This window comes from Phodopus roborovskii, unplaced genomic scaffold, assembly GCF_943737965.1.
Source record: "Phodopus roborovskii unplaced genomic scaffold, PHOROB, whole genome shotgun sequence".
In the NCBI taxonomy this organism is placed as follows: domain Eukaryota; kingdom Metazoa; phylum Chordata; class Mammalia; order Rodentia; family Cricetidae; genus Phodopus; species Phodopus roborovskii.
In genome coordinates this window covers 376,824-448,912 of record NW_026125901.1, presented here as the reverse complement: position 1 = coordinate 448,912, position 72,089 = coordinate 376,824, and the positions used below count along the sequence as shown (strand labels likewise).

Sequence of the window (72,089 nt, the reverse complement as noted above, 5' to 3'; positions counted from 1 at the left end):
TTAGAAATAAACATTTCAGTGAGTTGGTGAGAGAGATAATTTTTATCTGTGAGTAACAGGACACTGTCAAGGCTGAGCTTAGTGCCTGCCCATCTCGGAGTTGGATAACAGCTTTGTAGGATAATAAAAGGAGTGCCCAGATTAAAACAAGGTAGTGAATCCTCAATGACAGAAAGACATAGCATGAATAGTGAAGTGTGTGAACTTGTCTGTTGACTAATGGATCATATTTATTTATATATCTTTCTACAAATTTATTATGCTGAAGGCCTGACCTAGGGTCTTGTAGAGGATAAACAATGGCTCTTTCACTACATCACTGATTTCAAAGAATGACTACTTGTTTTTTTATAGAAGCTTCCAGGTACAAACTTCCATTCATGTATAATTATGGCGTCATCACAGTCCGATTGCTTTTCTTAAGGTGAGACCTGCTGTAAGAACAGTCATCCCTTAACGCATTCAACAGGACCCAGCAATGTTGAAAGTTTTTAAAAAACTCCTTAAAGAGGGAGCTCTTATGAAGGGGAAAGGTAAATACAGAAAGTGAGTGTTATGAAACATACTCGTACTAAAATTAGGTATGTGTTCTTCCCGCCCACACCCCCAGGATTGAACACAGAATTTCATGCATTCCTGGCTCTACTATTGTGCTATAAATAAAAAATAAATACTCCAGTCAGTAAGTGGGCAAATGTATCTATCAGATACCTTTTCAACAGATGGAGTACATGGGATGGAGAGGTGGTTTGGTGGCTAAGTGTAAGTACTTCTCTTTCAAAGGACACCAAGTTCAGTTCCTATGATTCATCTTGCAATCACCTGTAACTTCAGCACTAGGGGACCCAATGGTACCTTCTGGACTATAAGGGCACTTTCATTCATGTGCAAATACATTTGCACAAACATAGAATTAAAAACAGTAAAATTAAATCTTTTTAAAAAGTTGAAGTACAAGTCTTCCAGTGCCATGCTCAGAGCCTCCTGAGGACTGAGGACTGCATATAGAGGGGCCCATCCCTGTGGGCTGGCCTTCCAGGAGCCTGCCTTCCAGTGCCCTCCTCAGAGCTTCCTGAGGACTTGGGACTGTGCACAGGGTAACCTGTCCCAGAAGACCAGTTCATCTGCAATCTGCCAGCACCCAAGTCCCAACTCCACCCACTAGACAAGAAGAGCCCTTGAAGTAATGGTCCTGCTTGTACCCACTGGAAGAGAACCTTGGTCTCATACTCACTAGGAGAGGGGGAGACCCCACTGGCGTACACTGGAAGAAGGGATGGGTATAAGAACATAGTCAACAACAGAAAGATCAATAAGACACACACAGAGTCTAGGGACTACACACCAGCAAGACTTGAACATCTCAACACAGATGAAATAGAAGTGAACAACCCTAAAAACAACTACATGAAGATGATAGAGACCCTAAAAAGGAAATGAAAAAAAATCCTTTATAGAAATGGAAGAAAAAATAAACAAAAATGCAAGAAATCAACAAATCTCTTAAGGAAAGACAAGAAAAAAACAACCAAACAGATGAAGGAAACAATTCAAACAGCCCATGAACTGAAAATTGAAATAGAGACAATAAGGAAAACACAAACTAAGGAAATGCCAGAAATAGAAAACCTGGGTAAACAATCAGGAACCAACAGAATACAAGAGATATAAGAGAGAGTCTCAGGCATTGAAGATACACTAAGATAAATAGATTCATCAACCAAAGAACATCTTAAGTCCAACAAATACCTAACACAAAATATCCAGGAAAAATGGGATACCGTGAAAAGGCCAGACCTACAATTAATAGTATAGAAGAAGGTGAAGGAACCCAAGTCAAAGGTGCAGAAAATATATTCAACAAAATCATAGAAGAAAACTTTCCCATCCTAAAGAAAGACATGTCAATGAAAGTACAAGAAACTTACAGAACACCAAATAGAGTATACCATAAAAAAGTCCCCTCACCACATAATAATCAAAGCACCAAGTGTACAGAAGAAAGAAAGAATATTAAGAGTAGCAAAGGAAAAAGACCAAGTAACATATAAAGGCAAACCTATCAGAATTACACCTGACTTCTCCATGGAAACTCTGAAGGCCAGAAGGTCCTGGATAGATATTCTACAAACGATAAAAAACCATTGATGCCAGCCCAGAATACTATACTCAGCCAGGCTTTCACTCACTATAGATGTAGAAACAAAGATATTTCATAACAAAACCAGATTTCAACAATACTTATTAACTAATCCAGACCTACAGAAAGTTCTGGAAGGAAATCTCCAACCCAAGGAAGTCAAATAAAAGCACAAAAGCATAGGCAATAGATAATCCCACTTTGCCAGCATCTGAAAGAAAAATGGGGGAAAATCAACACACAATAGCACCACCACCAACAAATCCAAAACAAGCAAGAATTAGCAATCAATGGTAATTAATATCCCTCAATATTAATGGTCTTAACTTGCCTACAAAAAGACATAAGCTAACAAAATTGGTACAAAGACAGAATCCATCCTAGTGCTGCATATAAAAACATGCCTCAACTTCACAGAAAGGCATTACCTCAGAGATAGAATTGGGAAAAGATTTTTCCAATCAAATGGAACCAAGAAACCAGCATGTTCAGCAATCCTACTATCTAACAAATAGACTTTAAACTAAAATCAATCAAAACAGATGAAGAAGGTCATTTCTTATTCTTCACATGAGAAATCAATCAAGATAAAGTTTCAATTCTGAACATCTATGTCCCAAATACAAAGATGCCCATATTCATAAAACAAACCATTACTAAAATTCAAATCACATATAAAATCTCACACATTTATAGTGGGAGATTTCAACACCCCACTCTCAACACTAGCCAGGTCCACCAGACAGAAACTTAACAAAGAAACAGAGGAACAAACAGAAGTTATGACCCAATTGGTTTTAACAGATATTTATAGAACATTCCATCCAAATACAAATGAATATACCTTCTTCTCACAGCCACAGCCACAAAAAACCTTCTCTAAAATCGACCCCATCCTCTGCAATATAATAAACCTCAATAGGTACAAAAAAATGGAACAACCTCATGTATCTTATGTGACTACCATGCTCTCAAGTTAGAATACAGCAACAACACAAATTGCAGAAAACCTACAAACTCATGGAAATTGAAGAGTATACAATTGCACCATTCCTGGGTCAAGGAAGAAATAAAGAAAGAAATTAAAGATTTCCCAGAATTCAATGAGAATGAAGACACAACATACGCAAACTGATGGGACACTTTGAAAGCAGTACTAAAAGGAAAGTTCATAGCACTACGTGCCCACATGGAGAAACTGAAGAATAGTCACATTAGAGAATTAACTGGACAACTGAAAGCTTTAGAAGAAAAAGAAGCAAACTCACCCTGGAGGAGTAGATTCCAGGAAATAATCAAATTGAGGTCTGAAATCAATAAAGTGGAAACTAGAAAAATAGGACAAAGAATCAATGTAACAAAGAGTTGGTTCTTCTAGAAAATCAAAAACATAGATAAATCTTTATACAAACAAACCAAGAGGCAGAGAGAATGTACAAATTAACAAGATCAGAAATGAAAAGGGAGCATAACAATGGACACTGAGGAAATCCAAAGAATCTTCAGGTCATACTTTGAAAACTCATACTCCACAAAATTTAAAAATTAATAGAAATAGACAATTTTCTGTATAGATATCACTTACCAAAATTAAATCAATTTAATTTGCAATTTAAAAAGACCTATAACCCCTAATGAAATATGAAATAGAAGTCATCAAACGTCCCCAGCCAAAAAAAAAAAAAAAAAAAAAAAAAAAGCCAAGGGCCAGATGGTTTCAGTGCAGAATTCTACCAGAAATTCAAAGAAGAGTTTATACCAATAATCCTCAAATTCCACACAATAGAAGCAGAAGGGTCATTGCAAAACTCTTTTTACTAGGCTACAATAACCTCAGTGTTCAAGCCACACCAAGATACAATATCCCCCATAAACATTGATGCAAAAATACTCAATAAAATACTGGCAAATTAAATCCAAGAACACATCAGAGAACTCATTGACCATAACCAAGTAACCCTCATTCCCAGGGATTCAGGGATGTTTCAGCATATGAAAATCCATCAGTGTAATCCATCACATAAACAAACTGAAAAAGAAAAACCACATGATCATTTCATTAGATGAAGAAAATGCCTTTGACAAAATCCAACACCCTTTCAGGATTAAGGTATTGGAGAGATCAAGGATAACAGGAACACACCTAAACATAATAAAAGCAATATACAATAAACCAACAGCCAACATCAAACTAAATGGAGAGAAACTCAATGTGATTCCTCTAAAATCGGGAACAAGACAAGGCTGTCCACTCTCTCCATATCCCTTCAATATTGTACTTGAAGTTCTACGTAGAGCAATGAGAAAACAAAAGGAGAACAAGTGGGTACAAATTGGAAAGGAAGAACTCAAACTCTTCCTTACAGACCCAAAAATCTCTACCAAGGAACTTCTATAGCTGATAAACACCTTCAGCAAAGTGGCAAGATACAAAATTAACTAAAAAAAAAAGTAGCCCTGCTATATACTGACAATAAAGGGGCTGAGAAAGATATCAGAGAACCATCACATTTTACAATAGCCACAGATAGCATAAAATATCATGGAGTAATGCTAACCAAACAAATGAAAAATTCATATAATAAGAACTTTGAGTCTTTAAGGAAATAAAGTAAAGAAGATACCAGAAAATGGAAAGATCTCCCATGCTCTTGGTTAGGTAGGATTAACATAGTAAAAATGGCAATCTTGCCAAAAGCAATCTACAGATTCAAGGCAATCCCCTTCAAATTCCCAGAACAATTCTTCACAGACCTTGAAAGAACAATACTCAACTTCATATGGAAAAACAAAAGACAGGATAGCCAAAACAACCCTGTACAATAAAAGAACTTCAGGAGGCATCACTATCCCTGACTATAGATCTACTACAGAGCTATCGTTCTGAAAACAGCCTGGTATTGGAACAAAAATAGACAGCTAGACCAATGGAATTGAACTGAAAATCCTGATATAATCCCATACACCTATGAACACCTGATTTTCGACAAAACAGCTAAAAGAATACAATGGGGCGAGGAAAGCCTCTTCAACAAATGGTGCTGGCACAATTGGATGATGGTGTGTAGAAGACTTCAGATAGACACATGTCTGTCACCATGCACAAAACTCAAGTTCAAATGGATCAAAGACCTGAACATTAATCCAGCCACACTGAACTTCTTAGAAGAGAAAGTAGGAGGTACCCTTGAACAAAATGGAATAAGAGACCACTTCCTGAACATAACTCCAGGAGCACAGAAAATGAGATCAACAATTAATAAATGGGACCTCCTGAAATTGAAAAGCTTCTGTAAGGCAAAGAACACAGTCACTAAGACAAAACAGCAGCCCACAGAGTGGGAAAAGATCTTTACCAACCCCTCATCTCGAAAATATGACAAGACCTCAAGAAGCTAGTTACCAAAACATTAAATAACCCAATTAAAAAGTATAGAGAATTCTCTCTAGAGGAATGGGTGAACGCTACTTTATTTAGTAGCCATTAGGGAAATACACATTAAAACAATCTTGAGATACCATTTTATTCCTGCCAGAATAGCTAACATGAAAAACACCAAAGGCAGTTTATGCTATAGAAGATGTGGAGAAAGGGGCATACTCCTATACTGTTGGTGGGAGTGCAAAGTCATACAGCCACTTTGGAAATCAGTATGGTGGTTCCTCAGGAAAATGGGGATCAGTTTACCTCAAGAGCCAGTACTTCCACTCTTAGGCATATACTCAAAACATGCACATTCATGCAACAAGGGCATCTGTTCAACTATGTTCGTAATTTGTAATAGCCAGAAACGAGATGCAACCTAAATGCCCCTAAACTGAAGAATGGATGGAGAAAATGTGATACATTTACACAATGGAGTACTACTCAGTGGGGGGAAAAAAGAATGGAATCTTGAAATTCACAGGCAAATAGATGGAACTAGAAGAAACCATTCTGAGTGAGGTAACCCAGTCACAAAAAGACAAACACGGTATGCACTCACTCATATATGGCTTTTAGACATAGAGCAAAGATCACCAGCCTACAATCCACACTCCCAGAAAAGCTAGGAAACAAGGAGGACCCTGAGAGAGACATATATGGTCCTCTGAAGAAAGGGAAAGGGACAAGATTTCCCAAGCAAATTGGGAGGTTGGAGGGGTTAATGAATAGAGGAGGGCAGAAGTGGGCATGATGGAGCAGGAAGATTGAGTTAGGGGAAGAATAGAGGAGAGTAAGAAAAGAGATACCATAACAGAGGGAGTCATTATAGGTTTAAAGAGAAATCTGGCACTCAGAATATGTCCAGAGATCTACAAGAATGAACCCAACTAACAATCTAAACAATAGTGGAGAGGCTATCTTAAATGCCCTTCCCAGATAATGAGATTGATGACTACCTTATGTGTCATCTTAGAGCCTACATCTAGTAGGTGATGGAAGCAGAAGCAGACACCCACAGCTAAACACTATGCCCAACTCTTGGAACCCAGTTGCAGACAGAGAGGTGGAGTGATGAACAAAGAGGTCAACACCAGGCTGGAGAAACCCATAGAAACTGCTGACCTGAAAAAGGGGGAGCTCATGGACTCCAGTCTGATAACTGGAAAACCAGCATAGAACCCACCCTGATTCCCTGAATGTGGTGTTAGTTGGGAGGACTGGGCAGTCTATGGGGCCTCTGGTAGTGGATCAGTATCTATCCCATTCCACATAGAGGGATACTTTCTCAGCCTAGACACATGGAGAGGGCCTGGGCCCTGCTCCAAATGATTTGGTAGACTTTGAAGACTCCACATGGAAGGCCTCTCCCTCCCTACGAAGCAGAAAGGGGATGGGATGGGGGTTGGTGTGGGGAACAGGGGAGAATGAGAGGGTACAGGAACTGGGATTGATATGTAAAACAAGCTTGTTTCTAATTTAAATAAAAATTATATAGACCCCCCCAAAAAAGTTGGAGTACAAATAGCCAAAAAATACACTATCAGACTCTGGGTTCATGTATCTGTGACTGAATATACATACATATATACATAAATACATATATATATATATATATATATATGTATGTGTGTGTGTGTGTGTGTGTGTGTGTGTGTGTGTGTGTGTGTGTATGTATGGGTATGGGTATGCGTATATGTATATGTATGCATGCATGCATTTGGAGGGATGGAGGAAGGGAGGGAGGGATGGAGAAATGATGGTGAGTGACTGAGCCCATATGCTATAATAAGTTCATCTGCTCCAGTACCATTTATAGAAGAGGTAGAATTGGATTGTACATGTATCATCAATGTGGTAACTTCAGAGGACCCCAGAGTTGTACCACATAGATTCATTTGACTCTTGGTTTCTAAAACTAGCTGGATTCTTCCTAACCCTGGATTTGCAAGCCTCTGCTTTTTAATTTTTTAAGGTTGTTCCAACTCATCCTTCAGGTTTCAACTTATACTGTCCTACATGACCAGAAATATTTCCTGAGTTCCCTATATGGAAAGTTAACAGTTTGTTATTATATATTTGTTTGCTTGCTTATTTGTTCTTTATTCCCATTAATGACAAGCCTAATGCAACAAAATACCACAGAATATGGAGAGCTAGAATATGGAGAGCAAAATTAGGACATTGGTTCCTTCCTAGTCTTGTCTTCCTGGCTTCCAGATGTCCAACTTCTTCCTGTGTCTACATATTGCCTCTGAGTATGTTTCTGGGTCTGAATTTCTCCTTGTGCTTAGAGCTTACCTCCTTTTCTCATTATATCTTAATTATCCATATAAAGACTCTGTCTCCAAATACAGGAACATTCTGAAATTCTGAGGGTTAAGATGTCAATATATACATTTGAAATGGGGAACATAAGGAAATGTGTGATTTTCTTACTGCCCAGCTCAGCATCTACAACAGTGTCTGGCATATAATAATAGCTTCTTAACAATTGTCAGTAAGGTAAATGAATCTATTCTTTCCAAATGACGCAGAACAGACTGACTTTTGTGGTTCTTGCATGCTGGGAAATTCTTATCCTTCCACATTTATTTTCTGCACTTTGAGCAGTTGTAAATTTCTGTTTTAACCACCATCTGCTGCTCAAAGAAACTTCTCCACTAGGTCTGAGACCTGCACCAATAAATAGATGCAAACATACAAATTTATAGAACAATTTATACTATGCTCACTTAGCAAAATAATAATAGTGGATATACATGTTACTTTACACATATATCTTTACTTACATATATTTTACACATTTACAACCTTCCTGAGAAAGACAGGTTGGCTTATTGAAATATACAAGATGATGGGGTTTCAAAATAGAACAGAGCTAGGAATGGACTTCATTGGTAGAGTGATGCTTCTGCCTACATGAAGCCATCTCCAGTGCTGAAAGAGAAAGTAAGAGAAAAAAAGAGGAAGAAATGAAGGAGGGAAAGAGAAAGGAAGGGAAGGAGGGATCAATGGAGGGAGGGAAGAAAGGAGGAAAGGAAAGAATTAAAAAAAAAGAAACAATTTGAAATTTGAAGGGTTTTTTTTTTTTTGGAAATGTGAGTTACTAATTTTCCATATAACATGTATACTCTAGCCAACTGCAATTTAGAGTAGTAGGTGCTTGTACATTTATTAACACTTAGACAACTTTATTTAATCTTGTCAGTTTGTTACATAAAGGGCAACAGATACTTCATCCTCATTTTTATCTATGTTTTATTACAAAAGAAGTTAAGCTATATTAAAAATTATTAATATCACAATCTTGTGAATTGCCCTTTTGGCCTTTACTAGTTTTCATTTTGTTATATATATACTGAATGTAATATTTTATCAATTTTTGAGAATTTCATATATCTATACTGTATAATTTTCTTGTATTCATTACCAACTCTTCCCCTAACTCCTCCAAGATACACCTTCCATGCTATCCCAACTTCATGTCCTCTGTTTTTGTAATATAGTCCACTGATTCCATTTTGTGCTGCTCATATTCATGAATGTGAGACTATCCACTGGAGGATGGTAGATTTTAAAGAAGCCACATCCTGTTTTTCACTCTGCCAGAAACTCCGAAGTGTCAATATCTTCTCAGCTAGGGGTAGGTACTCATGAACACCTTTCCCTTCAATGCTGGGATGTTCTTGACTTGTGCACAAGACCTCCACAACTGACTTGATCTAGTGCAGGGATTGTGCAGGCAACCACTCTTGCTATTAGTTCATTAGCATAATGGTCTTGTGACAAATAGATGATTGTTTCCCACTGGTCATATCACATGTCTGAATCTTAGAATCTTTCTGCTCCATCTCCTGTAAAGATCCCTGAGCCTTATAAGATGGAGGTGTAATATAGATGCTCCACTTTGAAGTTGAGCCTTTCACATTTATACTCTGCAGCTTAACCAATTGTAAATTTCTGTATTAGCTACCATCTACTCCTTGAAACAATAAGACCAAGACCAAGAACAACATTCTCACATATGAGAGCTGTAGTAATCTGTGCTCACTTTGGCAGCACATACACTAAAAAATGGAATAAGAGCTGCAGTAATCTATAGGTATAGAGATAAAAATTTAGAGGGCAGTTTCATGCTATGGCCATTTAGCAAAATAATAATAGTTAATTCACCTCAGAGACTTAACCATATAAATAAATCTTGAATCTTGGCTAGATTTATAGTACTAAGCATTATTACTTTCTACAGAGTAGGCATTAATTACAATCTGAAAGTAATTAGTTATCCCTATAATATTTGTGCCACTATTGTACTCATAAGCATATCCTGCTACCCTGGCCATTATTGCAGTTCACGGGCTCACAGCTCTGTACAGCTGTTGAAGACAGGTCCCCTCAAGAACCTGCTTAACACCTTCTGGTGCTATGCATATAGCCAGTAGGGAAGTAGATTCCTGTTCAGTGCCATCTTGAGTTCTCCATGTTCTGTGACCAAAATGTATGGTGTCTTCACCATCAACATTTTGTTGACAAGAATAATGTCAAAAGTCTATAGTATTTGGAGCAGGGTCTCCAGGATACTTTAAGCAGTTGGAATTTATTTCAAGTACAATGGTGTTAACTTGAATTCTCCACAATTTTTAGACATATTATATAATAAATATGTTTTCTCCAGTAAGGAGCAGGGACTGAAGATCATCTTCACTATCTATTCTGAGCTACTTTTTGTATGACCTTATACAGGTCTGCTGCAGGATATGCATGTAGGATAGGCATGTCATGTTGAGAAGATAGCTTTTCAAAGCAAACCTCCCCATTATCTGGCTCTTATATTGTACCTGCCTCCTCTTTTGTGATGTTCCCTGAGTCTTGTTGGTATTAGTGGTGGTTGATGTTGCTGCCTTGTTTGGGCTGAGCACTCAATGCCATATTCTCAATGCCAGCACTTTGACCAGTTATATATCTCTCCATTGAGTGTTTCCTATGGCATAAAGAAACTTCTCTGATAAAGTTTGAGAGCAACTCAGGTTTGTGGCTATGAATATAACTATTTAGAAGGTGCTTTGACTGCTAAAACCATGGGTACATTTCCCATCCTTCAGTGGATTTCCCCATACTCTATACACTTATAGGTAGCATTAACTAGCTGGATTTAAAAAAGGTTGTCACCCCCAACAAAAATAACAGAAATAAAGAAAGACATGAAATTGTGAGGGAAGTGTGTTAGAGAGGATATAGAAGAAGTTATAGAGAGGTAAATATGGTCATAGTTCATTATATACATGTATGAAAGTCTCAAAAATAAAGAAACCATAACTAAGTGGGGTTTTTAATGCACAATCATAATGCAGTAAATTCTTAAACATCCTTTTTACTAGGAAGTCTGTTCTAAACTTTTAACTTTTTACTTATTTGTTTATCTAATTTTGCATTGCTCGCATTATTGTGGTTTTATGATATATTTTATTACTTGATTTTAAGCCCCTTTTCATTCTCTTCCTAAAACTTTGATTCTTACTGTATCCTTATTCTTTTTGATAAATTTTAAAAGCATTTTAACAAGTTGAACAGTATTTATTTGGTATTAGATTAGATTAGAAATATACTATATTTTAAAGGAAAACCAGAAAGAATTAATAATCGTAGGGTTTTTTTTGCACCAAGACAAAGTTTTTCTGTAGACTATTGCCCTTAAGATCATCCTTAAGATCTTTGATTGATATGTATTTTTGTTCATTTTGTGAATTAAATAATAATTGCTTTATTATGAGTGTATATTAATTGTATAAAATAATGAGATTCATTGTAATAGTTACATACAAATAGTTACATACATCCATATAAAGTACTTCGATCATATTCGATCATATTGTTAGAATTCTGTATTCCACATATTGCACCTTCTGCTTCTTTTCCCATAGTAATCCTTATGTTTTCATGTTTGTATTTTCCAGAGTCCATGTGTAAGAATAATTGCCTTCCTGAACCTGGCTTATACTTTAAAAGTGTGTGTGTGTGTGTGTGTGTGTGTGTGTGTGTGTGTGTGTGTGTGTGTGTGTACCATTATGCACACATGAAAGTCAAAATACAACTTTGTGAAACCATTTGTCTTCCTCCATCTTTACATGATGTGATAGCTAATCTTGGTTGGCAACTTAACTAGTTCTAGAATCAACTAAAAATGTATTGTGCTGAGCCTTCCCATGTAAGAGTTTCCTTTCTTTGTTTCAGACAAGGTCTCACTACATAGCACTGGATAGAGTACAACTTCCTTTGTAGACTATGCTGAACTCACAGAAATCTACCTGCCTGCCTCTCCTGAGTACCCTACCACATGTGGAATTTTGAAATTTAATTGTGTATGAGTCTGTGTACATTAAATTCAGGTAGCTGCAGAGGTCAGAGGCATCATACTTCCTTGGATCTGGACTTACAGGTAGCTGTGAGCCAACATGGTTTCAGGGAACTAAATTCAGGACATCTGCATGAGTGACACATGTCCTTAACTGTTGGGTCTTAGGAACTTTCTTGATCAGATTATTTGAAGTACAAAGACCTATCTTAAATATAGTTTTGCCTACTTGCCTTCAGTTTTGCTGGCAAGTTCATTTATCCTGTTGTTGCTGGATTCCTTCACGGATATTAGTACCAGCTTCTCTGAGGTTCCAATGCAGACTGAATACCACCAGCTTTCTAGGAATTCTCCAGATCTTCAAGGTCAGAAAGGGACTGCAGAGATATCCATCCAGGTGAACTGAACAACTATAGGATCTTTTGCCTCTCCAGTATTGTTGAAGTACCAATGCCATATCCCATAAACAAATGTAAAAATATTCTTTTAATACATGCATTCATTATGTAAGTTCTGTTTCTTTAGGGAATCCTGATTTATGTACATTGGTCCCAGGGATCTAGCTAAGGTGTTCAGGATTGCACAGCAAGTGTTTCTATGGGGGAGGGATGAATGGCAAAGCTCTCAAATGAATTAGTTTTAGCAGGATAATAAAGAAATCCCCTCCTCTTTGGCCTTTCTGAAAATAACCTTGATACACTTCATGTGAATCTGCTTTGTCTCCCATATTGTTCCATTTCTTTAGTTTCAACTATAGCAAAACCCATGGCTGTATTATCACCCAGTGAGAGCTTCTGTGATATTTTATAGAATTGGAAGCTATCTTGATTTATGATTTGCAATTAAAAGCCAGTTGAAACTGTAACTAAATTTATTGTTTCTTTGTCTTTTAAGAAGGATAAATTACACCTTGGTTTCTCATGACTTGGGGCAAGAAGTTGGATTTTATTGTCCTATACCCACCTATTATTGTCTAAGAAGTGTGAGCTATAGTGGTATGGTAGAGTCTCTTACAGCCTTTAATCTGCTCTCCATAAACAGCTGCAGAAGTTGCAGTTGGGATTTATGATGATAAAGCAGATCTAAGACACTCTGAGCAGAGCAATGACAGTACTCAAGGTGCATCTCTACTGGTTAAGTCATCTTCTCTAATGATGTTTATATCAGGTAGACACTATATTAAAAAGAAAAACAAACATTTAAGCCAGGGTTTTGGAATTTTTGAAATCACTCCCTCTGATGACTTATAACAATTAGTTCACCTATGTTGGAATGCTTTGGTAAAATATCAGTGGCCTAGGGATAGTGTTGGCATCCTGTTTTGAGAAGCAGGAAGCCACCTAGCAAGGTGCATGCATGAACACAAACAGCCACACCATTTCTGTTTTGAGTTGAAGCTTTGTAAAATAATGGGCATGATTAAGTTTCTCTGAAAATTATTTTCATTTGCACTGTATATACATGAAAGAAAGGAAAAACAGGCATTTTATTTACATAACAGATTCAGAATACATAGGAATTTACAGAATTTTGATCATTAAAACCAACTCAGTAAAGGACCCAAAGTAAGTTATCTCAAACTATAACAGAATGCAGTAAAATGATGTATGTGGAAATTATCTATATATGAAAATGTAATCTGGAGAAAGCCTTTAAAATCAAGGCTTTAATTCTTACAAAGCTTATCAATGCTTCCTGTTTCATTTGCAACTAGAGTTGCAGTAATATGCTCAAAACATACTATACATACATGTTGCAGTATTTGGTGTTATCATTTCCATAGAAAAGGAACATTCATTTTTCTTGTCCAAACATAGTACCATAACCTTAAAAAGAAATTACCCATTTCTAATGTAGCAGATTAAAATTTTCAAGGATGACTGCATATATTGTCTCATCCCCTTGGAGATGAAGTCTCATGTAACCAAGGTGACCTCAAAGTGCTATGTAGCTGAGGATGAATTTGACTTTATGAACCTCTTGCCTCCACCTCTCAAGTTGTAGAAATATAGACATAAGCCAGTATGTTCAACCTTCATGCTTTTCTTACAGTATGATGTTGACAGTTCTCCATTGAGAGGTAGCATCTATTTCCTTCTATTAAACCTAGGTGGATTTTGGTAACTGCCTTAATGGATAGAAGATGCCTAAAGTGTTACTGTGTGATTTCTAGGGTCACAACTGACTCCCTAGAAGTCTCTTTCTCTCTTATTGTTTTCATATTTAAAAACTAGCCACCATGTTGTGACAGAGTCCAGAATATTCAAAATCCAGATAGGTATATTGTGGTTGATGTTCCATGGAAGGGCTCCCTAGCTATATGTGAGTGGACAACCCTGAGAACTCCAGCCTGCAACTTTTGTTCTGTCCTAGGCATTACTGTATGTATACTACCTGTTTCTAGTGTGCCCTTGTGAGTCCCTGCCCCACAGAGTCCACAAGATACACTAAAATACTTTTGTCATTTTGAACACTAGGTTAGTGGTTAGCATTCATTGTTCCTTATTGATTTAGGACATGTTTTATATATTGGACTTCCAAATACACACAGGTCTGTTTATGAACCCATTTATATCTCATCAATCTGATTAATAGTATTTACTGAGCAATGAATACTTCTCCTTGTATTAGTATGTACTCTTCTGAGTATACCCAGGAACCTCCAAGATAATCAAAGATGGACCAAACATATGACAGTTGTTCAATAAAATAATATCACATCATGGCACAGTAGTCATCACAGTTTGTTGTAATTACATGTTGAACAAAGACCAAATCACCTAATGAAACAGTTCTCATAATATATCTCCATTGTTAAGCACTCCAATAAGCCATAGTAAAAAAAAAATCATCTCTGTTTCTTTACACAATTTCACATACACACCAACTCCACTATGGGTCACTCATCTCTCTAGATAATTTTATTCCACGTAGAGATACAGTGATTTAGGCTACTTCCATGTTATGATGTCACAATCCTCATATATGGCCTCCAAATGACCCAAGTATGATAAGCGACAGCTAGAAAGTTTGTGCTTAAGGTCTTGAACAGTTTCATCTGGAAGTGACACCTTTTCTGGCCAATGGCAAGAATTAGTCATATTGTTTCTTTAAAAATGAAGTGACTGAACAACATAGAAGAGCATATTGATATTGAGTGAGCAGCATTATTCAATTTTTCCCCAGGAATTTCATATTCTCATCCATATATTGCTCCTAACAAATTTTAGGATCTGATATAATGAATTTTAGGGTCTTTTATTTTTACTTTTAAAAAAGGGGGAGTTTCAGCTGGCCATGGTGGTATATTCTTGTAATCTTAGCCCTTGAGAAATTGAGGCAGTAGGATATGTAGTTCAACATCATCATCATCTAGAGAGGGAGCTGAGTCAACCTGAGATACATGAGACCTTGTCTCTAAAATCAAATCAAAACAAACAGAGTATTTTTCATTGGTGCAGGGGTTTGAAATAAGCTAAAGCACAGAGGGACCTAAATGGTTCCTTAGTTAATTAAGTTAATTACTTTCTCTACATTTTTATTTATTTGTGAGCTTGGGTCTTGCACATAGTAAGAATGAGCTCTACTGCTCAGGGAATCCTGATGAGAAAGGGAAGAAGGATTCTAAGAGGCAGAGAGGTCAAGGATACCACAAGGAAACCTACATAATCACCTAACCTGGCTTACAGAGGCTCCCAGAGTCTGAACTAACACCTAGGGAGCCTGCATGGGACTGATGTAGGCACTCTACATATGTATGACAGTTATGTAGCTTGGTCTGCTTGCAGGACTCCTAACAGTGGGAGCAGGGTCTGTCCCTAATGCTTTGGTTGACTTTTGGTAATCTGTTCCTCATACAGAGTTGCCTTGCCCAACCTTAATACAATACCAGGTGCTTAGTCCTACTGGAACTTGATATGCCATACTTTGCTGCTCCATCCTGGACAGAAACAGAAGAAGAGTGGATGGGGGAGGGCAAAGGGGAGATGGGGGAGGAAATAGGAGGAGAAGGGGGAAAAAATAAATAATTTTTTAAAAAATGAATGAACTCTACTACTGTTCTCCCAAGCCTTCAAGTTTTTATTTTATACTTATAAGTATCCATTTGTTGTGTCATGATTCCTACTGACCAATAATTTGTAATTATTGATGAGGTATCATGTAGTATTACTTAATATTTACTTCAATTAGCTTAGTCTATAATCAATTCCTAGACATATATCCAAAAACTAATAATGTTTTCAAATTTCCTTAAGGGTTCTCCTCTCCCAGTTATTGCTCTCTTGCTGAAGTAGTCTGAGAAACTTCGATTTGAAGCAGAAAATAGAGTACATGATGGGAAGTTCTCAATTATTTAAGAGTTCTTTGGCTTTAGAAGACTAAAAGATACCTCTATGAAAGATACCTCTATGAAAGATAAGATAAAATACTGTATTAAATAAGGAGCTTCACTCAAAAAAAGCATTGGAATGATTACATAATTTTATTTGGAATGTGTAAAACAGTAAGCAAAGTATGGGATTTTGTCAGTTTCTTGTTGAGCTGGCATACCATTTTCCTGGGTGGAGGGGGCAGGGAGAAACTTGTGCTTTTAATATTTATTTAGTCATCATCACTGATATATGAGAGTATAGAAATATCCCACCATTACCTTGGTACATGACCCATTAGTCTTTTATAGGCCTGCTTCATTTAGTAACTCACTGGCATTATTATGAGGCTGCATTGTGCTTTCGTGTTTCTTCTTTTCTGCCTGGAATTGATGTACACCCTAGGGCTGTTCAAAACTTTAAATATTAACTGACACAATCTGGGCCGAAGCCAATTTGTTTGTAGTTGCTCTTGAAATGATCTACTGTCCTAGCTCCCACGCAGATATACAACCTAATCTTTCCCCTGAACCCCTGAGTTCCAGCCACTCCTTTACTTGAGTATGTAGTAGACATTTTCTAGTTAGAAATCTTTTTTGTTTTCTGTTTGAGTTAGGTCTGCTGTGAACCCTGGCTGGTCTTACACTTTCTACCCATAGCTGCATGCACTGTGAATTTGTAATTTTCCTGCCTTCCCTTCCCAATTGCTGGGATTACAAGTGTACAATAGAATACCTGTCCTAATACGATTTTGTTTTTTGGTTTGTTTTTTGTTATTTTTGCTTGTTTTTGTTTTTTGTTTGTTTATTTTTTGAGACAAGGTTTCTCTATATTGCTTTGGAGCCTGTCCTAGAACTACCTCTGTAGACCAGGCTGTCCCTGGACTCACAGAGATTTGCCTGCCTCTGCATCCAGAGTGCTGGGACTAAAAGTGTGCACCACCAACGCCTGTCCTAACACGATTCTTGATTTCACCTCCACCACTATGACAAATGTCTTTACTTTTTCTTATTTCTTTAGATAAAATCATGATTCAGTTGGTTGTTTAGGATAAAAGTTTGCACATTCTTGAATTCCCTTTTACTCTTCATGTATCACAAAGCTAACCCATTAACAAGTTCTTCAGGAAAAGCTTCATTCAGAGTCTTTCCAGAATCAAACAACATTTCACCACTCTACCACCACTAATCTAATCCAAGTTTTCACTAAGAGGTAAGTGTTAATTTGTCCATGAATTATCCCATGCAGAGACAGAATTGGCCTCCTGCTAATCTCCATAGAAACTGGCCCAGGCCAGTACTTATTGCAATCCATCTTGGTCAACCCTGAAGCTTGGATCCCAGCCTACCAAGTACAGCAGCTGGGATAGGGGTTGGTGCTTCTCCAGTGGTAATCACTGATGTGGTAAATCTTGCTGTCAGCTCCTCTCCTCAGTTGTGACTGGGGTTCTGATATATCATATAAGATTCTGATATATTAAAGTGTTATTATATTTGATTCCCCCATCAAACCAGAGGAGAGATTGACAAAATAGGAATGGAGTCTGGTATCGCTGAATCATAATCCTTATTTTTCCCTGTAATTATGGAAATGGAACCTAGTGCCTCTGGACATGCTATGTAAGCATTCTGCAACTGACTTATACCTCTTGCTCTCTGAGTCATATTCCTATAACACCCTAACTGCTTATCATATCTGGAAAGATCCCTGGGTTTTCCCCAATGTTATCTAGCACAAAGCCTCATATCACAAAATTTCCAATCCTTTTTCACATCTGGCATCTGATGTAAAGCTCCTTCCAAGTGTAAGGAACAATGGACAGCTCACGTGGATGCTGTGAACACCATTTCAGAAGATCTGCTCTACTATCCTTCAGAACATCTGTATTCATTGTACAAGAGATGTTTTATTTGTCCAGATCAGAACTTTGCCTCCTACATTAAATACATTGTAGTTATATTCGAATTGTTATTTTTGTTAAATGGCAACACTATTTGTTCATGCTAAAAAGCCAACAGCCATCTCCACTATCTCTTCTCCCAAACTGTTAATTCAATCAACCAGCAATTTCTACATGGATTCCACTTTAGATATACAGCCAGAATTCTACCACATTTCATTGCATTGGCTTTCAAAGCATAGTGCCTATTTACACAAAGGGCCTAAGGTAATTGTCAATATGAATCATGTCATCCTTTAGTTCACTTCTCCCCAAGGGTTTCCAATCACACTACAATATACTCTAATTACCCAAATGACCATAGGCTTATCTGCCCCTTGACACTTTTTTCTCTGGCTTTTTTTTTTTTTTTTACTTTGATATAGCCACAGTAACCTGCATTCATGATCTTGAATCTGCTAAGCTTCCTGGCCTTCAAAGATAGCTTCCTTTGCCTGGGATGGTCTTCTAGCCATTACAAGACCTCTTTTATGTCACCCATGTCTCCAACACTACTTCCTTCTGGCCAGGTTCATATATTGATCATTTCATCTGAAATAACATTCTACTTTGTATGTACTTAGCTTTACTTTATTTTTCTCTCCTTGAACTTATTGTCATGTGGATGTGGATGCTTAGGGAACATTGTTTGTGGGCTTGTGATCTATCCCTGTAGTGGAATGTGAGTGTCATGAAAGCAGGTGCCAATGTCTTATTTGTAACTATCATCTCTAAGGTCTCAAACAGAGCTTGACACTGCTCAAAAGTTATTTCTTGAATAACTGAATAAAAAGTGTTAAAAAGAAAGACATTCCTTTGATGCCAGGAAAATCAGGAGCAAAGAATAAAACATAACTATCCACTAATTCAATAATTAATAGATTCTTAATGATCCTAGTTGAATGAATAAGTAAATAAATGCATAAATTAAAACTGCCTTTCTGCAGCACATAGAAAAACTAGAGACTATTTTTTTTACTAAATTGATCAATTTTTAAAAGATTTTTAATTGAAAAATAATAATTTGGGGGCAGGAATTTCAAAATATGAAAATTTTCTTTATGGAAAAGTAAAGAAGTGTCAAAAATGATGAATGCTATATTTTAATTCTTTTGCTGAGAAAGTCAAGAAATAAAATGTTTATTTGAATAGTCAATGGCTAGTCATCATTTCAAAAGTATATATTAATTATAAGCTGTCAGGATAAATCCTAAGAATAATTTCTGTTTGTGGGATTGGTCATACTAACCTTATAAATTTGTTATTTCTATTATTGTAGACTTGTGAACTTAAGATACAAAAGTTAATTACAATATATTTCTAAGTGAACGTCACATTTTATGCTAAAGGAAGTGGATAGTCCTTAGGATTTTGAGAACTAAGACTTGAAAGTTGACTCTATTGCTTTGAACAAATAATCTATGTATGATAGCATATGCCTACAATCACAGCACTTAGGAAATGGACGCAGGAGGATCAAGAGAGCAAGGCCAGGCTTGGACACACACACACACACACACACACACACACACACATATATATATATATATATATATATATATATTGTGAGGCAAATCTGAACTACATGAAACCCTGCCTCAGAAAGCAAACAAGCAAAGAAGGAATAATATGGGGTGCAACTTCAAATTTGAGTATAATAGCTTTGTCTTTTTCTATGGAGGATGCCATTCTTCCCCAGCTTTATGGGCATCAGAGCACGAGGTTAGCACTGAGTGAAAACACCTGAGATCTAAAGCAGTGGCAGTTCAGTGTCTCAAGTAACATATACACCAATTTCTTGAATTAGTTTTCCTTATCCACAAACCATTCTGAAATAAGCTTTCTTTTCCAAAATTCTACAGCTCCACTGGCAGCCTTAGTCTGGGGCAATTGTGGTAGGGCTGAATTAAGGAAGCAATACCTGGAAATCTCAGGAGAAAAAGATAATCAGTTCAACTGGAAACAGCAATGAAAGGTGTCAATAGGACATTTAAATAGAGATTTCTGGAGAATAAGAAAAAATTACTGTCGTGAACTTCCATTGAGTTGACTGAAACATGAACTAAAAAAAAAAATCACTCTTGAGTATTAGTAGAAAAGAGAGCAAAGGTGCTGAAAAAAAGATTCCAGGATTAGAACGGATCCTATAAAAACATAATGGATAAGAGAAGAAATAGTTTTCTAGAAGAAATCTCATAGGTTGAGGAATAACACCACTGAAATAAAATATGCTAGCATGAAACCCCTATCAATAGAGCAGAATACTATGCTTTGACATTATTTCTCATGTAAATAAATCAGGAGTAAGTTTAGAATTGTAATAAAGCAAGATGGATGGCACACATGATTGGAGGACCTGCTTCCTTCTTAAATATGTCCGTTCCCCCACAAATGTTCTTTGGACTGCCTTGAACCCTAGCATTTAGTTCACTGTATAAAGTTATTTATTGTCTTTTGAGAATATTTCTCAGAGAATCTGTTTAGAGAGAGAAAGACTAGATAAAAATCTTGATATTTCTATTATGCCAACAATGTTTCTCTTCAAGCAATTTCTCAAAGGTCAAAAGGTGCGTAAATTTAGAGCTCAGAGTCGTTTTCCTTTCAGTATCTTTTTTTTTTTTTTATCAAAATACTGATTTATGCCTTTGATGAGATGTGCAGCATGTTGAAAGAAAAAATGTCTTCTCGGGACTTTGAAGGAGCTCGTAAAATGGTAGAGAAGATGCCAAGAGAGATTATTCATTAAAATTTGTGCATACCTAGTAATTTCTTAGCTCAAATGAGTGCTCTAAAGTTGTTTACTGAATTGATGGACTGAGTAAATGTATAACGACTAATGCCTGCTCTTTGAAACAACCTGAATTGCTGTTTTGTTTTCTTGAGGCAGATTCCATAATCCAGTAACCTTAGGAGAAATGGGAGATGTGCATGCTTTGGGGTGATTGTTATTGTTTTTCATTGGGACATTACTTTAGAATAGTTTTCAGTTTACAGGAAAACTGAGTGGTAAGTAAAAAAATTCTCATATGCTGCCCCCAACCAGTACCATTGTGACACATTTGTTACAAATGATGACCCAACAGTGATATATCATCACCCAGAGTCCACAGTTTACATTAGGATTTGTTCTTGATATTATCTATCCCACTGCACTTCACAAATATACTCACTATTACACTAAGGTATATAATGTTGGATATCTATCTGTAGAGTATCACACAGAGTAGATTTCCTGATCGGAACATTCTCTTCACTCCATCTATTCAGCCCTCCCTCCCTACTACCCATGGAAGCCACAGTTGTTTTTTATTGTCTCCACAGTTTGCTTTTCTAGAATGGCATGGGATTAGAAGAACACACTATATAGCTTTTTCAGATATATATGTTTCACTTATCAAGATTCATTCAAGATTTTCCATGTCTTTCAATGTTTGATAGCTGCCGTGTTGAATAATCATGTGTGATCCTGTTTCTGATACCTATCGACAGTTTTAACCTCAATGTATTTCCCCCAGGGGAAGCCAAAAATGTTTATTCTATGATTAAAAAGTCAAATGAAACTGAATTAATTGGTTTACTGTAAGGCATGAGAAAGGAGAACAACCAAATGATATACATGAATATACATGCAAAATTATGTACATGAAAACAACACACACACATACACACACACACAGAGAGAGAGAGAGAGAGAGAGAGAGAGAGCGAGAGAGAGAGAGAGAACTAGTTGATAAATTAAGCACCATCAAGGCATGGAAAGAATTGCTCATGGTCCAGGTCAAGGCAATGCTATGATGACTGTGATGTATGCTAATTGATAGCACCAACTAAGTAAAGGACTTCTTCATTCCCACAGAGGCTGTGGTGGCCAGTGTCAATCAATCAGAGCCAATACTCAGATATGTGAGAAATATTCAAAATGCACTGGGATTTATATTCCCAGAAAGTATATTAACATGTCAATTTTGGTTCCAGCAATCTCATTTGCACACTGGTACATAGTTGTCAGCCAATTGTCAAGGTGACTATCAGCCAGTCATTTGACTAAGTTACAACTTGTTTCACAAAAGAAACTCAGAATGGAGTGCTATTAAAGAAGAGTTATATCAGTTAAAACTATAGTCCCAATTTACTTAGATTTGCTACAATCATAACATGGGAACGTGCACCTTCTAACAATTGCTTATTTCTTTTTAGTGCTGACAAAATAGCATATGGATATGCCATAGTTTATCCATTTAACCACTGTGGAATGTTTGATTGCATTCAAGTTTTGACAATTACAAATAAAGCTGTTATGAACATTTGTGGATAGGTTTTGTGTCCTAAGTTTTTAATTCAGTGATGAATATCAAGGAGTACAACTGTTAGGCCACCAAGTAAAACTATGTTTAGTTTTGTATGAAATTACCAGATTATCTTTGAAAGACTTGTACCAATGAATGAGCCCATGCAGTTCCACATCTGCTTTAGAGTGTTGCATTATTGTCATGACTTACATTTTTGGTCATTTAATATTATATAATAGTATTATTATATCATATATAATAATAATCTTATTGTTGCTGTCTTTCTTTTTTCATTTTCTTCCTTTTTATCTGGTGATAATTATATAACTTGGAACTTCTGGCTTACTTGGTAAATGTTTTACCACTGAGCTGTATTTCTTAACCCTCTCATTGCCATTTTCATTGACAATTAATTCTCTAACAACATATGATGTAGAACATCTTCTAGTATTACTATCTGCTATCTATGTATATGCTTTTCTATAATGTCTATTCAGACATTACAACTTATTAATTAGTCATGCTATTAGTATTATGAGGGTAGATATTTAAAAAAATACTGCTGAGCACTGTTGTATATGCCTATAATCGCAGTGTGATGGAAGAGTTACTGGAGGTTTGTCATGAGCTAGAGGCCAGCCTGTGTTATTTAGCATGACCCTGTCCCAAGGAAAAATGGGGTGAGGGGAAGTGTGAATGCTAACCAAGCATAAGGATATATGAAAATGCTATATAGAAACTCACTCGTTTATAAGCTAGCTAAAAAATATAATTAAAACAAAGAGAGTAAGGAAGAAAGGAAGGGATGAAGAAAAAGAAAGAAAGAAAGAAAGAAAAAGAAAGAAAGAAAAAAATCTATTATATCCAGTTTCTCCCATCCACAAACTGTTTTAATTATCCTGAATGAAGTCTGGCCATCACCATTGTCAAATCTCCCCACGCAACTCGGAAGTTAAAAAGCTCAAATCTAAATCCACAGAATCTTTTATCTAGTTTCAGGTAACAGCTTTCTAAGATTGAAAAACAAAAATAGACCTGGAGAGGTGGTTCAGAAGTTAAGAACCCATGGTATTCCTACTGAGGATTTGAATTCAATTCCAAGCATACACTTCAGATGGATGATGGTTCACAGCCACCTGTAACTCTGGCTGTAGGTCATCTGATATTCTTTTCTGAACTCCACAGACACCTGTATTCAGTTAAAGACACACACACACACACACACAGAGAGAGAGAGAGAGAGAGAGAGAGAGAGAGAGAGAGAAGATGACTCATCCCCTTCCCTCTCCTCTCTCTTTGACCTCTTCCTTTTAGTCTCATCAGTCTCATAGAATTGGCTGCAGTGCTCTCTCCAGATCCTCACCCTTCCTTGGTGGGATTCTTTCTTTATCAAGGTGACCTCCATCAGCCACATTGCTTCAAATGCCTATTCTACCTTTACAGGCTGCAAATGCATAGCTCCAGCTCTGAAGTAGTTCCTGAAAAGCCAGCCTTGAATATCAAACCATCTTTTCTACATTTTAATTTCCATGCCCCTGAAGAAGGTCACAGCGAGTCTGTTCTGCACTGAATAATGATTTCAACTCTATACTCACTAATGCTGCACTTCTTCCACTACACTGTGAGGCAACTTTGAAACTGGTCCACTTCACTCTGTCTTTACTACTTCAGTTTTAATGAAAGTCACTTCTTTATTTTGACTGGGAGACTTCAGTGTCCTCTGCCCTGTCACTCCTTCACCCTCCCTACCATTCTGTCTGCCCATGATTCATCTCCACCCAGGAGCTATATTGAACTTCTAGAGACACAAATTATTGTTTTCATCCCACAAAAGGATACACCTCCAAACAAACAAACAAACAAAAAACAGAAATGTATTTATTTATTTATTAGGGCTGCTATATCATAGTCTTCCCCCCAAATAAGTGGTTTCAATCAATAGCAACAGAGCATCTTGCAGTTCTGGAGGCTAATGTGAGAAGTCACTGTGCCAACAGACTCATATTCACTTTAGTGAATCCCAGGGAGATCCTCCCCAGTCCATTCCTGTGTCTGATGGTTGCTGGCAATCTTTGACACTCCTTGGCTTGTGGATACAGCACCCTACTTACATGACCATTCAGTCTCTATGTGTCTTCATATCCCCTCCCCTCAGTGCATTTCTGTCCCTTTATTTATGTTTTCTTTTTTATAATAAAAGATATTAGTCATAGTGTACCAAATTTATTTTAATTTGATTACCTTCGTAAATGCTCTACTTAAAAATAAGGTCACACTTCAGTTGTTTAGCTTGGTCTCTTTGTAAGGTTCATAGCAGTGAGATCAAGAACTGTCCTTGGAGCTTGGCTGGCTTTTGTGAACCTGTTCCCCATGCTGGATTACCTTACCTAGTCTTGACACAAGGGGAGGAACTTGGTCCATCCTGCCTCAACTTGATTTTGTTCAAGCCCATGGGAGGCCTGCACCTTTCTGAATGGAGATGGAGTAAGAGTAGAAAGGGAGGTGAGAAGGGGGAACAGGAGGAGAAGATGGAGGGGAAACTATGGTCAACATGTAAAATAAATGAAAAGGTGTTATTTAAATAAGATAAAATGATAAGATAAAAATAAGGCCATACTCTGAGGAGTGGGGTTTAAGACTTCAGTGTATGTTCTTGTTGGCAAACACAGCCCATGACAAAACATCAAACTGCCTATTTTGTTTTACATAGCTTTATGGTGGCCTACCAATGAACAGGTTCCACATCAATTGATTCAATTAACCCTGGATCAAAGACATTTAAAAAAATAAACTTAGCATCCATATTGAATATGTGCAGTCTATTTTTTCTTACCTTTATTTCCTAAACAATATAGTATAATAGTTATTTACAAAACATTACATTGTATGGGGTATTATAAATAATGTAGAGATTATCTGAAGTATATAAGAAGATATGCATGGCATTTTATGTAAGGGATTTTAGTTTGCACCAACTGATTTTGCTACCCTGTATTTACTGAAGGTCTACTATATATAGCGCCTGCCTTCATCTCTGACATTGTCCAATCAATTGTTCCCTTCATTCTGTTCAACTACCCTGGCATTTCTTCTAATCTAGTTTGTACTTAGCATTGGAATACAGATGTCAATTCCACACAGAGATCCACTCAGATCACCCTATTAACTCACCTTCTCTATCTCATTACTCTAATTAGCATTTGCCACAATCTGAAGTCACCCTGTGCACATATTGTCATGCCCACTGTGGCAGTTACTACTAGTTATCTGCCCAGCTTTCATTTATTCTGTCTCATGACTAAGAATCTGACTACCCAAATGCCAAGCCATGGACTGTGATAGGATCAAGCCAATGATGTTTGCCTTTGCAGAATTTGTTGATAGAGTCAATGGGATTTAAAAGAAAGACTGTTATTTCTGGAAAATTCTCATTCTTAAATCATGTAAAGAACAAACTGCTATGTTTTCCCCTTGACACCTACATTTCAATGTGATTTCTAGAGTTCTAGCAGTCATCTTGTGCTCATGAATTGACCTGCTAAAGGAAAACAGAAGCCACCAATGTTATGATGGGAAAGCAAAAAGCTTGAGTTGAGGAGCTCTCTAACCTGAATAAAACTGCATACTTCCTCATAAATCATTGTGTTGAATAGTTTTTTTAATTAAAAAATATATTTTTCATTTTACATACCAACCCCTGTCCCCCCTCCCTCCTCTTTCCCCCCCACTTCTCCCCTTCCCAAACCCCATCCACTTCTCATGGCAGGGTTAAGACCTTCCTTGGGGAATCAACAAAATCTGGGATAGAACCAAGGCCTTCCCCAGTCTCAATTGGCTTTTCACTTCACCTTCTCCTTTTGCTTTGTTTGTTTTTCTGTTTGTTTTGCAGCATTGAAAACTGATAAGTAGCCCTTATACATGGATGGTAAGAACTCTGCCAGCAAGCTTTACTGCAGCTGCTCTGTTCTCTTGGTGAACACCATCTGGCCTCAACTTCTTTGCTTAGCCCTGTGCTGTGTGCTGTTTATCACATTTTCCTGGCTCATCATGACATAAATTTAGGTCAAGTAAAAAAAAAAAAAAAGATTGTATATTATTTCACAAGCAGATCTTTCACTTCTTCTGCTTCACACTATGTTCCTTAAAAGCTCAGACCCCATAAGGGGATGGAAAATGACCATCAACTGGGTGTACCACCTCTTGGTTTTCTCATGGGCCTGATCCCATTATACCAGGCAGTATCTTCATACGTAAATATTCCTCTCTTTCATGTCATGTCATAAACACCTTAAGAACTGCAGCCTTATCTTCCCTTTATTTTTCTTCTCCACTCATAGAAAGGCTCCCCAGGGAATGCTTGCTGTTTGGGAGAAACATGGCATAGTTGATTATGCCTCAGTCTTTGAAAACAGGAAAGTCAGAAGTTATACCTGCTATCTGTTTGCTGTGCCAACCACAGGGAAATCACCTAACCTTTTAGAGCCTTGTTTTCTTCATTGATAAAACAGAGAAAACAATAGTGTTTTGAGAGTTGGGCTGAGTATCATTCTGAAAGAAAGAATATTTATGGAACATTTAGCACATAGATGAGCAGAGAGTAAGCACCCATTAGGTGATTGCTATTATTATTAACATATTTTTTTAAATGGAAGAATGGAAATTATATCTGGTAGGAAAAAAAGATTAGTACTCTTACAGATAAGTGTAAACTGTGTCTAATACATTGTGTTGGTGGGTTGAGATCTCACACACACACACACACACGCACACACACACACACAGGAATATACACAATACCATGCACCTTGTTATATAAGAATTTTCTTTGGGTCTACAATATCATAGTAGAAACTATAGCAGAGTTGGCAATGAGTCTGAATCTATATTTTCTGAAAATTAACTAGGAAGATGTGGTGATCACATTTCTATGTGCATGTTAATGATCTTAGTTTCTGTACATTTGGAAAAAAAAACATGAAAGGCAGGACTTCTGGTTACCATCCGCAAAAACTGACTCTAGCTAGAAGGGAATTTATTGTCAAATCATGGAAAGGCCAGGGTAGGGTTTTAGTTCATGGAGTCTTCAGGAAAATTCTCCAGTTTTTAGGTTCATAAGTGGTGGTGAACACAGATTCAGCCAAAAAAAGATCAAACTGCTAAGATCGCCCACCCATGAGCTTTGTGTCCCCAAGGCCACCCACTGTCACATTAATGGGCTCTGGTTTCCCTAACATTGGCCTGCTGCAGCCTCCAGGTTTTCCATTCCAGTGTGACCACAGAGAATAATTTCTAAATGTCTGTAAGTACTGTTCATTCTTCCTCATCCTGTTTAGTGAACCAGACTTGATCATAAGGCTTCCTCCATCTGCTGTGAGGAAGGGAGAGGAATGGCCTGACCCTTTAGGTCTGCAGTGTGGAGGTAGGTCTTGTCTCCCACATGTGTAGGGCACAGTCATCCATTAGGAGTGTTCAGTTGATGGGTAACTCTTCTCACTGTCCCTCAAAACACCTAGAAACAAGTGAAAATCGGGAACAGAAGCAACAGATTCAGAAATGGTCCATTGGAGCTGATGGCTTTCCTAGCATGCTTGTGTCCTTCTAGTCTCCAGCCATGGGGTAGGAATGCCTTTGAAGTATTATCCCCTGTGCAGCTGAGAGATATCTTCTGTAGATGTTTCCCTACTCTAAATACATATGAAGTAGCAGCAAAAACCTCTCTCCTTTTGCATAGATGGAAATTTAAAGAAAATCCTTCTCCCTCAGCAACCTTTATCATGGCTAGTAAAGTAACTGTATGGCATATTGACATTTATAAAAAGCGTGGTGAGGTGCTGAAAACAGTTTCTGTTGCCAGATACCTATTGGCAGGCTTAGAATCCGGTCCCCTGGAGCCTGATGGGCAGAGGCAAAACCTCCCTTTTGAAAACAGCAGCAGATGGTCGACTTTGCTATCCCTGACAGGGTAAAGCAGGAGGAAGGGGCTCCATCTGGGAAAGAGCCTGTCTTCTGAGGCCAAGCAGTCAATGTTTTTGCAGTCTTACAATTCCTGTGGTGCTCTTTCAGAAGGGCAGATTGTACAATGCTGGAAAAGTCCATCTAGGAAGAAACACACTGTTTCAAGTTGCTTCTGAGCAGGTAGGGCAACCTTGAGAACCCCCCAGGCAAAAGATGGCAAGGTGGAGCTCTAAGAACCTCCAGCAAGAGCCACTAATTGTTTCTCAGGAAAATGAAGAGGTGGGTGGCTGTCAAACTTTGATACTTGAAAATTTGGTGATGTAAGACTTTATTCTTCCTCTGAATCTAATCCAACCAACTAAGCCAGAAAATGCACTCATGACTATTTCCATGGCACTTACTCAGGGACAAGTCAAAGCCCCTTGAAGACTATTCCCATTTTTAAGGTCCAGCTCCCATTTGCTTGTTAAGAATCTGCTTTCAAGACATTTAGCCAAATCCCTTTTATTCAAGGCTTTGAACATGTCATTTATCCTTAACCCCCAGAAGTAAATTCTGTGACTGGTCCAAGGTAAACAGGGCTTTCCTGGTATAGGATAAGAAAAGTACTTCTTACTAAAAGTCTGAGGCAAAGCTGAACAGATTTGTATGCAGGTAATAAAACACCAATGGCTGTTTGAAGTGGAAGTTCTATGTGAGGGGAAACCACAATTTGGTTATCATCAATTTATTGATGAGAAATAAATGATCAGATACTGCATAATATGATGGTAGTTGGCTGGCTAGAGCTCTCAAGAGAAATTTTTCTTAAGATGTATGGTATATTACATTTAATAAGGTATCTTAGATTTTGTTTCATTTCCTTGATTTGAGTATTCATCAGTATTAATAAAATAAGTTATTGTGAGTCTGAATCTTATGACATCAAAACAATTATAAATTATCCTTTTTGTATTGGTGCCAGTTTTCCAAAATTGCTAATAATTTTGTCTTTAAGCATTTAAGAGTCATATTTATGAAACCTTTCCTTTTTTTGTTTCCAAAGCTCATAACAGCATTTTTTTCAGCAGCAGGTGCTTAATCCCCATCCCCCCCCCCCCACACACACCGTTTACCTTTGTCACTTTTCTACTAAATGTGACGTAGTGGGTTAGCCTTACTTGTTAGTCATACCCTCACATGTCTCAAGGAGTCATGAACCAAACGTTTTGCCCTTTGTTTCTAAATCTATTACAAAGTTTTGTTCTAAATGATGTCAGCGAAGGCACTTATTAAAGTGCCACTGAGAGCTGAATCGCATTTATGCTGCTAAAAATCATTTAATGGATGAACAACTTGGAAAAAAAGAACTCTCACCACCCACGCACATCATGCTAAAACACGGTAGCGTTTTTTGCACTTGCTTTCCTGCTTAGCCTGAGAAAGATTGCTGATGTCCGTCTTTCCCTCCCTTAGCATTTCAGCTTCATCCTAGCCAGCTGCTGAATCATTAAGCAGAATGCTGCCCTGTCTTTGTAGTTCCAAAACCATGTGTCTCTATTGCCAACTGCACATCTTTATGGAAGCTACATACTTGCAAAAGAATTAAATTCAGAATATTCATTTGGCCTCTTATTATTGTAAAAAAAAAAAAATAAAAAAAAATGGGGAGAAAGGGGAAAAAAACTTCCCTGTTCTATGTTGTTGTTCTCATCGTAAAATGCTCCATGGAAAGGAGCCCCGAGCAGTGGGCAGAGGCTGAGTCCCTGATAAGGAGCGCCTAAACATTTCCGTGGTATTCCCATTTGCTAGTTGCGCTGCTGCGACCACACGCCTGATTGATATATGCCTGCGATGGCACTTTTCCATTTGACTCTCTCTCTCTCTCTCTCTCTCTCTCTCTCTCTCTCTCTCTCTCTCTCTCTCTCTCTCTCTCTCTCTCTCTCTCTCTCTCTCTCTCTCTCTCTCTCTCTCTCTCTCTCCCTGGGTCGCTTAAACAACAGTCCTAACTTTTGTGTGTTGCAAATATAAAAGGCAAGCCATGTGACAGAGGGACAGAAGAACAAAAGCATTTGGAAGTAACAGGACCTCTTTCTAGCTCTCAGAAAAGTCTGAGAAGAAAGGAGCCCTGCGTTTCCCCCAAGGTAAGCAGGAAAACAAGCGCTGCCGGCTTGCCTAAGAAATTACTTCTTTCCAAACTCAACCTTTCATCCTTCTTGCAGACAAAGAGACAACCTTTAAATACCACTTAAATTTGCATCACTTTAATTTACATTAATCTGTAGCATGCTAACCTTGTGGATTTTTTGTTTGTTTGTTTTAAATGAACGGGTCTTTGAAGTCTGTGACAGAGCAGGAAGTGTCCCAGAGAAGCTGGAAAATATCTTTGGGGTTGATTTCTTTTCAAACTCTGCGTAGTTAGATGTAACTTTGAAATGGTTCTTCTATGTGACACCATGAAAGAGGACAGAGAAGCAGCAGTTGCCGACTTGCATTTGTGGAGTTCCGTATCTGTATCTTCCCCACCGCCTTCATCCCACTTACAATGGGGGCACTATTAACGCAAGCAAGTCTGCGAGGTTAAATGTGCACTGTTTACTTTTATTACTCCTTATGTATGCGGCTGATCTCCTGCCAGGGCTGTGCCGGAGTGCTCAGAATGACTTCAAACAATAGGCAACATTTATGCCTAGCTTTCAGCGTCACACTATTCCTTTGCACTCTTCTCCCATCCCGCTTTGGGATTTTGCTTCCAAGGATACATTCAAGAGTGTCGGGAGAGATGAGCATGGGATTGCTGTGTGATTTTGATTGGGTGAAAAGTCTGAGGAAATGCATGCTGTTTGCCTTGGCTTTATTGCAAGGGGTTATTTTTAGTAGTTGGTTTGTTTCTGCAGCACTACCAATGATCCAATATCCAAGAAGTGACCAGGAAAGGATGCTCTTGACAGCACAGGGACCAGGACCTGGAGGAATGACTCCTACAGACACCTGAGGAACATTCAGAGGGTTCTTTCCTATTCTTAAATGCAAGTTCTCTCATTAAATGAACAATTGAGCTGTAGGAGGCCCGGGCATAACTCGACGGGAAGTTTGATTGTGTACAGAATGTTAATGACTCAGAAAGCACAGTAACTGAGGCTCATTGTAATGGACAAGCCCAGATAAGCCTCTGTGAAAGAGCATCCCCCCCCTTTCTCGTCCCTCCCTCCCTCCCTCTTTTCACTGAGATTCAAGTGTGAAAAGCGATCTATTTGGAAAGATAAGAATTTCTTATACCTTGTAACTGTCATTCTTAGCAGACATGGCTGGTGTCTGCTAAGAACTCTCCAGTTCTAATATTAGTATGTTTTAATTACGAAATACAACATGGTAAATTGCTTCAACACAATATTAGCTACCAGGTGCATGTGGAACACAGAGATGCTGCAAATGCACTGCTGGCTTTGGATGTTAGCTAACTGCATCAGGAAGTGTAGACTGTCTCAAAATGGCATTTAGACTTCATACAAGTATCTGCTCACTTTCTTTCCATTCATTTTACTCCTGAAAGTGAACTTGAGGGTTCTGTTGGCCAGCTTTCATTGAGGAACAGGGAGCACAATTTATGGGGAATTTTCCCCCTGATTTTCATAAATAACTAGCCTGAGGAGCGTTGTTGTATAAAAATCAGACATTTAGAGAAATGAATTCACAACTGCTTCACTAATCAAGAAAGGCTATAAAAATAATATGGATTGGATTGTTGTAATATTTTATGACAATTAAAAATCTACTGCTGCTAGCAAAACATTTCGGTGACTGACAATTTTCTTAACTGTTATTCAGACCATTATATGAGAGTGTTTCAACATAAATGCAACGTCATGCATCATTTCTTTTAAAACACATTTCTTTCAGGTAATGGGAGAAATGGCTAAGGCCTTATTATTATTGGTATCAAGCAGCTGACACCCACAGATGGAAATATGCCTGTGGAGTTCTCAATCTTAATTTGAGTTCCAATGACACTGTCAAGGGAAAAATAAATCATTTTTTCAATACATTTAACAATTTCCAACTCATTTATTTCACTGGGTCCTTAAAAAATGACTTTTTCAGAATTATAAGCACCAATGGTAGCCAGAGTTGAGAACTCAGGATTTCAGTACCATTGTTCTTCCTGGGTTATAATTCTCATCATCGTCCCAGCACATGTTTATTGAGCATTTGTAGTGTGCCTGGCAATGTCCTTACCCTGATGGATACAAAGGTGAATGGGATGTTATCCCACAGTTTTATTTTGGGTCTGTGTACTCTTTCCTATATTGAATCTGGGAAGAGAAACAGTTTCCCCAATGAGTAATTGCACAAGAACTTTGTGCTTATTAAGAACCATGTCATATACACGCTAGTGTTCGAGATTACTTGAAATACTTATGAACCAGTTTTCTATTTATAATGAAGGGTTCTCCTCCTCTTTGGCTGTTTGTACCTGTGTGTATCCTGTCTGTATCACACACAGCTAATACAATCAGATTTTTCTTGGGGTGGAAATAGTAGCAGTCTGGAAAAAGAGTAGCATATCCTTCCTCAGTTCTCTTGAGCACTCTCTGGAAGGGAACTGTATGCTATCTCTATCAGGGGATGGGAGTGAGTCACCTCCCCAGCAGCTGACATCAGGCCTACTTGATGAATCACTGTATTGGAAACATGCAGAGAGGAAGACGCCATCACTCTCTCCCATCACTTACTTGTCCCATTGCCTAGACTGAGGCAGTCAGTGATCTCTGAGCTTGGCCTAAATTTAAAGAGGACCCTGGGATAAGTGGCTGGAAGTTGTTCCCCAAACTTAGCCACACACAGTGCTGCTTTCAAACAAGCCAGTCTATTGTTTCATCACATGATTAGATTCGTTGGGGAAAATTTTGAAGACAGCATCAAAAGTGTCTTTGATTTTGGTGTACATTATCAGAAAGTGTTGGATCACCTCTGACCCTCTGGGGTGCGTAGGAAAGCCACATCTTCTTGGCCATTGGCCTTTGTGCCCATGTTCATCTTTGATTCTGTGACTGTCAATTAATGACACCCCTGCCAGTCCAGCAGGAACAGAGGGGATGGAGAGGCAGGTGGAAGGACTAAGATGTGTGAACACTGAACAATGAAAGGGAAGTAGGGTCATAAGAGGGTGGGTGAGCTCCGGGGCCCAAATTGCTGTGGCCCATCCTGGCTGTGATCAGCTGTCATTTCGTCTTCGTGTATGACACTGTGGAACATATTAAAACTTCTCTGGGATGGTATGTTTGGAATTCCTCTGATGCCCCACCTCACCAACTTACCCGGACAATAAAAGCGAGGTTGTAAGCCATTGAACAGCTGGCTGGCTATATATTTCCCCTCCTTCTTTCCCATAATCTAATACAGAAAAGAATCTTGTAAGACTGGCAGTGCCATGTCTGGGTACTTGTTCCCCGCAAGTGCTTGATTCCTCCACCACCTCCTCCGCACAGGGCTGAATCTTCCTGGGTGGCAAGTGGCTTCTTTTCTTTTGTTCGCTACTGCTCTCAGTCCTTCCACTTTTCCCTATGCCTGATCTCCTTCCATTGTAAGCTGCCCTTTGCTCTGTCTGTTTTCCAGACAGCCTGGGTCCTGTTCCACTGGGGAGAACAGCCCATGAAGTCTCCTCATCTCCATAGTATTCCCAGGATGTCATTCTTGGCACAGGTTCTCCTGGGCCGATAGGATATGGGGGCTTTTTGTAGCCCTGAGACTGAACCCACTCACAGAGAGGAGCAGCCACGTGGCTCGCCAAGAGTGGAGCTGCAGTGACCCGGGTTGGCAGAGACAAGCATACCATCACAGTGACCCGGACATCTCTGGCGAAGGCCTGGGAGTGGGAGTGCTATGGGAATGCCTGGATGCACTTCAGCCCACATTAAGAGAAATGTGGTTATTCTGTTTCAGACTGAGAGACAAGTGACTTGGAACAAATACCCCTGGATCTTTTGGTCCCTGCCCTGCTCCCGGGTTCCTCAAGTTTCTCTCCTGTCTCTTGTCCTCAGGCAGAAAGAAGAACAAACAGGACTTTCAATTTGGCCAGCATAGGCTTGATGCCTTGTCAAACCCATTGCCCAAAGGGAGAATTAAGAAATCCCTCCTGAGTTGAGTGCACAGAAAATGTGAGGTAATTGAGGTGAGAAAGGACCCCTTCCTTCCTTCCTTCTTTCCTTTCTTCCTTCCTTCCTCCCTCCCTTCCTCTCTCCCTCCCTCCCTCCCTCCCTCTTTTCTTTTACCCCTTCCCTCAAACCCCCTCTTTCTTTCTTTCTTTCTTTCTTTCTTTCTTTCTTTCTTTCTTTCTTTCCTTTCCTTTCCTTTCCTTTCCTCTTTCCCCAGAAAATCAGTTCAATTCAGGAGTTTAAGCAGAAGGTACTGGACTTTCAATTAGAGATTCCCATTTAAGACCTCCATTGTGCAACATACCAAAAAGATGCTGCTAACATATGTGGAAGCAAGAGGTAGTAAAGAGAAATCCACAAGGCAGTTTCCTATTCTTTTTCATTTCCTGAGAGCTTTGGATATCTTTTCCCAATTAACTAAACATTCATTAAAAGAGCATAGTTGAATTAAAATGAGCCATCTCCTGTTAGCTTGACAAGGACACACACACACACACAGAGAGAGAGAGAGAGAGAGAGAGAGAGAGAGAGAGAGAGAGAGGTGTACCCTTCACTGCCAGTTCTTGGGTTTAATATGAATTATTCCATACAAGTCCCTAGGCTAGAGGATCTATTTAAAGAAGCCTGGCAGCATGAAGAGAGCGGGTAAAAATACAACCACTCTTTTGTCCCATCAAAGGTTTTCTTTGGGAGGACATTAAGAGCATTTCTGTTTTCCTGTCTGCCCCTGCCAGTGGCAGGATTCCAGCTGGTAGTACCCACTCCTCACTCATCAGGTCAACAACCATGCACTTTTCTGATTCCAGCAGAAAGCAAAGCCCTAGGAATTCTTTAGAAAGTCCCATGTGTGGGCAATATGCAATGGAAGCTGAGACTGGAATGAGTGCATGCTGGCGAGGCTATACAGGTTGTCTGGTGACATTAACCTCCCCCCCCCCGCCCCATTTTCAGGCTTTGAGGAAGATTGTGCCAGTGGCATCTTCTGTCCTCACATTTTCAAAGCTGCCTCTCATGTATCTAGTCTCTAGCAATACTTTGCTTGGTGCCATTCACTCTGTCTCCTTCATCAGAGTCTCTATGACCCTAGTACTTAGGTATATATTACTAAGTGTCCCATTCCCTGGAATATTTTTAGCTGTTAGAACATAGCAGTCCAGAAGTTTGCAATTTGGAACAATCACTTTCCTGTTAGAAACAGTGCTGACTCAGAAGATTCAAAGAATGGGTTGTTCAGTTGGCCAGGCGTCCTGAGTACTTATAATCAGGACTTCATCCAATTGAGTCTCATTTCATCCTCGTGTCAAAATCTGGACACGAGTGCTGACTGGTAGCGTGGTATAAGATTTGCTTTTTTTCCACAAAAGCTAAGACTTATTCAGACAATTTGCTCTATTCCAAGTCCTGGCTCTCTCCCAACTTTTTCTTTTGAGCCATGATCCAATAGATTGCAGTATCCCTTAAAAAAGAGAGGACAACAGGTTAAGACCAACAGTAGACCAACTATCAGAACATGCTAAGGAGTGATCTTTCTTCAGCACAGTAAAACTACAATAGGCTGAAACCTGGAGTCTCGTTCAGTTTCATTCATGGGTAATAAAAATAAGAAGCGACAAAAGAAAAGTGCAAAAGATTGTTTTTGATGTTAAACTTGGCTTGGGCACTGTGCTTTCAGATTGTTTTCAAATAGCTCAGTTTCAGAAAGGGAAAGCTTCATTTTACTTGCTCTCTCAGAAACGGATCTGAAATTGCCTACCTTCCATACTTGAAAAGTGGTCAAGCCCCCAAGTTAAAAAAAAAAAAAGAAGAAGAAAGAAAAGAAAAGAAAAGAAAAAAAGCTCAAGTTCATCTTTAGGTGAAACTCTAGGTACCCACATTCCTGACAGGGACATTATGAATCAAAGAAACCAAATCCTTAATCAGTTTCCAATTTATCTTCAAAACTCAAGGGGATACATAAGGACTTGATACATTTCTGTGCTCCCTTTCCCATCCTCAATTTTGAAAATGGACCCCTTTTCAAAATTTAAGAGTTTCTATTAATAGTTGGTGTCCACAGGCAGCACAGTAGAATTGTGACAGGAGAACTGGTGTTGAATCAAAAACAAACAAACAAACAAACAAAAAACAAGGAGAAAACTCATAGTCCAACAACTGCAGGGTGATTAGCAGCATAGTGGCCTATGTTTTTCATAAGGGACTTACACTTCATAATGGACTTAGACTTGCCCCTTTTCATGCAGGCCTGCATCCACAAATGTTCTGATTTGAATTCTGTGTTCAATCCCATCATGGAACATAAAAAAGGAAAATTGCATGAGTAATAGAAAGGTTGAGCTGCTTAGCTGCTTGTATTGTTGAAAATCCATTCCTTACCGATGACCCTCCGGCTGTTAGGTGAGATCATTGCCCACCATTCCAGAACATGGTTTCCGGCTAAGGAGATTGCAATTCAGCTTTAGAAACACATTGCTAGACACTTTGAAGAAAAGCCAAGACACTCATTTGGCTTCAGTGTGAAAAGGAGCCAGGACTCAGTTAGGACTGATCATCTCTCTTCTCCTAAGACCATGTCACACCAAGAGTCAGGGAAGGGTAAGCATTGGATTGTACTAGCACATGGGTCTCTGAACACTTTTTCTTTTCTACAGGAAGGGTGCATCTGTAGCAAGACTGTGTCCTCTAGGTTGGGTTTCTCAAAACTCTGCATCTTAGTAAGGTAAGCAGTAGATTGGATCTCACTATTCACTTGTATTCTGGCTTGGATCTCACTTCTTTAGGAGGGAGCAAGTAACATAAAGTGAAACCCTCTCTTCTTGAAATTGTGCTGTTTGAAAAAAATGAAAAGGCTGTGGCAGATTTTGGACATCCAGAATCATTTCCCCTTTTCTTCTGTTACTGCTGAGGAGTCTATTCTGCTTTCTACTGATTCTTTTAGTTTGTTTCTTTGTGTTGTTTCTTTTTAAGGCAGGATACCATATAGGCCAGGATGGCCTTGAACTCACTATGTATCTGAGGATTATTTTAACTTCTTATCCTCCTGTCCCTACCACCTGAGGGCTGGAATCCCAGACATGTGCCCCCATGCCCAGTTTATATTGTCCCCAGGACTTCATATACACTACCACTTGAGCTGTATACTCAGACCAACACCACTCCACTTATTCTTATTCCTTGTCGATTAAAGGATAGAAGAGAACCCAGAGATCAGGGCCAGTGGTGATTTGTGGCACCATAGAAAGGCTACTGTTGAGCATTTTTGACAGCTCATCACCATATCAGTCACAGTTCAAACCCCAAGAAAAAACTATTTCAAAAGAACGCTTCCAGATACTCTGGTAATCATTTCCACTTTGTGTGGAATTGATAGTCTAGAAGTCACTTAGTTACACCAACGGCTAAAAACTCTGAATTAGTCTCTTCACAGAAACTATAGAAGTTTACAAATGCCCAGGACAGGATCACCAGCCATATTCAATGGTCAATTCTTTTAAACTCTAGTCTCATCCCAAGACATCAGTATTGTCCTTCCTTTAGGATAGAGGTTCTGCTGATACCAAACAGAGGGGCTTATTCTTGATCCTGAAGATCTTATTAATTCACAGCTTCAGGATGATTTTTGCAGACCAAACCTTCTCTCCTTTCCTCTCCCAGGTCACAGTCCTGCACATGGCCTATTAGGCATTTAGTAGCAGAGGCTACAACTCACAGGTTTTTCTAAGAAAGGAACTGGCAGGTAGAATTCAGTCTATATCATCACATGGAAGATGTTTAATTCTATTGTGTGTGACTGCCTTTGACTGTTCTCTTCTCCTGATGGAGGTGTTTGGTGACATTGGATCAAAATAGCACACATTTGAAAAGAATTTTAAGAAAAACAGAAACTGGTTAAAAATATTTACCAGTTGATTCTTGTTATTAACAAGATATGAGCTAGGTGTGGTGGTACAAGCCTATAATCTCAGCAGTGTGGGTGCTGGGTAAAGAGGCTCACTCAGGAATTCAATGATAGCTTAGTCCCACACAATAAATTTCAGGCTATCTGGGGCTACATAGGAAGACATTGTCTAAAAAAGACAAAACAAAAACAAATAAAACCAGGATATTAATAATTTATGAACTACATTTAGTAATCACAAGCACCAAATCAATTGGATATTGGAGGCTATTTTTACTTCAGGCCACCCAAATGGCCTCATGGAAGAAAACATTCTAATAGCTTGGCTTACTGTTGGTTGGGCGCTTCATTAGAATGTTCTTGGAATCATGAGTGATCATTAACTCCTTGAAGAAAAAAAGGAGGTCTTGCTATAAGATTTCTTGGGGGAGTATCTAGTCCCAGAGCAGTGCTATACAGTCTGAGAAGCTGGGGAAGATACAGATATGATTGAAAGTGGACAAAACTGTGAACTACTACAACCAACTAATTTATTTTCTATAGAAGGAAACTGAGTCCTAGAGAAAACAAATGACTTGATAAAGTTCTCATAGTCAATCATGGGAACGTGTGATGCAGCTTAAGAACCATGATTTCAGCCTCCCTTCTACTGGATCAGATAACAGCAAAATGAACTGTAGGTTTCAGAATGCAATGAATAGTTACTCATTATTTCAGACAAGTGAATGCATAATCTGGAGATACAAAACACTAATAACATGGGTTAGCTAAGGTCTGGGGAAGGAAGCATGGTGTTTCAGGTAAGTGGGGGAGTATATAACAATGACAGCTTTCTTTCCTCGAAAATGTCTCAAAGATCAGGTGTTTTACTTACAGTCAAGCTCAAGGTCAAGTCCACCCACTGTGGTTCCTCCCCAGGGAGTGAAACTATTCAGGCCAAAGACACGCGCGCGCACACACACACACCCATGCACACATGCACACGTAGTCAGGGCCCACTTGACAGTTGACTCATTGCTGTTCCCCACCAAGTTATATCTATTCTCAGGCCTTTGTTTGAGCTCCCTTGTCTACAAGAGTTATGACATATTGCTTCTTCCCTTGGCTCTATTTCTCCTCCAATTTTGCTTTCCCTTCCCTCTTCTTCCATTACTTCCTCACCTTTATACGATTTCCTGCTGCTGTGCAGTTCTACCACAGATGGCTAGTCACACAGTGGGAAGAACACAGTGTCCCATCAGAGAATGGAGGACTATTACTTAATGGCAAGGATATTTTCTTCTTTCATCTAAGGTACCACTATAGAGGTGGCCATTGCCTCCTATTGTAGAACAGATACCCTGAGATGAAGGGAGCAAGAGCCACACTCTTCCCCCATTGACCTTATAGTGACATCCTTAGAGATCCCCAGGGACTTCACATATTTTTCATCAAGTACCACTGCTTCAGGGTCAGTTTAGTATTGGTTTCTCGATGGCTATTCATGTGCTGCCAGATAGAAATAATCTTAAACCAGAGACTGAGTGCAGGTGATGCTTCATACAATCTAACACACTGTTTACTGTTTATAAAATAAGTGTCTTGGGAAGAGGCATCCAAGTTATTCTTCAGGGCATCTTGTTGAATAGATCCCATTGGAATTCTTTGGATTCTCAAAAGGGGGACTACGTAACACTTTGCAATCTGAATAAGACCTAGAATTTCTTGTTTTTCCAATCTTTGTATGAAATATTACCTAGTAGCAAGCTTTCTTCCATCTTTACAGCTTTAATTCCCCTCTATTTTTATAATGTCTATGCTTTTGTTTACTGCTATCTTTGCCTTATTCCTGACTTATAAGTTGTTTTTTTTAATTATAACAAATATCTTGGAATTAGTGTTGCACATTTTTAACCCCAGCACTTGGGAGGCAGATGAAGGTTATCTTTGTGAGCTCAATTCTATCCTTGTCTACAGAAAGAGTTCCAGGATAGACAGGGATACATATAGAAACCCAGTGTCAAAAAAATAAGCAAGAATATAATAATTAATAAATATTTCTGTGTGATACGCCAAGTCCATTTCAAAGTCATCTTATTTTATTTGCTTCATTTAATCTTCTCAGAGATGATGCTGTGCATGCTGGATATAAATTTTTAGTAAATAGAATGTATCAGTGGGGCCCCCAAATTAAACAGGAAAATAACAGGCCAACATTTTTACTAATAAATGCAGTGAACCTATTTTTTCCTCTGATTTTTATCTTTTTTATATGTTTATGGTGCTGGGCCTTTAACCCTAGGCCTTGGCATGTGAGCCACACCCCTGACTCCTGATACTTACCTTTTATGTCCTAGAGTAAAAGGAGGCCCATAGTAGGTGGTCAATTAATGAATGTATGTTGAATAAATAAAAGTTTGTTGAAAGAAACTAGAGAAAGGACATCTATTTCAGTGCCTATTTCAGCACTGAAAACAGCTCAGGAGGGACATAAATATGGAAACACTGCCCTCCTTTGCCTCAGAAGTAGGGCAAAAACAAGGCCGTTCTTGGCACATGACTCTTGTCTTAGCCTGTGCCTTACTCTCTGCCAGGCAGAAGGTCAGCCCCAAAGTGAGCTGATCTGTGGGCACAGCACCATCTCTCACCCAGGAGGCTGCTATATTATTTCAATGAGGATGACAGGTGGGGGAAATCTGGGGCCAGTTGTTCTTTTCCACTGGTTGCATTTGGAAGGTAGCTCCAAAGTCGGGCATGCTGGTCTACGTGCTTCTCCTGCTGCAAAGGCTCTGCACTGGAGCCATGAGAACATGGACTCTACCTTGCGGCCAAATTCAGGTCTGAGACTGTACCAAAGCACATAGCACAAAGAGGACATAGGACTCCTGAGTTCTGTTGTTCAATTCATCATGGCCTGGCTGGCGGAGTGTGCTGCATATGGCTTAAAATAAAAAAGACAAATGAATTAATTTAGTTTCAAGAAAATGCAAGAAGGTCCCATAAAGCTGAGCTATCCTAGCCTGGCAAAAAGCGACAAATCCTGTGGTTGCACAAATTTTCTTAATTCCTCATGTTCCTCTTTGTAAGTCCCTTCTCACACTGAAGATTCAGGTCTGTGTACAACATGGCTTGACTCAGTAGTTCTCTGTTCTTGAGCTTTATTTTCATAAAATGTTCCTCAACACAGCAGTGTTGGCTCATGCAATTTGCATAGTTAAAGCAAAATACAAAATGTAATAGGAATCTCAGCCTGTGTTGTGGTACAGGCCTGCAATTCCAGGATGCCTTGGAATCTCAAGAGGTCTATACAATGAGAGTCTGTATCAAAACAAACAAACAAAGACAAACAAACAAACCAACAAATTGTAGAGTTGGAAATATGACTCACTTTTTCTTGCAGAGAACCTGGGTTCCATTTCCAGCATCCATATTGTGGCTCTCAATCATAAATAGCTTTAGTTCTAAAGCATTTGATGGCATCTTCTGATCTTCTCCAACACCAGGCATGGACTTAATACATATATATATATGTAGGCAAAACATTCATAAAAAATAAACTAAAAATAAATAAATCTAAAAGACTACTGCCACCAATAATAATGATAATATAATAATAGTAAGCCATATCCCAGTGTTCTGCTGTAAAGATCATACATTTGTGGTTTGAAGGTTTGATGAATTTTTTGTTAATATTATTGCTTGCATTATTATTTCAGTGGTAATAGAAAAACTGAACAAAATTGTCATGACCTGTGTGAATGTATTGAAAGCAAACATCTTAAAACTAGAAGTAAAGCAGCATATCTTTTGTTATTTATGTCATATTTTATTTTTTCTATTTTTTTAAAATTTTATGTGTATAGGTGATTTTGCCTATATGTATGTCAGAAGAGGCCAGAAGAAGGCATCAGATCCATTGAGGCTGGAGTTACAGAAGGTTGTGAATCCCCATATGGTTGCCTGCAATGGAACCTGGTTCCTCTGGAAGAGCAGCCAATGTTCCTAACCACTGGACAATCTCTCCAGTCCTCTTTTGTTCTTTTTAACTACTTTGGAGTTTAGTTTATCACCCCTGAGAAACAAACCAGTTCACAGGGCCAAGATACATGCTTTAGGCAGTAGAGTGTGTCCTGCTCTATCATGAGGGCCCCAGTGAGTGGAGAACCCCAGCAACCACATAAAAGCTCATGTCTGTACCCCAGCACAGGTGATTCTCTGGCACTTAGCACTGAGATGTCAGGTACACACACCCCTAATACAGAAGTGAGCTCCAACTGATAACCTCCCTCAAATGAAAAATTCATTTTCTCCTAAGGCATCTCACTGGGTATACAAACTACAGCAGTAGATAGTCAATACAAAATGAACTCAAAGGCATTCTTTTTTGAAGTCTGTTATGTCTCACAATGCTTTGCCTGAACTTTTTGTTTTGTTTTTGTTTGTTTGGCCCTTATGATTTCCAGTTTTGTGTTTTCATGAAATCCCTGTGTGTTCAAATGTGTATATCTCTGCATCTATATGTGTTTCTTAGGCTTTTTCTTTGGCTCTTTTCCCCCACTTGTATGTTTTGTCCTATTCTGGTTTATTTGTTTTTATTTTGTCATTATTTTTTAGATGCTCATTTGTTTTCTAATGAGAGCAAGAAAGCATGTGGTTTTTTGTGTGAGTGGGAAAGTGGCCATGATCTGGGAGGCGTTGGGGGAGGGGAGACTGTAATCACAATATATTGTATGCAAAAATGTATTTTCAGTAAGAAAAAATGTTCTCCTGCAGTCTTGGCCCCTTGAGATATTTGGGCACAGGTTGATCCATTTTAAGGAGATGTCACCATGAGCACGCACATAAAAGAAAGTGGTGCTAGGCTATCTGAGAACAGGCTTTTCCCATCTTTGGGATTATCCTCTGCAAATCAAAATGGTGGTATCCAAATCTGTTGCTATTCAATGCTGGCATTTTAGAACAGGAGAGAACAGCATATGCTATTGCTGTCAGTTCTTCTATCTTATAGGTGAGGAAATGGACTGGAAGAATTTAAGTGAGCTATGCAAGGTGCCACAGCTTATTAATGGTTGTGCCATTACTTAGTCCAGGTGGTTCCTCTCATAATTGGTCCCTGCCCTTCCTGCAATTTATATAACTTTCCAGAGACACAGGCTGTTGCCAGGGATGCTTTTCTCTGAGATAGTCCTATTGCCACACCATTTTCCACCCCAAATGCCCTGCCCCATACTTGCAAGCTGCCTAATTGCAGCTAAGTGAGTCTGAGACCACACTTTTTACAGCAAAATGAATTGATTAATACAACCTTGGACTTCTTATCTTGATCACATGAACATTTTATTTACCCTGCTTATTCAGACTCTTCATTAAAAGGAAGTTAGAGAAATACTTCTACTGCGAACAAAACCATCAGACTTTGATCTACAATAACTTTGAAAGTTTTTCTGAAGCTTTAGTTACCCCATTCCTTTGGTTTCATATGTACAGTCAGGTTCTCTCAATTTCCCCACATGTTTGAAAATACTTTTGCTATTCTGTGTCTTCTGGCATAATACAAAGCACCAGTGAGGTAATTTTAGTAGATTGCTGAAGTCTGGTCCCTTGACCAGGAGCTATGGTTAAAAGAACAAAGCAAATTTTAGAGAAATAAGTCCAACATAATCTCACATTAATGGGAAGTCTCTGCTCCAGTGGCCTCTTTTTTTCCACATTACCCTGTGGGCTTCAGCTACAAAGGTTGTGCAGAAATGTGTGACTCTATGGGAACTGTGCATGCACTGCCTTAGCCATGCTGGAGGCCGGTGATCATAATGTGGGTTTCAGATGCACTTGGCCACTGATACTGGGTGGCAAGGACTTAAATCAAAAACAGGATGAGCCCAGAGCCTAGCAGTGGAAAATGAGGTGGGTGGGTATAGAATGGAAAATGTATTCCCCTGGGCCATGGCCTGTGTTCATTAGCACTGACCTTCCTCCTCTCTAGCCCCATAAACTGACGTTGATAGCAAATCTTTGAGAGAATCTCAATAAACCCTCCTGCCTTGCCAACCAAGGACATAGATGAGACCACACAATTTACTTATGCTGTGGCCAGAACCATGTATTTTTAATCTCAACCATAGGCTCAAAATATTCTTGCTCTTAGGCACATAGACTCGTGCAATTAAAGTTAACATATTCTTCCACTCAAACATCATGTCCATTTCCAAATGGTCATAAATATGTAGCATAAACACTGAGGTCACGGGACATGAAATGGATGACAACATAAGCTAATGAAGCTCTAGAAACTAATACTCTTCACCCCAAATGACATGGAAATGTTGGACTACGTATCTTTTGTGTTGCACCCATATTTCTGGGGAAAATCATTTCTGCTTTCATTTCAGCTGTGCAGCAGACACTGTGGTGATCAGTTACAAGTGAAAGGAGCAAGACAAAACTCCAGCATACAAAGGACAATGACAACCAGAAAGAGACAGCCCCATCCTGCCCTGGCCTTGAAAGGAACTGGATCCTAAGAGGTGTCAGCATTTTCAATCTGTTGTCCTCTGTCTCCCTCTGCTGTTCTTCTGCAGAAGTTTCCCCTCACAACAATGAGAAATCATGTACTAGCTGCATCCATTTCTATGCTCTCCCTCCTGGCCATAATGGGAGATACAGACAGCAAAACAGACAGTTCCTTCCTGATGGACTCTCAACGCTGCATGAGGCACCATTATGTTGATTCTATCAGTCACCCATTGTACAAGTGTAGCTCAAAGGTAAGATGAAGGTCACTCCCAAGTCTTTGAGAGGATATCCCTTTCCCTCATTTACAGAAGAGAAGCCATATTTCCTTGTCAGTCAATGGAGAACTGTGACCAGAGCCCAAACTAGAGCTCTGTGACTGACCTGCAAAACTCCTAAGGGAATCTTTCTTTGCAGTTCTTCCAGTATGTTTTGCATTTATCATCCTGATGTTGGGGTGTCTTGTGTCCCTGACTGGGGGATTTATGAGCAATAATGTTCCTTTTCAATACACAAAAACAGGGGGTGGGAATATGGCTCAGGGAGTGAAATAAGGCTTCCATTTGGATCCCCAGAATCCATGTAAAAGCATCTGGCATGGTGGTACACATCTCTAATCCCAAGGCTGAAGGAGTAGAGACAGGATCACTTTCATACACATGCACACATGTGCTGAAATGTGTGCATACACATATCACATAACACACACACAGACACACAGACACACACACACACACACACAATGAAAACTGAAGCCTACAAATTACCATAATTCCTTCTACCTGCATCAAAAAAAAAAAAAAAAAAAAAAAGAGGGAGAAGATTTACCAGTGGAACACTTTCTTGGAGGCTGTTCAAACAGTTTTCTGACCTACCCCAGAGACAGCTGTGTGGTCTAAAACTTCCTCCATGTGCCACATTTATGCTGTAATGACTCGAGAATTAAGGATGACAACTACATTATCATTTCATCTTGCTTAGGAATTTTTTCTTATTGGCAGTGAATAGAGTGCTTCTTGCACAGGTCATCTATGTTTCAGTGCTGAGAGGAGGTGTGCAAAGTAATAAATAATATCATGCTAAAAGACCACCAAGAGTGGCTGCCACAGAGACCACCCAGAATGTAGAATGGGATGGATTCCAAATGAGAATCCTCATGACTATCATTGCCCCAGTCACATGCCCTAAATGTGTCCACGCATAGTTTATAAGACTTTGTTTAGTTCAACCTCAAAGGATATTCACTTTAGTCTGGATACAGAAACAACAACAACAGCAACAAAACCCATTTAAACATTATCATATGTTAAGTATTTTTCAAATTACCCACGTAATTAAGATTTTTCAAAATAATATACATCACTGGAATTAAGGTTATAGAAATCAGTCTCTTCATCCTGCATTTCAAAACATGTCTGGTTTTACATTTTTCATAACATATGTGATTGTAGCCCAAGGAAGATTCCTTATTTTAGTGTGAGGGGAATCAAAATTTTACTTAATCATTTCATCATTGTAAAAAGAGACATTTTTCCACTTAAGAAATTATCCTGGATCTTATTCATATTTGAGGAACACAATGACAATCATAAAGTTTGCTAAAATTTTCTCTTAGTAATGAAGAGTAGGAGCTGGTGGAGCAGCTTGAGCAGGTGGGGCTTAAGGAGACACACTTGCTTCCATCAGGTTCATTCAATACCACAGAAGCACAAAAAACAGCAACAACCACTAAAACAGACTGTGAAAAGAGGATAAGAGAAACATTTTATAACCAGGATTGCTCAGAAATTGTTTCAGAATAGACAGCACTGAGATTTGGTGTTTATTAGTTCATGGGTGATTTCTTCCTTTGTTAAGCTGTCCTTTATAATCATGTTTCTTGAGAGAGAGAGAGAGAGAGAGAGAGAGAGAGAGAGAGAGAGAGAGAGAGAGAGAAGAATTTAAATGTAAGAAAGTGCCACTGTAATGAAAGGAAGGATTATAGAAAATAGTAGCATCTATAAAAAGTTGAAAGTGGGCTGGGGGTAGAATTAAATGGTTGAGCACTTGCCTATTATCCTAGATTCCATCCCCAGAACCAAAAGAAAAATTGAAAATAATATAAAAAGATTTGATAAAATGATGGAAGACTGTCTTAGCATGTTAACCTAAGAGGGGAAGGGTCAAGGAAGAAATGTCATTAACTCAAACTTGCAGAATTTGAGCAGGATCTTAGAAACAACTTTTAGTTGATCATTATTTACTTTGTTTATCCCAGAATGCCACAGAGGATAACAGTGTAAAATTATGATAATAGAAGAAATGTTTGTCATTGCATGGGAATGATCTGTTTTCAAACATCCTAAATTACCCAAAATATAGCAAAGGTTTTATGTGAATGCTGCTTGTAATTATTAACCTTCCTTTCTTGGCCACAAATATATGCCTGGCAGAGTTACAGCTACCAGACACTTTCTGGATTAAATTTTCTTTATGTATTGAGGAATAAAATTATTTTCATTTGGAAATATAGTTCTTAACATTTACAGATTCAGGCTGATATTCCCTCTAATCGGTCTCATCTGATGAAGTGTTCTTCAGAGACTTGGGATAAAATAATTTAGCCTATGTCTGAAAAGGAGAGACAAGGACAGATTTTATATCTCCACAATTACTTTTAAGGCCATTATTTTTTCTGGACACATGACCACACTTTGCCTACCAGTTAATGCCCTTGACTTAGATAAATGCAATGTGTCTGGCCTCCAAAATATAAATGAAAGCTACATGTGGCCCAAGGACAGAAGGAAGGGAGGGCACTGACTTGAACACCTAGCCTATGCCAGTCACTCTAATGTGTGTGTGTGTGTGTGTGTGTGTGTTTGCCAAGAAACCTGCCATTTAGGTTTTATCATTTCCATGCTACAACAAAGGATACCCATAACCCAGAAGAAAAGAAAGACTAAGTTTCTTTATGCCACATAGCCTGTGAATGGCAATATCTTCTTTGGAGAGTTCATTTTTCCACTACCTGGCTCCTTAATGCAAGAAGAATGTAGGAGCTATCATTTAGATTCCAGGCCTAGGTGCCTGCAGTAATGATTCATCCCTCACATTTTTGTTCCTAGAAAAAAAGTAATAAATAAAGCTATTCTGGACACCTGTAGTGGGACTCTCTGTCCACTATGGCACTGGGCCAGTTTTAAGTCCCATCACCCTTCTTCTAACAGTTCATGAAAAAAATAAATCGGACTCAGACAGAAATGAGTGACCTGCTACAAAACACAGAGTGACCACTTTTAAGTTCTAGGTGGTGACTTCATTAGTGATGGTATCTCATGGGACTGAGTTCAAAAAAGCCTGGGAATGGCAGGTTCATGTCTACTCTTCCCAAGAAATCACATTCCCCTGTAATTCTGTGTGAAGACTATAAAGCAAACAAGCTGAAGGCCTGCAGCTAGAGGAAATGGGCTATCTGGACACTAAGGCACCCCAGGCTTCAAGGCAGTAAGACATGCTTTAGATTCAATTCTAGTTTCACAGTTTTCAAAATGGGTGATTTCAGGAAAGCCAAACTATTGTTTGGTGCCTTAGTTTTCTCCTCTGCAAAAGGAGCTGTTTATCCAAGGGCATGGACGTGTATGACCACAATGGCAATATTTGTAAAACAGCTAGCATATATGGTACCTGCCATATAATAAACATTTAATAAATGCTATTATGGTCCTGATGATGAAGTTGTAAACTAGACATGTGTTTCAGCCCACTTTTCTATTTCTGCCACTTCTAAGACTTCAATAACTGCTGGGATCCTTATAGTTTTAAAGGATTAGGAAAGTGAACCTTCCTATTGTTAGGAGCAGTTTTCCTTCCAGCCTGGTCCATGGCATGTCAGGCCCAAATAATACACAGAGACACTAAATTAGATATATAGCTGTTGGCCTGTTATTAGCTTTTCTTATTGGCTAGCTCTGTCTTAAATATTAAGCCATTTCTAATAATCAAAGTATTTCCATGTGGTCAAAGCTTACTGGAGAGAGGGTACGGAGTTCTTCTCAAGTCCCTACATCTTGAATCTACTACTACATCTCCCAGAATCCTCCTTGTCTCTAATCCTACCTATCTTGCCTTCCTATTTGCCAACAGTGTTTTATTCATTAACCAATAAGAGAAACATATTTACAGAATGACATGTACCATCACCCTATGGCTTTGTTGGATGTGGGAGGGGTGGGGAAGAGCAGAAAAGCTTAGTAAATGTAAGCTCCTGTGCTGGATGCTAAGAGTGAGAACAAAACAGGAGTAGACTACTGACTGGCTACCTTCACCAGGTGAGTGGAGGGTGTGCAGGGATGAGTTCTGACTCCTGACCAGGCTTGGCTTTTCAGAAACATGGGTTGGCAATGTGAACTGGCTCCATGGGTGTTTGAAGCCCAAGTTGTTGAGAAGTAGGAAATGGTGGTCCACGGTGAGGGAATAGAACCAGCTTCTAAGGGTGGTGTGTGCAGCAACTATTATGGGCAAGATGAGACAGTAGGTTAACAGGAAAGGAAGTGAGTTGAGACAAGGCTTAAAATTTCCCAAAGAAAAGATTTCTTGTGTGAAAGACTGAGCTGCAGGATTGGGAAAGAACTTTTAGAATCCCCAAGCCATCTACTACTGCTGCCCAAGAAGCTCATAGGAACAATTATAGGAGAAAAGGATATAGAGTTTCTAATATAATTGTTCACTTGAGAGATGTGGTTTGATTTTTTAAGATAAGAACAAATTTATACTGATGCCTACAGTGTATATTCATCACGAAAGTTGCTAGAGACAGAAATGAAATGAGAAGAAGACAAATGTTTACCTCTCATAATGCTTCAGCAGGATATAGGAAAGGGAAGTGTTCTGTATGCAAATGCCTTTTCACATCTGTGTGATTTGTGGCCTGTGTGATAGTAACAGACAGCTGTTGGAATGACATGAATTCCCATGCAAATCTTCAAGCCTCACCACCCCTATGCTACTTTGTCATTTTGTTGTTGACCTCAGCCTGGCAATATTGACCTGGGTTCCTAGAGATGAGCTGAACAGTCCTGTCTTGATGTTGCTGATGAGGGAAGGTGTGGGGAAGTGGTATGGGTGGACTTTGTTCCTCATACATAGATAGAGAGCACCTGGAAGAAAAATACTCAACTCAAAGTCATGAAACATGTTTAGAAGGATAAAAGAGTAGAAAGGAATGTTTCTGTGCATGTTCAGTTCCTATTATAAAGGTGGCTCTGTTCCCTCCCTTCCCCCCCACTCTGTGTGTGTGTGTGTGTGTGTGTGTGTGTGTGTGTGTGTATGTTGAAAACATCAAAATCCATTCATTGTCTCAGTGTTTGGAGGAGGAGGTCCACAGACAAGGGTCCACAGACAAGATGGAAGAAGGATTTCATTAGACAGAACCAAGTGAAAATCACATTCCTGGGAGAGCAAAGACATGCACAAAGACAGTAGTTAACATCAACTTTTACTGGAGCAGGGAAAGGGTTATTAGAACAGCTGTAAGACTAGAAACACTTGACACCTAGGGCAGCCATGATAGGTGTTGACTATACATATTTGTTCATTTTTCTTGGGAAGAAACAGTACACGAGAAACAGGAGCCAGACCTACTAGAGGTGAACCCTGGTCCATCCATTCTAGACAACTTGTCCTTCACTGTGTACTGGGCATGGAGCTTGATATCCTGAAAGCTTTTAGTGAAATAACAATTATGTTGCCTTTTCTTCAAGTTGACCTGTATTGCAGACTTAGCTATTTTATGGGCAGTTAACATCCTGATCCATTAGAGCTATCTTTGACTCACTGTCTTTGACCCTTCTGAATTATTCCTGTTGGCACAGTTTTGTTTTATCTATGTGGATCTCTAAATACTTTTTGAAAGTGGCTGAGTGATTGCTTCAATCTCCAATAGGTATCTGGATTAGGGGGCAGCTAATTTTACACTATTCCAATGTGTGAAACAGCTTTTCCCATGTACTTACAGACATAGTGAGAAGGAACTGGGGAAATTCTTGGACTCTCTTTTTAGAGAGCTTGAGGCAAATGCCAGAGACAGGCAGGTGCTACTTATCTCTTTATCTGTGGCCCAATCTTGTCAAGCCTGTTTAGGATGATATTTTTCTTTTGTATCAATTTGAAGAACAGAATAGTATTAAGACTTTGATAGAATCAAGATGGCTTACCACAGCCATTTTATCTCTGCCTTTGTGACCTTGCAGAGAAAGTAATGTTAGACCAGTCCAACTTATTCCTCCCTCAGTCCTGCTAGATATCTTACATTTCTTTCATGTGTGTGAATTAATTGTTGAAATTTTTCCCAGTATTTCCTTAGACAATGATGTTGATAATCCTTAACTATCAGGAGTTATCTTTGTCTGATTTTGGAAAGATGTGTTGGCCATTGTTTATCCCTTTATCCTTGTGCGTTTAATTTTGCCCCATAGAATGATGTCAGAGATCATCTCTAGTGAGTCTTTAATATTAACCAAAATACCATAAGGTTATATAACACCTGTCTCATCCCTTCCACCCCTTGGATTCCAGGATTGAATGATATGAGCTGCCCTTTATCTGTATGGGGTGGTGATCTCCAGCCTTGACACACATTCTTTTCTTTTGGTTTAGCTTAAACTTTTTGGGAAAACAAAGCAAGTCCACCCACCCACTGTTATAATTCAAACTAACCATGGCAGGAAGAGTTTTTGGGTATCATTTTATCTGCTTGAACATGCACTTGATGGCTTTGACCTCGGCATGCCAAGGAATGTGTTCAGCATCTTTCCTTCTAAAATCATGACCTTAAAACAGGCATGTTTGGCAATCTCTTCCTTAGGCTCAGTGTGCTCAGAAATATGTCCACATCTAAAGTGCTTTCCAGTGTGAATACCCATATGATTTCATAGGAAACTCCCAGGCCTCCTTTATTAGGAAAGTGTATTGCTTTTGAATTATCCCCTTGTGTTCCTTACCTCTACTCTCAAAAAATAATAATTAAAGGAGCCTTTTGCCCATCTCCTTAAGATTTATGCAAAATGTTGAGTATGTACATTTTTTCTGAGGATAATTTTGATATTTTTTAAACAGAGTCTTTCATTTTAGATTTATTATTTTTATTGTGTGTGTGTGTGTGTGTGTGTGTGTGTGTGTGTGTGTGTGTGTGTTCCTACCTGTCTCTGTGTGCATCACATAGGTGTGGTTGTCTGAGAAGACCAGGTGTGGAACCTTCCTGGAACTGGAGTTACAGGCTATTGTGAACCATGTGATGTCAATTCTGAGAACAAGTCCAGGTCCTCTATAAGACCAGCAAGTGGACTTAAGCACTAAATGATCTGCCCATCCCCTTAATCAGAATCTTAATAGAGTCTTGCTATACAGAGCACACATGCTTCAACACAGCAGCCCAAACCGTTGGAAATGGAGAGGATAAATTTGCTGCAAATGACTCCAAGATGCTGATACAAATTGTACAAGTGGCAGGTACCTCTTTAAGGTATAAACCCAGTTGTGTACTCTAAGGCCCACAAATACACCCTGTCTCTGCTTCACTTTCTTCTTCTATGTTCACCTAAAAGATTTCTTTCAAAGCAACACTTACTTTACTCATTTTACTTCTACAGAGACTACATGCCTTCTGTTCAGCTATTTCCCAGTGGACCCTTAATCCCATCACTCTGCTTGATCCTAGATTTCAATTGGATGTGACTTTCTGCTTGTTGTTGTTGGTAGACTAGCAATACGTTTGGGCAGTAGTAGATCTCCCTCCATGAGGAGAAACTCATTTTGCACTCAAATGTTTATTTGGTTTTGTTTTTGGAGGCAAGGTGGTAACCCAAGCTAGTTTTGAACACACTATGTACTTGATCCTCCTGCCTCTACTAAGTGCTGAGATTACAGGTGTGTGGCACCATCCATGGTTTATATAGTCCTAGAGATTGAACCCAGACATGTGTGGGCACTAGGCAAGCACTCTACTACCTGACGTATATCACCAGACCTGTTCCCGGATCTTTTTATTCACACTGTAGTGGTATATCTTGTTAACTAAGTCTAAGCCCTCACTGCACTTCACGGTTCCCTAAAATGTCTAGATCATGAAAGCCTGGGCTCTACTAAAGGAGTTTAATTCAAAATGATTTCAGATGGGGAAGTATTGAACAGCTTCCTCCCAATCTCCAGGTACTGGGGATTGAACCTAGAGCCTTGGACATGCTAAACAATACCTCTAACTCTGAACCACAGTGTCTTAAACACATATTTTAGGTTTTCCAATAGGTTCTGATGTATAACCAGAGACTGCAGCCACTGGTCCAACCCAGCAGGAATCAGCAAGGAATGTTGTGGTTTTTCAAAGGATAATGTGGTAACCTGAGGTTTTGACACCTGCACAGAGTAACCACTTCCCCTTATTTCTCCAGATGGTGCTCCTGGCCAGATGTGAGGGACACTGCAGCCAGGCATCACGCTCTGAGCCCTTGGTGTCCTTCAGCACTGTCCTCAAGCAACCTTTCCGTTCCTCCTGTCACTGCTGTCGACCTCAGACCTCCAAGTTGAAGGCTTTGCGCCTGCGCTGCTCCGGGGGCATGCGACTTACAGCCACTTACCGGTACATCCTCTCCTGTCACTGCGAGGAATGCAGCTCCTGAGGCTTGTTGCTAAGTGGCTTTCTGGCTGGTACAACCACAGGAGCAGTTCAACCAGCCAGAGAAGGACTGGCAAGAAAAGAGTTAAGGTAGATAAAGATGGAGCGAGTCCCACAAGTTTGTCCTAAAGACTCAGTGTGCTTTCAAGAGAGAGTGACTCTGGGAACTCATTTTCCATTCCCATCTTTTTTCGCTGAAAGAATTTCTTTTGGTTACTTTTCAGATTCAGGCATTTCCCCTGTTGGCTCCGAATGTTGCTTGGGTTTCTGACAACTCTGCATTAGTGGGAAAATGTGGGGCCCTGTGAAAGAGTGTGTCAGGCTGTCCCTATTTGGTGCATATTGGGGGAAATTTTGTCCAATTCTTCTTAAGATGTCTTCAGTTGTTGTTTCACTTTGTTGTTTTGGTCTAAGATTTGCCTTTAAAGGTTACCAGTTTCAAGTTCCAGTTACCAGTTTCAAGTTCCGGACACCAAGTCCGTTGATATGTTTAGTGAGGTTTACTCACACCTAGAAGATACTAAATAAAATAACTAACACATGGGTTCTTTTATGTGACTGTGGAAGTCCTGCAGCTATAGTTATTTGTAAATGACTTGGGGGCTATAAAGGTGGCATAAGGAATTTATAATTTGAAGTCCTTTGCAGGTAAATGATGCTAAACTTTTGTGAGGAAGTAGGCTTTTCAAACACACACACACACACACACACACACACACACACAGAGAGAGAGAGAGAGAGAGAGAGAGAGAGAGAGAGAGAGAGAGAGAGAGAGAGAGAGAGGGAGAGAGGGATACTGCACAGACTCTGGAAAAGGCATAAATTACTAGTGGCATGGGGAATGCACCACACTCACAACTGAGAATTAGTCAAGCAAGTAGGAATCTATTTGTGGGTGTGTATGTGTGCAATATTTTCAGCCAAGTCTTGAGTATCATTCTCTAACATCCACCTGTCTATGTGAGACTTGTTGCCCTAATGGTGGCCTGAAAATTTTGTTCCAACATGTTTTTGGTCATTGAAGCTCCAATTTTGAATTTTCCTCATGTTTTGAAATAAAAATAGAGTACCTTCAAAATTTTGGCTGTATAAATATTGTTATTTCTTCCTCCTCTCATTCTTCTCTTCTTTAATATCCTTCTGTGTTGTGGATATAAGATCTATGTAGCTACTGTTGGGACATCTCAAAGGATATGGTAGAATTAAGAACAATGGAAAGCAAATTAAGTTCCAGAATGTATGATGGGAACTTAAAAATAAATCAATATATTTTGGTGGGTGGGCTTGGCTATCGGTCTTAAATTTTAGTACAAAATCCTGTTGTTTTCTGGCTTCCTTGGTTACTATGGTGTGAAATAGAGATGGAACAGACCTCTCAATCTCTTTATTTTTCTCAGAAAAGATTAAGTATCTGTAAGTCAGTTCAACAGAGCCAGCAGGACAGAGTTCATAAACAACAGTTTCAGTGCCATTGAAGGTCTGTGCTCCAAACCTAATGATACTGCTGTGATCTTTCTCAGCAATGTAGGAAGTGCGACATTGGCATAGCATTATGTACACTACTGGCACCTCAATGTGAACTCCAACATGAAAATTCAGTTTCCAGGGCAACCTTGATACCACACTGTCCTGACTAACCAGAAATGACAGCACTCCCCACTGTTAACGCAGCTAACCTGTGAATTATTTTTCCTGCAGAGATGATGGTTTTCTGCTCTCTTTGGTACTGCTTCAACACAATTTTATGAATGCTAGCAGTGTTAAATTTGTATTCATGGTTTTGAAGCAGGAAAAAAAACCTTCTTGAACTTGGTTTTAATCTTCATGGTGATGGAATCAGCCAGTTTATTGAATTGGAAGATTCCTCATCTTGAAAGTAAATATAAATGGACAATTTGGACCATTATAGGAAGAGAAAAATTGTCACATGAATAACTAAATTTAACACTGAAATTTATGTGGTTATACAGTTCCCTCCCTTTGTCTGAGATAGGTCTTGCTATGTTTCCCAGGCTGGTCTGGAATTCTGAACTCTCCTGTCTCAGCCTCCAGGGTTCACTACTACACCCAGCTGAATGGTTATAATTCCTACCACATAATAAAAGGATTCATTGCTGGCAAGACTTATGGATTTCTTTCATGTTGCTAATCAAAAGTAGAAACAGGCATGGAGAGGTGGCTCAGCAGTTGTGCTGTTGTTTCAAAGTACTGGAGTTTGGATCTCAGCACCCACATCCTGTGGTTTACAGATGATTAAGCTCCAAGGGATTCAATCTCCCCTTATGGCTTCTATGCACACACAGACACACAGACAGAGAACATGAAAATAAAATAGATAATTTTTAAGTAGAAATGATACTTCTAACCTTAAAATGTCTCTTTTTGGCTTTGAAATGTCATTTCACTTTGAGAGTCTATAATATAAGCCCTCAAGGTCCAGTTTTGATTTGTTTTTTAAGTATGTATGACTCTAGCAGGAGTGTTATATCACTCATATCTTCTAAAACATCCAGAAGCTATGGAAAGGGGTCAATTAATGTCCCACTATGTGACCTACCATTAAATGTTTCTGCATGACAACCAGAAAATGCATTGAGGATTTGAGGACCTTTACTAAGCATCCCCTTTAATTATGTGGACAAAAAGAAGCCTGAAAAAGTTCAAGGACTTGGATTTGGAACTGGAGACCAAACTCCCAGCTCATCACAGCCACAAATGTTTCCCTTCCCTCCACCAGTTAATAGTATCCTGTTCCTTTTAGGATCTTGCATGCTGAATAGAATGGAGAAGCTGAAAATGAGTATGGGGAGACTGAGTGAAGTTTAATGGCAACATACCAAAGCTGAGAAAGAAAGAAAAAAGAATTATATTTTCCCCTAAAGACTTTAAAATAGCCCTGGGAACCCAGTGAATTAAGATGTTATTGGATATTAAGTTACTATGGAATTTGTACTAAATCTTTAAAAAAATTAAACACATTTAGCTCTATTTTAGTGTTTACCCCTAAGGATGGAGAAAGAACCAAATGAAAACATTGATCACTTAGGAACATTATTCCTGGAATGCCTAAAGAATGCTCACATGCCTTCTCCATTTACTATACATGAAAAAGGACATTAAAATGTATCACAATTTTTGCAGCTTATAGCTTAGAAATCTATAAGTTAAATCATAATACTGGAGCAAAGGATTCCTGTAAGTTGATCCAACTCTCAACCTTTATGAGCACTTAATAATAATAAGCTACTGCTGTTGCAATGGAAAAGAAATGGCCTTACATGGTTTCCCTCACATCCTGGCTTCCCAAACCTACTTCTTATGTCCTGCCTGTATAGTAAGCTCTTGAAGGTTATCCAGAAGTTTAGGATGGAGGACAAACCAACCTCTCTTTGTTCTGATGAAATGATGGTTTAATTGCTCTTAAACTCACTTGTTGACTAACCTACTCAGTGCATTGTTTATTGTTAGAGCAGGCTGTGTGTGCATTTGGGTCAGGGGACTATTACGTAAGTATATTTCTTCACTATGGCCTAGGAGGAATTAAAATGTGAATTCCCTTCTGGTTACTTCCTCAGGCCCACTGACACATGACCCCTGAGCAGGCCAAGTGTGTTTGCACTAGAAGACATGATGCTGTAGAATTAAGTTCAGAGAGGGAAGCTGCTGCCAGTGTCCCCTTCGTGGCTCTGGAGCAAAATGCATCCTGGTGGACAGATGCATTTGCCCCTTTTAAGCTTAGAACAGTGGAGCACCTAGGGGTTGGGAGAATTTTGCATGCAACTGAGTAAAAACACCTGAAGAGAGAGTTTTTTACTTAGTGAAAAGGGCATTTCAATTTTATAGAAAGATAACATCACATGCCAAAATGTCTATAAATGTCTATGTTAGAACCATCTTGCCTTTCTGTAAGTCACATTACATGAATAAAATGCTTTAGTCTACTCTACTGTAAGTATACATAAACTCGGGTATTTTCTTTTATCCCATGGAAAATATTATTTGAAATTTCTTATTATTTGAAATTTCTTACTAAGATCATTCTGTATCCTCAAAGATCAATTCCATTTTTCCAGGTGGGAAACAGACCATTTAAACTTGAATGACTATAGTAAACATGGAAATTCACCTACCAGGTTAACCTTCAAGGCAGGATTTGTTACCGCATTTGTCAACCTCTCAGGGGCTTCCTCATCTTCAGAGACACTTTTAACACATGGATGCACTTGCAAAAGAATAATTTTATATTCATTGCCTAACAGAGGCCTGGGTTACTTGGTCCAATGAAGGCCAACTATTATGACTAGTCAGTCCTGGCTCCAGACCTGTCCACAGGGTTCTTAGTAACCAAGTGTTCTCTGTACAGGAGTGCTCATCCTAATAAGTAGCATTACCACGAACTCCACCAGTCGCTATTTTACCAACAATTGGATCTAACCCATCAAGTCTCATTTGGTGACTCATAATATTCAAATCAGTATTTTGAGCTAGGTATACTGTCACACACATAATTCCAGGACTTGGAAGGAGGTCAATATGAACCACATAACAAGTTCAAAGCTAGCGTGTGCTACATAGCAAGACCTTTTCTCAAGAAAAATCAGTCTTAAATGCAAGATTTAAAAGTATGTGCCAACACCTACGTCAATAAGAATTTTAAATGCTATATATATTGAAGTGAAAAAGTCACAGCCTTGTTATTCTTTTAAAAAATTAAAATTATATGTATGCAAATGTGTCTGTGAATGTGGGTGGAGTTTCCCACAGGTCCAGAAGAAGACATCAGATACCCAGGAGCTGGAGTTACAGGGGATTGTGAGGCACCAGATATGAGTGCTGGGAACTGAACCTAATCCAAGAAATTGTCATTCTCTTGAAAGTGATCACCAGAACTAATAAACTCATCATTATGTCAAAGTGTAGATAAAGTGTCTGTGCATGCATGTGCATATGAGAAGTACTATCCTTATATGAGAGTTCATTTTCTAAAGCCTGTTTGTGGATACAAATAAGTAATTTCTTTAGAGATGTGTTCTCTTCAATCTTTTATATACTTTAAGTATGTATTCCCCCCTTAACCCAGTTATATGTGATTTCCCCCTTTTTTGTTGGAGGTATTTCCTTAGTTTCCCTTTATTAGATTCTATAATTACATTTATAACTCTTCAGACAGCCATTGTTGAAAGAAACTATGAAAAATCATAGTACCAATAAAGACTTTGGTTTGAGCAAAAATAGAAGGCATATAGTCTAATGCTCATCATTTCTATAAAGTTTTAGATCCTTTGTCTTTTGACCTTCTAACACATGCTAACATGACTATACTCTAGAATCAAGATGGAAATTAAAAGGGCACTTAAATGAGTGTTTACTGTTTTGGGAACCAATATAGCATGAATTTCTTTGGTTCTTTGTCCCCTCACCTCTCATTAAATATTAAGAGTGTAAACTCTAGGCCCAGGTAGCCTCTGCTTTGCTGTTAATCACATGGCTTAGAGTAAGTTCCTAGTCCTTCATGTGTGTTGGCTTCCACATCTTTAAGACAGAGATGAAGAAAATATGAATACATTTTCTGGAATTACTTTAAGGGTTAAAGATATGTTATGTGTAGGACCTAAACCCATACTTGACACCCAGGGAACACTCCTGAGTAAACATTAGCTATGGTTCCTATTTACATTCTAACATTTTAAATAAGTTATTGTTTCTCAATTATAGCTTTGATCAAACTGAATGTTAGTTTTTAGCGAATTTTATTCCATCAAAAATGTATTATATGTTAAGTTTTTATTGTGTTATTTCTTAAACTTCTTACTCTCTTACTCTACTGAACTGATAGGAAAAATTAGAGCTCATTGTTCTTTCATAGACTATTTTTTGTCTTGTGTACTTTGCCTTCAAGTTATACTCATACAATGATAGAAAATGCCTGAGATCATTTTGTGTGTCTACCTACATGCAGAACCACAACTCAAAGAGTGAAATGTGCATATTTCTGTATACTTCTTCTAGGAAGTTATCTTATCATTAAATAAGTTCATAACCTTAACCTTTTCCCATTATTCAAGCATTTTCCAAAGCTGTACTTACCCGTTAATGAGTTCTCTTGAAGGTGGGAGTTAGTGAGGCTATTCAGAAGTTAGTTCTGCAAATGATTTAATGGAAGAACTTCATAAGAGAAAACTTCAGTTGTTTTCAAAGTGCTGGGCATAGAATATGGAGCCTTGCACATCCCAGGAAGGTATTCTATCCCTGAACCACACCCCTAGCCTCCTTTTTAGGTTTAAGACAGAGAATGTCAGAGAGGATTGCTTCATTCCAAGTTTGGGAGGATTTTAGGAATGGCACACACTTACACAAGTCATCTTTCTATTCATTTCTGTTTTTTTTTCCTAATAGTTTAACTCTTGATTGGTATCATGTAAACATTTTCTAAAAAAGCAATCCAATTACAGATTGCCACACATTAGTATCTCTCAGCCATGTATCTCTTCCATTAATGTCCATTTCTTTCAATCATCATTTTTTCAGAGCCAGAAACTTTTATAGCAAGTCTTTCATTTGCAGAAACTGAAGAATATGAAATTAAAATAGAAAAAAATACATTTTAATATTATATAAGTAAGTCTCTGCTGTTTATTGGAAACGTGGCATAATTTTATATTTTCTTTGTTGTTTTATTTTTATAAGTAAAAGTAAGATCTCAGCACTAGGGTCCTGTTCAGAAAGTTCTTTCCTGTGACTATAAAGTTCAAGTGCCTCCCCTACTTTCTTCTCTGTCACACTCAGGATATCTTGCATTGAGGTCCTTGATTCATTTGGAGTTGAGTTTTGTACAGAGTGAGAGATAGGGCTTATCTAATACAATAATGGCAGGAAAGTTATGCAAATAAATAACCACTGTCTGATTGGATTTAAGGACTGCTTCGTGAGATTAAGTCATACCTAACACTACTAAAAGGACCAAGAACTTGTGGCTAGTTAGGTTGTAGGTTCAATAAATGAACACAACAATAAAAGAACTCCCAATGTTTTCAGGGAACAGTACATTTCTCAGCCCTCATCAGAGAACCTTCTCCTTGAAGAAGATGGCAGTTATCACATAGACCCTCAATTGACCAACATGTAGCGACTGTGAAGTACGTACCTCTAAATGTGGAACACATAACACAACCCTCCCCTCAAGGCTCAGGGATCTTTGTGGAAGAGAAGGATGGAATGAGTGTAAGAGCCAGGGTGGTTGTCAACATCAAGGGAACAGTGCTTCCCAGACACAATGGGTAGTTGCACAAATGACCATACAGTGATTGTGACAGCATGCACAATACATGCACAAAATCCAAGCCAGACAAGCTCTTAGCCTAGAGGGGAGAAAATGGGTATGGAATTTCATTACTAGCTGGGGATATATTGGTTTTTTATAGCTGCCTGGAGAGAGTGAATTTTCTCTAATAACATGACACCTGGTAGGTAGTGTAAATGCAAGGGAAGGTCACAAGTCCAAGACTAGTTGGGCTACATAAACTGAAACCAATGCAGACCAAAAAAAAAAAAGGATAGAAAGAGGAGGAGATTCAAAGTTGGGTGGGAAGAGGGAAGGATACAGAGGGTGGATATGTGAGAAGTTGTGAAGTTGTAGGAGAGGCAAATATGATCAAAGTACACTATATGAAGTTCTTAAAAAATATCATTTAAATAGTGAAAACAAGGGAAGATGTGATGATACAGTGTGTGATCTCAGCACTGAGGATGCCAACTTTGAGACAAGCTTAGGATACATAGAGAGCTCCAGGCCATCTTGGGCTATACAAAAATGATCTGTCTCAAAAACTAAAACAAATAAACAAACAAACCCCAAAATAAATAACAACAAATAACAACAAAACCAAGAAGGTAAAATTAATGTTAATGTTAAAACACAGTTCATTCAGTTTAACATGTCAAATATTAATATCTCAATATGTAATCAACATGAAACACTGTAATGAGACACTATGTATTTCTTAGAGAAACTCTCTGAAGTTTGACATGTGTTTCACAGTCAGGACACAGTGTCTGTCACTATCCACATTTGTCTGACTTCATGGATACATTGAAATCATTGGGAAAAAAATGAGCAGGTAAGGAAGACAAGATAAAGACCAAGAGCAAAGAGCCTGGGCAAGCAAATCATGAATGAATCATAATTTGCCATAACCCTTGCCAAGAAAATAATTGCTTAGAATGTCAGAAATTATTATCAATGCCTGAAGTCTCCACAAGTCAGAAACCTACTATACCTGGCACTGCCACTAAACAACTGTGATCCTAAGTTAATCACTTAGACTTCCTATTCATGTTACCTTAGACCAGATTTTGAAGATATCTTCTTGTACACACACACACTCACACACACTCACACACACTCACACTCACACACGTGTGTATTTACACACAAGTGCATGCCTCCATTAATATTTGCTCTCATGTTACTAGTACTTTGAAAAAGAGACTCTGTTACTGTTTTATTTTCACCAGTTTAAAAAAAAACTTATATTTTACTTAGTGAGTTTCTCCAATTTTCTTTTCTATTCCAAGTGTTCTGCATGGGACCAAGTGACTGTAGCTCAATGGGAAAGCACACACTTAGCATGTGTAAGGGCCTGGGTACCCCTCATTACTGCATATAAATGCATAAGGTAAAGAGCTACATAAAGGATGTGTTATATGCATGATTAAAAATGGGAGTAATCAACTTTGTATCCTGAAAGATCATTATGCCAGCCTGTTATTCCTTCTTCCTGAGGCAGGGGACTGCAAGTGACAGTTGCTAGGCAACACCAACTGCTCTTCAGCTTTTCAGCAGCCCTGTGAACATTGCTTGCATTTCCAGTACAATAATTGGGCACTGTCTTAATTAATTTATACCCCAAAAGAAGATTTTTAAAAATCATTGTAATCTAGTAATCTCATTAAAATAATTCTTTAACATAGGGCCCAGTAGCACAGACCTCAAATCCTAGCTGTTTGGGAGACTGAGACAGGACATCAAGTACAAGAGCTGCCTGGGCAACTTAATAACACTGTGTCTGAAAATAAAGAATGAAGAGTGACCTGGGATATAACTTAGTGGTGAATTACTTGCCTCCTGTGCATGAGGCCTAAACATACATGTATCTGTATTGGCTTAAACCAATATCAGAACATAGATAATTTTATTATGTTAATACATAGGGTAGAATAATTGTTTTCCTTTACATGTCAATTCCAGTTCCATCACCCTCCTATCCTCCCTTATCACCCACACCAGCCTCCATCCCATTCTGCTTTTGCTCCCCAGGGATGGTGAGACCTTCCATGGGGAGTCTTCAAAGTCTGTCATATCATTTGGGGCACAGCCTAGGCCCTCCCCCATGTATCTAGGCTGAGGGAGTATCTCTCTATGTGGAATGGGCTCGCAAAGTCTATTCATATACTAGGGATAAATACTGATCCATTACAAGAGGCCCCAAAGGCTGCCCAGACCTCTTAAATGACACCCATGTTCAGGGGGTCTGTATCAATCCTATGCTGGGTTCCTAGCTATCAGACTGGGGTGCAGGGCTGAGGATGGGAACTAGGGTCTCATTCATCCTCGGCCCCTTGAGCATTTTTTTTTTAATGAAAAAAGTGTTGCATCTTTCTTTTTGTTCTTCCCACCTTAGTCTTCTCCCCTTTCCCTTTTAAAAGGACACAAGCAAGGAAAGGAAGGGGGTGTAGAATAGGTATAGCTCAGCAGTAGGTGGGCCAGTCATGCCTTTGTTTTTGTCTACTAAAGATCTGGAAACTTGGCAGGGTGTTTGAGGAAGAAAAAGTGAGATAGGGGCTTTTATGCCAAGTGCTCATCCATAATTGTGTAGGGCATCAAAGGAAAACTACAAATACCCTGATAACAAACTCCCCCAAGTGCTGAAATTGGAGTCAGGATCCTGCAGGACCCAGGACAGGAAGCAGTCAGTAGTGAGGACTTTTGGAAAGACAAAGGGCAGACCCTGGTCTCCATTTCAGAGGAAAATGGCCATCTTTTTGGCTATGCCTGAGACTTGGGATGAATCTGGATGGCCTGAGCTCATAAAGACAAGACTTTATCCTCAAGCAGGAAATTATGGTTTTAAGATAAGAAGCCTGTCACCTCACTCTCAGCCTTTTTACTCTGCATCAAGTATGGCACTACATACAATAGACAGGATATTGAATTTAATCCTCTCAACAACTTTGCTGCTAACCACATATACAGACAAGGACTACAGGCCATTAGAGGAATGGCACCATTTGTCCAGAGGCTAAGGACCAGTAAGGGGCAGAAGGTAGCTTTGAGCCCTGATCTCTGTCTCTGTTTATTCTTTTTTCTTTTCTGCTCCATCCATCTTCTATTTCTGTGTGTTCACTGATTTGAACCTCAAACAGAGTACATTCCAACAAATGTCTACTTTGAAAGGGAGTATTGGGTCAGGATCATGACTTCTAAAATCTCCTACTATTGAAGTCTTTCATAAGATGAGCATATTTCTAAATGGTCCTTGGGAGCGCTCTAAATTCTAGAAACTTCAGGGACTACAGAGAACCACTGGGGCCCTTGTAAATGTCCCAAGGAAAATTTAAGTCAAATTTTCCTTGGCCTTGACTCCAAAGGATTTGGATGAAACTTTGCCAGGCTTAGAAATTTCACAAATAGAGACTTACCTGGAATGTTTTATGCCATTCACTGCAATGATATGAAATAGAGGTAAGAGGTATCTCATCTCTATCACCTTCCCAGACCACACTGATGACAGTACAGGAGGAGAACCTAGTGACATTTCAGTAAATGACCTTGTACTCTAGGTGAGAAGCCTGAGAGGTTCAGGTCACAAACCTACAACACAGCAAAGCAGTTCAAAATGGAGCTGGAAACTCTCAGTCCTAGGGTAGTGGCTTTTGTGTGCCTGCCTCACAATTACTGGTTAGTTTCTGACTAGTCCCACTGGCAGAGTGAATTTCCCAATATGGAAAATAATAGGGCACCTGAACAAGAAATCAGGCCAACACAGCTTTTGATATACAAAGCCCACTCTCTGACCTCTTTTAAAAAGGCAAGCACTCCAGGAAACTATTACAGATAACATTAATTTCCACCAGGAGTAGAACCATCATCACAGGTACAGAGCATGGCATGGCAGCCTCCTGATGCTTGTCAAGCAAGGAACAGTTTTCAGAGTGGTGTTCCTTCAAAGACTCCTATAGTGAGAGCAAAGACTATTTTGAGCAACATGCACATTTGCAAATCATTTGGTATGCTGCCTTTAGATGGTGCTAATGATCTGCTGTAAGGAGGAGTCTGAGAGTGCCTGGTGCTCAGAATCAAGGGAGAAGATAAGACATCATGGAGCTATCTTTTAACCCTTTGTGACAGACCCAGAGAACCCATTCACAGACAAACCTAGAGGAATCTCATCACAAATAAAGTTCTGGAACTTTGGTTGTCCTAACTAGATTTTGATAATGTTAAGTGACCCCTCGGGGGAGGGATCTTGCAATCCATATCATAGATCAGCACACAAAGAAGTATATCTTTGCCATTGTGATTTTCATTGTGTGTGGATCAGGTGGGTATCCTGGTTTATAATGCCCAATTGTGTGGCCACATTGTGAGATGAAACTATTCATTATGTGAGACAGTTGTCTGCAGTAAAACCTTATTCAGTCACTTAAGAAAGAACTGATGAAATGGAACACCATTTTAGAATCAGCCTCTAAAAGGGGGTCAGGGAAGAACACATCACATTATACCAACCTTTCTGCCCCAGGATTTTAAGTTTTATTTCTTCTTTTTTTCTACAATGTGGCATCTTGATGCTCCATCGGTCACAGAGTCTTGACAGAAGAGACAATAGGTAGTAAAACATTTTTACTACCCACCTTTTCTGCCAGTATCATGAGTGACAGGCTGTGTCACAATTGCATTTTTTTTAGTGCAGGAAAGAAATGTAAGTTCATGTCTTTTGTGGATGGTTCTGTGAATGTTGGAGCTGGCAAGGGTTCCTCACGACAAATGTCATACTTAGAACAGATGTGTGGTTTTATGGTGGTATGTACTTGTGTGTATGTATAACTGCCTGGTTACAAGGCAAATACTTGGGAATGGGAACTGCATCTGTCAGGCTAGGTTATCATCCTAGAGGGATGATGAGAAAAAGGAAAAGTCATGGTACCATTTCTGAAATTCTGTTTTAGCAGAAAATTTGCCTAGAAAGAGTATTTCAGAGACAGAATTAGAGGAAAAAAAAGATACTTTACAAAGAAATTCAAACCATATTTTTACAGCTTAAATTTTAAAAAAAAATTCTTAGTACAAAAGAATTTCAAGTGAAATTAATGTCCAAATGCTGCTCATATAGATTGCCCAGTTTTAAAGTTTTGCTCCGTTAACTTTCTCTTGATATATATATATATATATATATATATATATATATATATATATATCACAGAACCACTTGAAAGTAGATGTTAGATGTCACTATATATTCTTTCATTTAACATGCATTTCCTAAGGATGAGTCCCCACTCTTACATAATCAAACTGAAATTACACACTTTGTGCTCAAAGCAATCTAGTTTCATCAATTATCTCAATAGCACTCTTTAATCAACATGTTTCCTCTGATTCAGGACTCACTGAAATTTATTGATAATAAATTCAAAATGTTTTAAAATTTGGAATTTTTCAGAAATGAAAGAAATTATATCAATGATCAAATTTCAATTATTCTGATAAAGATATCATGTGTAGAATACTCATTTGGGCAGGGTGGCAAAATAAATTACCTAGCAAGTTAAACAACTAAGGTTTGGGAGTATATAGTACAGTGGGAAAGTATGCTATCAGTATGCTTGAGGGTCTAGGTAAATCTCTAGAATTATAATAAGTTAAGTTAAATAATATAAATATCTAAAATCATATATATATATATATATATATATATATATATATATATATATATCCTTGTAGGAAAGTTTGTTTTGAACCATAATCCAGATGTTAATGTAGTTCTCTGGACGGTTTTCTGTTTTTGTAAATAAAATTTTATTGAGAGACAGACAAGCTCATTCAATTAGTACCATCTATGACTGTTAAGTAAAGCTGAGTAGTTGTGACAGAGACTGAGTAGCCCACAAATCCTAAACTATTGCATAGCTGACCCTCAACAGAGCAAGTCTATTGACCCTTGCTTTACATAAATGAGTAATTCTACCCAAGACTAGCCAAAGAGCACCTCTAGATGATTCTGCCCAAATTCACAAGGCACAAAATCAGAATCTTACTCATTTGTCTTTACCAACTCCATTTTGTAGTCATTTGTTACATAGCAAAAATTAACTGGTACTGTCTCATAAAGGCTTCTTAATGAACTGTGAGCCATCAAACAGCAGAAGAAAGCTACATGGAGTTCTAGAAGTCAGATGAAGATTGCAAAATAACAAGCGCAGTATTTTTGTCTTGAGCCTTTGACAATGCTTTGTCAGAAAGAATTGATCTATTTTCATAATATCTCTGCACACATTTATGAACTGAACAAAGCAATTTGTCATGAGTCATATATACAGATCTACAGCTATCAACCTGTCAACATTTATCAATCTACCCCTATCTTCTTCATTGGAGGAGATTGTGGCCACACTAAATAACCAGATGGTGTATGCATAAGAGATAACAGAGAATTTACAAATAGAGATCCTCAGATATTAAACCTTGATAAAACTTCTATTAAAATAAACGAAACTGCTTCTTCTGATAATGAGAAATATTGACAGTGCCATTAAATTGTCTGTCTCCCATCAGAATGCACTAAGTCCATAATTAAATAAAGGAATTTGTTTTTGCAGTGAAGGGGATGAGACAGACCTAGGTACTTACACATGCTAGCCAAATGCTGGACTATATATACCCTAAGGCTATTTGGTGGGCTTTTAAGCCTGTGATAAGAAAAAAATATAGATTTAAAAAAATGTTTAGCCCCTAAATCACAATGCATTATTTATGTTTGAGCAATTAAAAATATTGGTTAAGGAATGGAACTTGTTTCAGCCTCGTAATTTCAAGCCCCTAAAGTCTGGAGACTATAACAGAGCTGTGGAGATAAGATCACTTCATTAAGTTTGCACACAGCTGCATATTGTCAGTCACTGTGTCTGTTTGGAAATGTTTATGTAATGTCACAGAGCCAGAAACCTGGTCTAGAGCTGTGACTCAGTGATAGGACAGATTCTTGGCATGGGCAACGTGTCAAAAAAGAAAGCCCAAAATATGGAAATTTTGTGATTGGTAAATTCACTTGCTAAACCAAATCCTACTAAGATTTATGTGAGGAAATAAAGATTTGTGATACTTTCCAGTTTGGGAAGAAACTAAAGCCATCTCATAGAATGCTTGTATAGGGCACAAAATTTTCTGACATTTGGGCCTCATAGAAAAGACAACTCCTTAATGTCTCATAAAAATTATAAAAGTTAAAATTACAAATTAATTAAGCCCTAGATTTCTATGGACACTTTTCCCATGAAAACATATGAGTCATATGATCTTCACAACCTTTTGCTCTTTAATTAAACTGCAGATTAAATTTGCTTTGCTTCATCTACTAGGTATAGTCTTGTTCACTTTCTGATAAATTGTTAGCCAGTGTTTTGCTGTTCTAATGAACTCAGGGTATTTGAAATCACAAGACGATATTTCACATACTGTTTTTTCAGCTGTGATTTTAATTTAAATTGTCTCCAAGAAAAAGCCAGAAACATAATATTTTGGCCTTAAGAGACTTATCCCAGAAGATTTTTCCTAACTGAAGAGAAAAGAAACTTCATAATTATATAATCAGTTCTTGAAGAGTTATTGGGAGACATACATTGCATCCAAGCTAGGAAGAAATGATTTGATGACAAAGTGTGAATGCTAATTTAAAACTATTAAAAAAATACAATCATCCACCTTGATCCTGCAGTCCTGCAGGTCCCCATTATTACTTTCTAGAACACTGGAAAACAGGAATACATATCTATAGATTGTTTTGTTTTGTTTTCAGAGACCTAGGTGTGTTTGCATGAAGACACTTTATACTTTATTTTTAAAAAGAATATTCTAGTGCTGACTGTGGAGAGGAGACTATGGAGTACTCAGCTTTAAATGGAACATCTATATCACATCTCTTCCTGTTCATGGACCATCATGAAAGAGGGGGTGGGAAGATTGTTGTAGTCAGAAGTCTGGGAAAATTGAGATGAAGCAAGGTTTTCCGGACATGGCTGTCATTGCATCTAAGAATTCACAAAGGCTGTAACTGAATGCACAAGATCTGGGCAAGATCAAGCCTAGTTTGAATGTGGGAGGAGGCCCACAAAATCCAGCTATAGTTGAGAATATACTGGCAGTTGTTGGCTGAAGGCAGAGAGTCCATTTTCTTCATGGAAACAGCCCTGGTAGGCTGTCCATGTCTCAGTAGGCAGCTGTACACCCAAATACTAAATGAATTCAGCACTAAATGGATTCAGTAGGAATGAGAAATGGTGGTGAGAGTAATGGGAAGAGTTATATGGGAGGGGTGGAGGTATATTTTGTTCAAACACATTGTACACATGTAGAAAATTCTAAGAAAATTTAAAACAACGAACATTCAACTTGTAAATTATTTTCAGACTGAAAAACAAGTGCCTAGTTGAGTACATAATCTTTCTTTTTATTTTCATCACTGTCATTGTGGGTAAATAACAAAGCAAGACGTAAGTTAAAATGGACATCAACATCTGAAAAACTAGGCCGATATTGATTTGGTTGTGAGACACAAATCTTGAGGTAAATATGAGCTGGTGTAAGGATGGAAAAATTTAGCCTAACTCTCCACTGTCCCCAGGAGTAGGCAAAAGGTCACATTCTTGACTGTTTAAGACAGGGTGGTTTTATGACAGCACCTGTGAGTGAATGAACAAGAAATGAGCCTTGTCACACTACCCAGAAACCCTAGCGAAAGCAGACTTCCTGGGCTAAGCATGGGCTTGGATAGTTCAAATTGATTGGTCCCCACTGGATGCTATGAGATGATTGGTTTGTGATGCTTGGGCTTTGTTGTAACCCTATAAAAGCTGTCTGAATCCTGTATCCAGGGTTCCCAGTCCCCTACTTCAACGTGGAGTGTGGGTGCGAACCCCAGTGCACTGGAATATAAAATACCTCATGCTTTTGCATCAAGACCGCTTCTTGTGAGTGATTTTGGGGGGTGCCTTTCCTGAGTTGGGGCGTGAGGGTCCATGCCCTCCATGGCTCTTACACTGGAAGACTGCTGGGAGGGAAATGGAAGTTTCAGGTGGTGGCCCACTTTCACAATGGCAGGTGAAGCTGACTGTACAAAAGTGACACGTTTCATTTTAGATGTGCCATATTATTGTAGATTAAAGAAAAACACAACTTTCCATACTGCAGTTCATGGGATTTATTATGTACAATCCTTGATTTGGATTTTTGACAAATACATGCTCAGTGAATTGTAACAGCTTTTTCCCTTTCATTTGCAAAGTCAGCATTAAATGCATAGTCATCACATAATTCAATTCAGGGATTATAAATATAGTGGTGTGGGAATGTTTAAACATAAAAGAAACATGTAATCCAGTACTGAAATCTTTGTGAGGAAAAGGAAGCTTCTATAAACCAAGAAAAATCTCAGTCACAGTCCCACAATTCTTTAAGAGTCTAAGATTAAGGTGTCAAACAAGTTGGTTCTTACTGAGCCCCTGGTCATTGGTCCTCAGCTTAGATTATTGCTGTGTCATCATACCATCTGACCTTGTGTGTCTCTGTCCGGACCTCCTCATCTTATTAGAACTTCAGTCATAGTGCATTAGGACCCAACTTCATGGCATAATTTGACTTTAATTTACTCATTCAAAGGCTTTATCTCCAGAGTCATGCACGGTAGTGCACATATAATTCCAGAACTTTGGAGGTGGAGGCAGGAGGACTAGGAGTGTAAAGCCAGTCTTGGCTGTATAGCAAATTCTAGGTCAGTCTGGAATATATGAGGTTTGGAGTTGTGAAAATAGATAGAGACTATGTAACAAGATAAGAGGTCATAAGAGGAATGCAAGAGATATTGAGGGATAAGGAAAAATAGACAATCACATGTGATATTCAAAAGGAAAGGAGGTCACTGGGGTGAAAGAGGAACAGAGAAGAAGGAGGATAGAGAAGAATAAAGTCAGAGAAATAGCAAAACCAAGTTTTGTTTGAAAAACATCATGATGAAATAATTCTTTTTGAGCTAAGAAATAAAATAAAAAGACCTTACATGTAAATCTTGCAGTGATCTGAGGTACATACAATGCCTGAGTGCCTGTGTGGGGGATTTGAGAAAGAGGTGCAGAACTTACTCCATAGTGTAGCATGTCTTTTCCAGCAGTGCTACTTTCCCTGTCACTATTACTTTCATCCTTTCTTCCCTCTCTTTTTCATGATATCTCCCATCAAGGCTAACCAGCTGTGAACCATGAGGTCTGGTCTAGATTTTAGTCTTGTTTCTAATTCTTCGGGAATTCCTTTTAGATCACTGAATCTCTTTTTCCCTTTCCCTAAAGTGGCTGATTGAGTGTTGACAGAAAAGGCATCTAAAAATCTCATCAAATTCTGAAATTCCCTGATTTTAATGTTGCACTTATAGGCAAGATCATAGGTTATTCCAGTGATTTGCTGCTCCAAATTCCCTTCCTAAAGCCCATGTTACAGCAATAAGCTGGGGAGGCTGAGGCAGGAGCATCCCCTGAACCCAGGAGTTCTAGGCTAGCACAGGCAGGCAATATAGTAAGATGAGACTAATCATTTTGCTTAAATTGTTGTTTGTGGGAGGAGAAAGTGTGAAAATAATAATGTACTATTTTCCAAAGAAGTTAATTGGTTCCCTAATTTCTACCAGCTATAATTTATAACATACTTATTAAACAACAGCGTTACACAGTTACTCTCTATAACACCTAGCAATTCCAGGAAGTGTATTTTATTATTTCTGTTTTGCCAGTAAAAATCCCTAGACTCGGAGTTTATTAGCTTTTCCAGATGTTTGCAGCTAATACATTCAAGTCATGTTCTACACGGTAGCACTTCCCTAGAGCTGTATCCTTTCAGTATAGATGCTGACAAAGCTCACAGGGTTAGGAATTTTGCAGACCAAAAACCACACAGAGCATGAGGAGAGCCATGAAAAAGGAACTCTGGTTCCTTAAATGAGAATAGTTATGTAGTTTTCTGTCACCAGTGAGTTGATCATGAACTCCAGAAGATACTGGTAATGTAACAGTTTCTAGAGCAGAAAATCTGGAAGTCATCTCTTTATATTTGCTTTAGTTCTGTTTCTAGTGTAACAAATAACAGCAAATCTAATGATTAAAGACAAGTTCAGTCACTGTCATTCTGG

At 38.7% G+C, this 72,089-nt stretch overlaps 1 protein-coding gene across 1 annotated transcript; it reads left to right on the top strand.

Moving 5' to 3' along the window:
- The first annotated feature begins 30,387 nt into the window (after nucleotides 1–30,387).
- Nucleotides 30,388–54,125, top strand: Ndp (norrin cystine knot growth factor NDP). The gene is made up of 3 exons (XM_051178926.1): nucleotides 30,388–30,595; nucleotides 44,870–45,244; nucleotides 53,417–54,125. The coding sequence occupies exons 2-3, from the start codon at nucleotides 45,077–45,079 to the stop codon at nucleotides 53,642–53,644; spliced, it is 396 nt and encodes a 131-aa protein (XP_051034883.1). The 5' UTR covers nucleotides 30,388–30,595; nucleotides 44,870–45,076; the 3' UTR covers nucleotides 53,645–54,125.
- Nucleotides 54,126–72,089: the final 17,964 nt, after the last annotated feature.

Bases quoted from the DNA above. Each gene is read 5' to 3' on its own strand.
- Ndp (XM_051178926.1), top strand. From the start codon at position 45,077: ATGAGAAATCATGTACTAGCTGCATCCATTTCTATGCTCTCCCTCCTG. The intron at 45,245-53,416 runs GTAAGATGAAGG...TTATTTCTCCAG, and splicing joins TGTACAAGTGTAGCTCAAAG to ATGGTGCTCCTGGCCAGATG.